Source organism: Chinchilla lanigera, unplaced genomic scaffold, assembly GCF_000276665.1.
Source record: "Chinchilla lanigera isolate Chin_1 unplaced genomic scaffold, ChiLan1.0 scaffold00041, whole genome shotgun sequence".
Taxonomy (NCBI): domain Eukaryota; kingdom Metazoa; phylum Chordata; class Mammalia; order Rodentia; family Chinchillidae; genus Chinchilla; species Chinchilla lanigera.
The window spans coordinates 4,125,273-4,181,093 of NW_004955442.1; the positions used below are offsets into that span (position 1 = coordinate 4,125,273).

The window sequence follows — 55,821 nt, forward strand, 5'->3', positions numbered from 1 at the left end:
AGCCAGCAGGCAGGAAGCTAGCCAGCCAGAAGGCTGGTGCTCCCCACCCCAAAAGATATCCTCTTTAATAAATGGTACTGGGAAAATTTGTTTTCCATGTGCTAAAGATTGAACCTGAATCCATATCTCTCATCATACACTAAACCAAAAGTTGAAACGGATCAAAGATCTAAATATTAAAACAGAAACACTTAACCTGCTGGAAAATAGAATAGATAAAACTCTAGTAGACATAGGAGTAGGCAAAGATTTTATGAACAAATCCTGTTGCACAGGAAATATTACCAAGAATCAAGAAATGGACTCACATCAAATTAAAAAGCTTCTGCACAACAAAGAAAACCACTGACAAAGAAGAGACAACCTATAGAATGGGGAGAAAATTGGTGGTTACTTCTCAAGCAGAGAACTAATAGATAGAATTTATAAAGAATTCAAAAAATTAGACCCCCTAATTTAAATACCCAATGCAAAAATGGGCATTTGAAATGAGCAGGCACTTCTCAGATGAAAAAATACAAACAGCCCACAAATACTGAGCATTACTGTCCATTCAAAAAATGCAGATTAAAACAACACAGAGATTCCATCTCATTCCAGAAAAAATGGCTATCATCAAGAAACTAGCCAATAACAAATGCTGGCAAGGCTGTGGGGAAGAAAAGAAATGCTTCTCCATTGTTGGTGGGAGTGTAAACTAGTACAACACTATGGAAATCAGTATGGAGATTCCTCAAAAAACTAAAAGTAGAAGTTCTGTTTGATCCAGCTATTCCCTTTCTAGGTATCTTTCTGAAAAAGTCAGACTCATCATAATACAGTGATACACGCATGCTTATAGCAGCACAAATTATAGTAGCTAAATCTTGGAAATAGCCCAAAATGCCCATCAACACATGAATGGATAAAGAAAATGTGGTATTTATATACAGTGTAATACTACCCTGCCATAAAACAAGATAAACTTTAGGTATTTTAAGGTAAATGGATGGACCTCAAGACCATAATCTTAACTGAAAGAAATCAGACATACAAATTTAAACATAACACTGTTTCTCTTGCATGAGAAACCCAAAGGGTAAATAAGGACCAAAATGGATGGCAGGTACTGGGAAGTAAGAAAAACTTCTTCAAATGGGAAGGGGAGTAAGATATGGAGGAAGGGGGAAAGGAAAGGGAAAAGGAGAGTTTTTGTAAAGGGGGAGAGAGCTGGAGGGAGGGAAGGGAAAGTGAAGACATGTTACATACATGTACAAATCTCCATGATGAATGTGTTCATTATGTATTGCAAACATGTACTAGTAAAAGAAATAAAAATAAAAAAAAACTAAAAGAAAAAAATTGGATGCAGCTTTTGAATAGGGTGGAGGCTTTTTTAGGTCATTGCCTTTTCCTCATTTTTGAGTGCCATTCCATCTTCCACATCTATCGAGGGCTGAGTATTGCACAAGAAAGAGAGGTCTGGGATAAGAAAAATGGAGAATCCTGAGCCTGTGTGCTGGATAAAGAGCACCCCACCAGCACCAAGTATACCAGTCAGCTGAGTAGAGCAATGGGTGAGAGGGCATGTTATCTGAAACCTATAAGGCAGGAAGGCCCCACAGAGATTACAAAACATCCTCTAAGGTTATTTGCCTTTGTGATTAGATAACACCCAGCTGCTATTAACTGTGTCCCAAGAAAAGCCAACTCTCTTGTGTTGCCCTCACAGTCTTCCTCTCCAGAAGAAGCCCATTGGCAGGAGTTTTGGTTATTAGGACCAAGGACGAGTAGGACCAAGGTCAAAGGAGTGGAGCGATTTTCAGGTCTGGAGCAGGGATGACAGGTAACCAATCTGTTACTTGGCTACACAAGGCCAAACTCTCAAAACAACCCTCCTACATCTTGGGCCCCTCCAGGGTTTCACAAACTCCTATCTGAAGCAGTTTTGGTTTGTGAACTGCTGAAAGTTATTGTTGCTATAGGGAGTTATGGGGTGAGGGGGTGTGATCTGCCACCTTGGTGAGGTCACTCCCTAGCTTCCTTTGTTTCCCTAACTTCTTTTGTTTCTGGTAAGTCAGTGGCAACTTGAACAATAGTCTTTTTGGATATAATGTATCATTTTCCTCTGATTGTTTTCACAATTTTCCCTCCATTTTTGATTTAAAGAAAATTTGACTATGATATGCCTAAGTGGAGGGGGGCATAAAGAGAGAGGGAGAGAGAGAACTTTATTGGGCAGAATGTAAAGTACACATTCAAGGAAAGTAGTGTGGGCCCTCAAGAGAAAAACACACTGTAGTCTGAATTGGAAGGGATATTTATATGTTTTGCAGAGTGGAAATCTGGAGATTTGTGAATCTATAAAAAAATTTGGGTTTGAGTTTGATTTACAGGAAAAAGTAATGACCCACCCAAATGTAGAAAGATAATGGTTCATTTTACAGGTGAAAGATGGTCCATTTTACAGGAAAAAGGGACAGGTTTTTTTTCATTAACATTGCTAAAGTAAAATCTTTTGCCTAAAAATATTCTTTGAAGTCTTTGAATATGTTTATCTATCTTAAAATCAGTTTTATGCCCTTTACCTTACCAACTAAGCTAATTTATGGACTTATAATATCATTAGGAAGTTTGGGTGTGACGGACCTGGGAGAATAAAAACAAACAAGATAAGAAGCATCCACAAACCTAGACAGTACAGATATGGACTCAGCAAGACTTTCACCAAGACTCAGAAATTTTCTGGCCATTAATTCTCTTTTTAGTACATGTCTGCAATACATATTGAAAACATACTTCTAGGAGTTCTGTACATATACATATCACACCCTAATCCTCTTAAATTCCCCTTCCTTCCTCTCCCTCCCCACTCCCTCCACCCCTAGATCTCCTTCCCATCTCCAAATATCTGTCTCCCTGTTTCCTGTCTTCCATCTTTTATTTGGTTCCTTAAATTATCTATACTTTGGGTTTCTCATATAAGAGAAATGATGCAATATTTAACTTTCTATACCTGGTTTATATCACTTAGGATTATGCTCTTAAGGTGCATCCATTTTCTTAAAAATCACTCAGGTTTGTTCTTCTTTGTGGCTGAGTAGCACTTTACATATTTATTTACCACATCTTTCTTTATCCACTCACCTGCTCGCAGGCATATAGCCTGCTTCCAAGAGTTAGTTATTGTGAGTTGTGCTGCTGTACACATGGATATACACGTATCATGAGATGTGATGTGTGTAACTCTTTTGGGAAGATACCCAGAAGAGGTATAACTGGGTTTAATGGAATTTCTATTTTTAATTTTTTGAGGAATTTCCATAGTGTACTAGTTTGTATTCTCACCAACAGTGTAGAAATGCTCTTTTCTTCACCATAACCGTACCAGCATTTGTTGTGTTTCATTGTTGCTGTTGCCGATGGCCACTCTTTCTGGAGGAAGATGGAAACTCAGTGTTGTTTTAATCTGTATTTCTCTGGTTTGGTCATTATGTCTTAAATTTTTTTTTCTGTCTCCTTCTTTTTAAAATGTTTTTCTCTCTATTCTCCCATTGGATCATTTCTTTTGGTCTAATTTTTAAGTTCATAGATTTTCTTTAATTATCTCCAGTTAATTTTTAATTTAAGGTAGTGGATTTTTCAATTAAATTATTTTCAGTGTAAAATTCTTTCTCTTCCTCTGCCAAAAAATTGTATTAATTCATTTTGAACATATTTTCCTTTAGTTCTCAAGCATAAATATTATAGCTATAGTATACTTATTAAAATGCTTGTCTGCTAACTCCAGCATCTGGGACATTAGTTTTCTCCATTGATGTCCAATTTCCCTGGGGAATGGATCATGTTTTCCTGTATCTTCATTTCTGTAGCAGTGTTTTCCTGCATGCTTGTTTTAATTTTATTTTATTTTTTATTTTTTTCCTGGTGCTGAGCATTGAACCTAGGGTCCTGCACATGTAAGGCAAACACTCGGCTACTGAGCTACAATCCCAGCTATAGTAATTTTGAATTCTAAACTGAATGCTATCATTAATGTAGAGATCTTAGACTTAATTTTGTTGTCCCAAAGAGTTGTTTTCTTCCTTTCATTTTTTTTCTTTTAAGAGGTAATTAACTTGGACATACTCAAACTCTAAACTCTACTCCCTGTACTGTGTAACAACTGAAAACTCTGTGCAGTTCTTTTAGCCCAAGGCTGTATGGATTCTGCATATTTCAATCTGAGTGAAAATTATTCATAGAATTTGGTGTTTCCCTTCTCTGACTGTCTCTTCCTTGGCTTTTCTCCATAAACATCACCCACGGCCATTCATTCATTCTACATATGGACCACCTCCAATTTCCACCTACCTTGGTTGCTTTCTAGTACGTTCTGATACTGTTTTTAATATTTTCTGTAGGGGCTGGGGATTTAGCTCAGCGGCACAGCGCTGGCCTGGCAAGCGCAAGGTCATGAGTTCGATCCCCCGTACCGGAAAAAAAACAAAAAAAGTATTTTTTGTGGAGTTAGTAGCTGGCTTCTGTCAGAAGGCTGATCTTATAGAAGATTCTCCTCCACTAATTAAAGTGAAAGATGTATGATTTTACAGTAGTACCTTGGTTCATGAGCTTAATTCATCCCACTATTCCTGGGAAGATGGCTGCATTAATGTTTTTGTGGGGAAGACATCCATGGTTCACAAACAGAAGCATTTGGCAAAATTTTGTTTTTGTTTGCAAACTCTTCAGCAGGAGACCAACACAACCATGGCCATCTTTCCCACATGAACACGAACATGACCATCTTTTCCAGAATCGTAGAACGAATCATGTTGATGAACTGAGGTACCACTGTATATGTACTGTGATATCTTTGCAAGGTGTGACCTTTACAAAATGTGGTGAATGCAGCTGCCAAGTGTCATCCAGTGGAAAACATTATGGTGTGCCCTCATGCGCCTTATTCACCAGATCTGGGATGGTAGACTTCCCCTAAGTGAAAATGACTATTAAAAATAAACATTTTGAGTCATTTCAGGATATCAAGGCAACCACAACAGCACAACTGAACACACTCATAAAAGAAGACTTCAAAAGCTCGGGGTGGTGGTGCATGCCTGTAATCCCAGCACGCGGGAGGCAGGAGGATCGCCATGAGTCGATCCCACCTGGGCTACACAAGCAAGTTCAAGGCCAGCCAGCGCTGCATAGTGAGGCCCTTTCCCCCATCCTGAAAAAAAAAAAAAAAAAGAAGAGTTCCAGAATTACTTCTGAAAGTGATAAGAACAATGGGATCAGCGTATTCAAAGTTAGGAGGCATATTCTGAGGGGGATTAATATGTATGGTGGTGGTGGTGGTGTGCTTGTGTGTTTGTGTGTTTTTATGGCTATTTCTATAAGTTCCTTCTTACAAGGAGGATTTAAATAACCGTTTCTTCTCTTTTCCTATTCCCCTCTCCTAATAAGTAATGATAAAACTCATACTCTCTGCAGATACTGTCTTAAGCAATCTATATATCTTATCTCCTTTAATTATCACAGAAACCGTATGAAGTAGTGTCTGCTATTCTCATTTTCAGAGGGGGAAATGCAAGCAAAGTATTGCAATAACTTTGTCAGGATCCCTGTGGTTTTGTACCAGAGAGAACAAAGATCCCAGCCCTACCCATCCAACTCTGAAGTCTCTTTTTCAAAACAGTAATAGCTGCCATTTGAGAAGCATTTGCCATATGCTAAGCATTGGTAAGTGTCTTCCAAACATTATTTCAAATAGTGTGCCCTACAGGGCACAAATCCTTGCACTACTGGATCTGAGATCAAGAAGGAAGCCGTTGATGGATTCTTGTGGGTTGACCACAGCAAAACATGAAACCATAAAGGGATTCTGTAGTATTCTCAATTCTAGAGACAAGTTTTTTTCTTCTAGTACTGACTGATAAGGTTGACCAAGTAATGATAAGACAGTGAGAGCTCCTCCCATCCATTCCCAATTCTTCAGGACAAGAAAGATCTCAGTTGACCAACCCCATATCTATACTTTTGGTAGAAGCTAGGATTTGAAATAGAGACGTGTGTCGAGTAAGACAGGAGCGGGTAAGTACTGTGAGCTACGTGTAAGTACTGTGTAAGTAAGTAGTGTGACTACATGAGCAGCAAAAACTAGGCTAAATAAAACCAAGACTCAAGTCCTGTTCACACTTTATATCAGCTCAGTGACTTTGGACGTGTTCTAGAATATCTTAGAATCAGTTTCTTCATATATAAATCTTGACTTACCATGTGTATCACTGCAGAAGCCAAAAGGCTGAGGTCCATCCTTCTTTCTTCTTTCTTTATTCCCTATCAAAACACTAGCAAATCTTCCTAACAGTATCTCAAGAGCCCATTATTCTCTATTTGCTTACTCCTCTCATTCTCCAGAGCCATCACTCTTGTTTGAGCCTTCGCTGTTGCTTGCTGACCCTATCGCAGTAGCTTCCTAAGGAACATCCCCTCATCTATTCTCACCCTTTTACAACCCTGAGCTTTCTAAAATGGAAATCTAACTCTTCCTTATCCTAATGTTTTACTTTCCTATATTATTTTAGCTCAAAATTAAACAACCAAGGAAATTCATTTCTTGCCTCTTTCCTCTTAAATCTCAGAACCTCCTGTTGAACTTAGGGTAGAATCCAGTCCATTATTGTGGCTGTAAAGATCCTTCCTGGCATGTTTTCTGCCTGTGTTTTGTTTTATTTATTTATTTATTTATTTATTTATTTATTTATTTATTCATTCAGTTTGAGAGAGAATCTCACTATATTGTTAAATTGCCCAGGCTGGGGTTAAAGCTGAGATACTCCTGCCTCAACCTCCCAGAGAGCTACAATACAGCATGGAAACCTGGGCCCTTTGCATTTACTACCTTCTTAATCCTATAACAGCCCTATATTACATCCACTACCCTATTATCCTTTTCCACTTTCTTCTCATCTACTTAGTAAGACTGTGTGATTACTGTGACCTGCGGAAGTCTGAGGGAGGAAAGAAGCCAGCTTTGAGAACCAACTTGCCCTCTATCATGGGTATGCAAAGACTTTGGGAGCAGTAATCTCAGTCATGTGTGTTCAAAGCCATATTCACAGCCAGAAGATGCCCATTAAGTGTCTATTAAGTAAATGAGTGAACAATAGGTTTGTTATAGGATTAAGAAGGGTAGTGAATATAAAGGGTCCAGGTTGCCATGCCTGTAATTCCAGCCCTCTGGGAGGTTGAGGCAGGAGGTCGGCAAGTTCAAGCCCAGCCTGGGCCACTTCAAAACTTAGTGAGACCCTGTCTCAAAATAAGTAAACAAACAAATAGGCCTGGGTATGTAGCTCAGTGCAAAGGCCCTAGGTTCAATCCCCTCAGTACCTACACTCAAAAAAAAAAAAAAAAATAGGAGATTCGACTATATAAAGTCACCCAGAGAAATAAGTTGATTAAAAGTCTCTGCCAGTTTGCAATGCCCTTATCTCCACACATGGTTTCCAGCAGCATTAAATGAGAAGAAAAGAGACTTGAGTATTTAATATCTTCCTCTGAAAGCCCTGTCCCTTCCACCTGGAGTTCATTGCCCAGAACTGGGGCTCAGTGACCTGGGGTGACTTCAGGAGAGTCTGTGTGTGATAGAAGAGCATGCACAGAATCTTCAGGGAGTTCTTTTGTCTCTATTGTCCACTGTTTATTACTGATAAGAGAACTGAGGCACAGAGGGACAGAAAACCTGCCTAATGTCTCAGAGCTGGTAACTACTAAAAGCAAGACTCAAACCCAGGCTGCTTGGCCCCGAGGGACTGCCCCCTTTACCATACGCCGGTGTTACAGTTCTGCTGGGGACGCCTGCTGAGATGCAGAATGTATGTTCTGGGCTCTTCCTCTTGCCTGCATTCTCTTCTCAAAAGTGACCACCTTTCTGCTTCAGTGACAGGATTTTTGTACTTTGATTCTTTGCAAGTTTAATGTGCAGCTTACTGTGGTCGTTCACCTTTCCCTCCCTTCTCACCCATTCTTCTCCCTAAAAGCCAAACCCAGATGAAATGTTCACCCCAAATGAATCAGCCAGGAAGCACAAGACCACTCCCAAGCCTGACTTACCCCTCAACCCTGCCTCCAACAATCTTTGTGGTGACTTTAAGCAGAGGTAGTTTTCTCCCAGGTTCAAAGGGAGTTGGGAGGGTAAGTATGCTGGGAAAGCTAGACGAGGATCCCGGAAGTTCCCCATTCTCTAATGACCCCCCCCCCCACAACTGGCTCCAGCAGACAAGTGTAGTATAGGCCACCTCCTGTGACAACCAGGTTAACAGCACAAAATCGATAGCAAATCTGGGTCCAAATCTGGGGGCCAGGCACTCGACAGACTGGGTGACATATAATCCTCTCAGTGGAGAGTGTGTGAAGGTCTTCACTGGCTGTTGTCCTTTCATGCCTTGAGTCATCCCACACAAATGGAGGTGATTTCATGTAAACTGTTTTTCTGATTATCATTGGAGGCGTTGTGATTGCTTTCTGCCCTGTTTTACCAAGCATCTCCTCCCCCTGCTGAATCATCCAATTCCAGACACGTTCTGTGCTCAAGGTTCAGCCAGGAGCCACGTTCTGCCCTGCACACGCATTCCCTGGAACGACTTGAGCACAGAGAACAGGACCACAAAGCCTGCCTGGACAAAGCCCCGCTGCATCTTGAATAGCACCAGGTGAGAGAGGCAAATGGCAGCTTCTTTTGGAGGGGGAGGCTTATGCACAGACCACGGAAGCCCAAAACTTAAAAGCCCAATGTCAAATTATGAAGTTCTGGCAATTCCACTTCCGTGGTGACTATGGACAAGTCACTTAACATCTCTGACACCTCATGGCGACAGTAAGTAAGAGGAATGCAGGAGAATGTGCATGTGCTATGGGTCTCCCAGGCTCTTAGAGGTGACTGACTTACAGTGAGGCACCTCTGTGTGGAAAGAGTGCAGAGCCAGGAAGGAGAAGATTGGTAGAAACTTCACTCTGCAGAAGTTGGTTCTGTTTCTGCAAAGTAAATGCCTTTCATAAATTTTTTTTAAACAATCTAACCAGGAGGGAACTGGCTTCACAGCTATAGAGAACTGAAGGGTACCTCAGTGTGTACTGATCCCGTACTGTGCAGCAGGCTGCATGCTGGCAACGGGATGTATGTAGATTATCTCACTAACCCTCATAAGAAGTCGGAGAGCAGGTTATTAATGTGCCCTCAACGCTAAAGACATGGACAGCATCCAAATCATCAAACCAAACTTAAACTCTCACTTTATCCCCTAAAGCCCACTAAGTACGCTGCCTCATTAAATAGCTTTTTGAGTCCAGAAACTTGTGATGTAAGTTGGTTGTAGAAAGTGTTCAAGATACTGTGTACCTGAACATATAATCCTGAGCCAAGCCACCTCCCAAAGTCACACTGCCATGTTGATTTCTGAAAGCACTTTTAAGTACTTCAGTGCCAGGCGTGGTGGCACATGCCTGTAATCCCAGCACTCGGGAGGCTGAGGCAGGAGGATCACTGAGAGTTCAAGACCAGCCTGGGCTACAAAGTGAGTTCAAGGCCAGCATAAACTGCATAGCAAGACCCTGTCTCAAAAAGACAGTAAATAAATAAACGAATAAATAAAGTACTTCAAAAGATTGTTCTTTAAAACTGTATCATAGGACACCATTAGGCCACACATCCCAAGAGGGTAGAAACTCTTTCAATCTGACTGATCTCTGATAGTGTCTAAAATCATACATGGCACATTGTAATAAACATCTTGGAAGTGAACAATATATTTTTCTATAGTTCAGGTATTCTGTGGGACACTGGTTTTTCTCTCCCTGCTTTCCTAAATTGTGACAGAAGGGAAGACTCTAACAATTTTTTTGTTGTTGTTTTGTTTTGTTTTTCTCTGGTACCGGGAACCGAACTCACGACCTTGTGCTTGCCAGGCAGGCGCTTTGCCACTGAGCTAAATCTCCAGCCCCAACTCTAACAATTTATTGAGTGCTTACTGTATGTCAAAAACTGTGAGGAATGAATAGGGATACAGTACAGATGTAGTTATTGATACATAGAAATCAATGGTATTATAGGTATACAGTGATATATAGATGCACAGTGATATATATAAGTGGAGTTATACACATTAATATAATTATAGGTATAGCTATAAATATGTGTACATATAGAGGTAGATATATGCCATGTGATCAAAAATATGGTGAATGCTTACTTTTTTAAAAAAATTTCTTAGCCAAGAGTGGTGGTACATGCCTGTAAACCCAGCACTCGGGAGGCTGAGGTAGGAGGGTCACTGAGAGTTCAAAACCAGCCTGGGCTACAAACTGAGCTCAAGGCCAGCCTGAACTGCATAGCGAGACCTTGTCTCAAAAAGAGAACAACAAAAAAACTCTTACTGTAAAAAATATAGTGCCAGTAGCACCCCTCATATACTTCCCCAACACCTTAAACATACTTATTCCATCATTCTTGCTACTTTCTGAACCAGTTACAGAAATCCTCTTTCATGAGTGTCATTAGTTGTGCTGGGGGAAAGTGTTCCTAATGCTTTGTGTTCCTAATGCTTTCAAAATATTTACTTTTCATGGTCAGTTTGATTTTGGGGACGAGCCAGAAGTTATGCAGTGCCAGATCCAGTGAATAAGGTGGATGAGGAGATGCTGCAATGCTTTTACAAGCCTGCCTTTCCGGTGGACAGCACTGAGCAGCAGCATTCACTGTAATGTGGACCTCACCTTATAAAGACACCTAGGAAAGAGAACTTCCAGAAATATTTCTGAAATTGGCAAGAAAAGTGGGATAAGTATTTGAATTGAGGGGGAGTACATTGAGAGAGATTAATGTCAATACATCTCTTACTGTAAATTTTTTTTAATTTCAGCATTCACCATATATTTTGGTCACCCCTTGTATAGGTATCTCTGACTTTTAGTCTTCTAAACCTTGTGATATCAGGTTCCTATGTAACTGCATATGAGTGTAAATCTGGACCCTGTGGTGTCTGTTTAGGAATCTATCCCCACTTCCTGTCTTAGACCCTGGGCCGGAAGTTAAAGAGCTGTTTCTTTTGGCCAAACTTAACTACATGGGAAGAGTTTCACAGATGGTGTTAACAATTAATTACTCATTTTCCTAGAGTAACTACTCGTGTTGCGCTGGTGCTAAATGTGACATGCAGGAGGCAGCTCTTTCATCGCCTCAGCCCTAGGTGTTGCCAATTTTCCAGTTTTTTAGAGAGAGTTTAAATAAATTGCCTGAAATGATAAGGTGCTGAGGGTCTGGGATCTCAACCTGTGCTGTTTGGTCCTAAGGCCACACTCTCCCCTACCACATCCTCTCAAATGATGAAGATTAAATTAGAACTGCAAACACATTTTTAAGATGATGCCAAAAGCAAGTCTTCCTTATTTGATCAGCTATCAAATATCAAGAACTATTTGTATTAGCTCACTAGAACAACCATGGCAAATTACCACAGACTGAGTGACTTAGCAAAAATGTGTTTTCTCAGAGTTCTGAAGGCAAGAGGTCCAAGATCAAGGTGAAAATTTGGAAGCCTTTCTTCTCAACTTGTAGATGGCTGTCTCCATGCTCCCACGGCATTATCCCTCTATGTGCATCTGTGTTCCTAATCTCTTAGAAGGAAACCAGTCACATCTGTAGTGATCTCATTCTTAACATAATTCCCTTCTCTAAACATAGTCACATTCTGAATTTTAGGAGATTAGGACTCCAACAGATACACTGTGGGAGACACAATGTAACCCACAATAAAGACCTAACAAATTTTGTCATTAGATCTCTCCCTTCCGTTTTGGTCTTTAGCCACTTATTAAGGGCTGTTTGCACTGCCCTTGGGGAAAAGTGAATTTTAAATCATCTGTATAGAAAAATAGCAGCTGAGTCCAGAATTCTCATTCTAAATCAGCTCACACCCAGGCAAGGAGGCATGTATTGCTAAAACTAGTAGACGGGGTAGTCTTACAACCTTGGAGAAACCCTTGTCCTTTGTGAGGTGCCCACCTACATCAGGAATGTTAAGCTCTTATGTCAATAGTGGCTGGACAGCTACACTAAGTGGAAAAGTGAGCAGGTGTGAGGAAATAGGGAGTGGTGGGAACCGTGTAAGTTTGGAGAAAAAGCCATTTAAATGAAACAGACAATTCTCAGCTCCCGTTGGTATCGGTAAAAAAGGGCCAGTATCACTGGCCATTACAGGTTTAACTCATTGGTTCCATGAATCTATTGTCAAAAAGTAGCATGTTATTGCTGACACTGAAGGGGGTTCTTAACTGTTCATGGTAATAAAGTACTCCAATCTCAAATCTGAAGCGCCTGCCTGGCAAGCGCAAGGTCGTGAGTTCGGTTCCCGGTACCGGAGAAAAACCAAAAAAAACAAACAAAAAAAAAACAATCTCAAATCTGTTTTTCAAGTGGCTCTCTTCTGCCAACATTTTCATGGATAGATCAAAGCATCACCTTCCACCGCATAAGTGTAGAAAATTACTGCCTGTCAATTAAAAATGAAATGAATTTTAAAGTGACAATTAACAAGCAGTTAAAAAAAAAAAAACAAAAAAAAAACAAGCAGTGCTCTATGAAGAACCTGTGCTTACGTCCTGTAGTATACTTACTTCTACAATAAAATTAGAAAGCTGTAAATCTGAAGAAGCCAACAGTCTAATTATTGCCATCAGTGAAGACAGTTCAGTCCAGGCTGTAAAATCTAAAGTTAACTTCCAAATATCTAATCTTTCAAATATAGGTTTTTTGGTTTTGTTTTTTTTTTTTTTTTTTTTTTTGGCTTTTCTCCGGTACCAGGAACTGAACTCACGACCTTGTGCTTGCCAGGCAGGCGCTTTGCCGCTGAGCTAAATCCCCAGCCCCTAGAATATAGGTTTTTAAAGCAACAACAACAAAAACATTCTTATGGAAGGTAGGTACGTTGTAGTTTAAGCCAATTTCAAAATCCAAATCCAAGGAGGCCCCTAATAAATGAGAGTTCTGCTCCCTTGTTGGAAACACTTTTCAGGCTCTGGAAGGGCAAAGTGGTTTTATTCTATGTATTTACTCTTTCTGATGAATTAGGAATCACTGCCCAGACCACTATCCTAGGGAATATCTTGAGACTACATCCCAGTCCAGTAAGGAAGGTGCTGGCACACTAGCAGTGTCTGCCCCGAGGATGGTGGTGTATGGGAATACACTGAGTCCCAAGTGGCAAAAACCCAAACTCAGGCAAAGAAGAAATTGTTGGTTCTCAGAGTCCAGGGAAGAATGTTAACAGGAGAGGAGCAGGAAGCCAGAGGGGTTTCCGAACCAACATCAACCAGTGACTCAAATGTCTTCAGGGTTGTGGCTACCTTTCTTCTCCACACCTCTGTACACCAGCTTCTTTCTTCCCACAGAATAGGAAACTTAGCCACAGACAGCTGCCCCAGGGTGTGTTGTATGGTTTCCCCTAGAGAGAAACAGATTTATCTACCCTTCAGCACCAATTATACACAAGAGCAATTTAAAGGCCTGTATTGGCCAGGCTTAGGTTAAAAAATCACAGAACTGCTCAACCCTGAGCCTACCAACTTGAACCAGAGAACCTAATCTGTGGGAACCACAAGAGAGGGTTTGGTGGAAAGAGAAGTCTCCAGAGAAAGAAAAGCTGGGATATAGAATCTGCAAAATGGTCATTTTCTCTACAGGAGAGATCACCATGTGGCTGCTGTCCTGGGCTTAAACCTGAAAAGACCCCAGGAATGTATATTAACACATGTAGTAGCTACAGCTTCTCCCTGGCAGGTTGTGCCTTGTAGTTGATTCCTCAATTAGGAAGCTAAATGTTGGGGCTGGGGATTTAGCTCAGTGGCAAAAGCGCCTGCTTGGCAAGCGCAAGGTCGTGAGTTCGGTTCCTGGTACCGGAGAAAAACCAAAAACCAAAAACCAAAAAAAAAAAAAAAAAAAAAAAAAGGAAGCTAAATGTCATCTAAGCCCTGTCTTTCAGACTCTGGTAAACTGAAATCAAGCAATAACTTTGGCATTGCCCCAGGAACATGTGTCACTATTTGTAAAAACTTCCTGCTGCACCACCAGATTATAAACCTTTTCTCTCCCGGACAGGAAAAGACCTGAGAATTCTGTGTCCAGTTGCCAAGGGCTCTTCCCACTATGCAGTGGCTTGTGAGGTTCCGGGTCCTCTGGGGCATCCACAAATCTTTCCACGCCTTCCACCCTGCCCCTTCCCAGTTGCGCTGCCAGTCTTTCTCAGGGGTTGGAGCTCCAAAATGGAATGACCACGATGTACCGAAGGAATTTAACTTTGCAAGTGATGTGTTGGACTACTGGGCTCAAATGGAGAAGGTGAGAGTGCACCGTGGTGGGAGGTGGGGAGAGGCTGGCCTCAGCCGGCCTTACCTTGCTCTTACTGGGCTAACAGTCCCAGAATCAAGGACGGTCTCTGCCTCACAGAAATGTGATAGGGGAAGGTTATATAAGATATAATTAAAACATATAGCGAATGTCTACTTCTTTAACTTATAGTAAAAGACGCAGTGGCATAAGTCCACCTCGAGACACTCCCCTTCACTTTGAACACACTGACCCCATCTTTCTTGCCACATTCTTTTGTGGTTGTTGTTTAGTTTGGGGGTTTGTTGTTGATATTGTTGATGTTGTGGTTGATGTTGCTGTTGTTGATGTTATTATTGCTGTGCTATTGTTTTGTGGGGATTTTTTGTGTTGGTTTGGGTTTTTGGATTTAGGGGAGGATTGTTGTTTGGTTGGTGTTTTATTTTTGAGACAAGAGTATAGCTGAACTCACTATGCAGTCCAGGCTGACCTCAAGCTCAGGGGGACCCTCCTGCCTCAGCCTCCCAACTGCTGTTTGCAGGCATGCACCACCACACCTGACTCTGTTCTTGTTTCTTTCTGAGGCAGTTCTGGAAGTCTCTTTCATGAGTGTCTTCAGTTGCCCTGTTATAGCTGCCTCAGAGTGCTGAATGGATTCAAAATATTGACCTTTCAGAATCATTTTGACTTTGGCAAAGAGCCAGAAGTTGCAGGTTGCCAGATGCAGGGAATGAAGTAGATGAGGACACACTATCATGTTTTTATTTGATAGAAACTGCCATAAATCATTGATCAACAAGGGATGATCAAAACATAAGATGAATGCTTAAATTTTTAAAATGTATTATAATAAAAGACATCAAAGTACTCAAAATATTCCCCTTCACTTCAGGCACATATATCCCATCATTACTGTTAAAGTGTCTTTTAGTGCAATGAAGGCTTTTTTCCTTCAATCAGATTTTATTGGTACATTTTAGGTACACATAATGATCACATTCATCACAGAGAATTTATACCTGTACGTGACATAACTTGATTCTTTTTTTCCCATTCCCGTACCCTCCCTTCAACCCCTCCTCCCCTCTCCATTTACAAAAGTTTTGTTTCCATTTTTTCCTTCTTTTCTCATTTTTTTTACTTTTCCCTTCTTTCCTTCCCCCTTCCTTGTTCCCTCCCTGGTTGAACATTTTCTTCCTATCTCATAACACCTAACATACATTTTAATAAGGTTTATTTCAATTTAAAGAGTCACAGTATTTTCGTATTTCAGGGTTCATTTCCCAGCCTACTTACTTCACATCTCTGGGCATCCTTGCTTTCATCTTTGAAATGTGGATAAATTCATTTTCAAAAATGATGGAAATGATATATCTGATATCCAGTCAGTGCTCCATAGTTGTGACTGAATGCAAAGTTTTAATCCCAAAGTCAGCAAGTTCATGTTAGCCTGAATTTTCACCTTCAATGAAAGGGACAGTGAATCTTACAAGAATTTATCTATCAAACTTGTAATTTAACTTTTACATCTGGCCAGAGAAGGGAATAGACTGCTTTCGTGTGTACCAGAACATCGGACACAGTGTTATCCAGCTACCAAACTCACCAGCACTCTGCATTCAGAGAGGACTCGCATGAGATGGAGTTGGAGGCTTGCTACCATTTTGAAGATTCCCACGAACATGTCTTCTACGATACCTTCCTACCTAACCTCTTCTTTTTCCTTCCTCTGAATTTTCATAATAACCCCAAGAAAAGTAAAGCCCTCAGCTATGGAAGACAATTTTTATGTGTCATATCAATCACTTGGCATTTAATCCTTTGGTTGGATGGGCACTGTTATTGTCCCTATTTTCCAGTTGAGGAAACTGAAAGAAGAGGGTTTTAAAAACCTGCTGAAATCGCCTATCTAGCCAGTGGAGGGGGAGGATTTGGATGCAGGCTAATTGAGCCAGAATCCATTATTTGACTTCGCCTCACAGCTGATGAAGCTGAAACATTTATGTCTTGAAAGCATAAAATGACTTTCCTCATTGCCCAGGTTAGAAATCCTTTTGCTGTGTGAGTCGGGGTGGAGAAAAACGAAGCTGAGATGAGGAGATGAAGGTATTGCCTTTTCCCTGGTTGTCTCATAAAGTTCTGGTGAGCGAGGTCAAGCACCAACTCACAGACTTAACTACAATGTAAATATTCCCCCACGATGCCAGATTCATTGTCAGTTTTCCTGTGTCTCCCAGTCTCCCCACTCCCAGCACCCATAATTCATCAGTATTAATCCTGACAGTATTGCTGATCTGTCCACTTCAGCTTTTCCAATTTCCTTGACCATGGTCAGTAAGTTAAACTCCCAAATGAGCAAGCACCACACAGACACTCACCCTGCAACCCCCTCCACCACATTACCCAAACTTTTAACACTTATTTTGACTTCAACATATTTAACTTGTAAAGTATAAGGTAGAAGTTCAACATTTATGTGAAGTAAAATTTATCTTAGTCTTGGCAAAAATTTACTAGAAAACAAACAACAAAATGTCATTTGTCGGCCAGGCATGGTAGCCCACACCTGTAATCCCAGTACTCAGGAGGCTGAGGCAGGAAGAACACTGTGAGTTCAAGACAAGCCTGGCTACATAGTGAGTTCAAGGCCAGCCTGAACTACACAGTGAGGCCCTGTCTCAAAAAAAAAAAAAAAAAAAACTCACTTGTAGTCTAGACAACATAGCTTATAGGTAGAAAATGGTTATTAATCCAGGCCACCAATTTATAACCCTTGGTTGCTCTTGGGAATGAAACCCTGTGGTACTATGGTATGAATTCCTGGGGTAGTGCATTCAACTTCAATTGATTCCTAGAACAGCCCTCAATTTATTCATGAGAGGTCATATGCATATCAGCATTTATTCATTCTGTCTCTTACAGACTTCATTCATTCAACTAAAACTTCATGGATAATACTATCTGCCAATCATTATTCTAAATAATGGTTATAGAAAAGTAAACAAGACAAACAACTCTCACTTTTCTTTGTCATTTTGCTGTTTTCTTGATGTATTATAGCTTTTTTGCTCATTTCTTCTCTTGCTGCCTTCCTCTGTGTTCAGTTGATTTTTTGGCAGTGATATATTTTGATTTCCTTTTGTGTGTATTCTACAGATATTTTCTTTGTATTTCCATGTGGTTTATATGTAACATCCTGTAGTTAAAACAATCTACTTTTAAGTGACAATAACTTAACTTCAAATATGTATAAAACTCTTTTACCTTCTTACATTTCTGTCCCACCTAACATCCACTTTATGTTATTGATGTCACAAATTATATCTTTTAGTATTGTGTACTCATTAACCTAAATTTATAATTACTTTTATGCTTCTGCTTTTAAATACTATAAAAGAGGAGGTATTGCAAGATAAGTTATAATAATACTGCTTTTTATATGTAATGGTACATGTAATTTGTATATGTAATTACCTTTACACGAGAAATTTTTGTTTTCAGATTTCAGTTACTTTTCATCCCTTTAGTTCAGCTTAAATACTCCCTGTAATATTTCTTATGGGATAAGTCTAGTGATGGTGAGCTCCCACACTTTCTTTAGAATCTGTGAATATCCTAATTTATCCTTCACATTTGAAGAACAATCTTGGGTAAAAATTTGGGTTGAGTTTTTGTTGTCCTTGTTCTTTTAGCACTTCAAATATATTATCCCACTGCCTTCTGATGTGTAAGGTTTCTGAAGAGAAATTCGCTGATAATCATCTTGAGGGCCTCTTCTACACAATGAACTGTTTTTCTTTTGTGCTTTCAAAATTACCTCTTTGGCTTTCACATTTTGATTATACTCTGCCTTCTTCGAATTTTTTTGGCATTAGTCTATTTAAAGTTGATGAGCCTCCTGTGTTTGCATATCCATATCTTTCCTCAAATTTGAGAAGTTTGGGGCATTATTTCTTTCTCAGGTACCTCCTTGGTCGGCTTGATAGTGCTTCCCCTTGGGGGAATCTGGGGATTCATTCTACTCCCTTGAGTAGACTATGTTTCCCATAAGTCCCTTAGGCTCTGCCCATTTTTCTTCACTCTTTCTTCATTTTGCTCCTCAGATTCAACAATTTCAAATGGCCTGTCTTCAACTTTACTCATTCTTTCTTCTACCTGTTTGACTAGACTGTAGGGTAAATCTTCAATTCAGCTACTATACTTTTGGCTCCAGAATTCTATTTAGTTTTTTCTCATATAGTTTCTATCCCTCTGTCACGATTATCATTTTGCTCATCACCGTTTTCCTGGTTTTCTTTAGGTCTTTATGTGTCCCTTTAGGTCCTACAGAATACTTCAAACCTGTGCTCTAGAATCTGTAAATGAAGCCTGTATTTCTTTAGGGCCAGTTTCTGGGGATTCATTCTACTCCCTTGAGTAGACTATGTTTCCTGGTTCCTTTGCATACCTTGTGATATTTGGATGAAAGCTGAGCATTTGAAACAGCCGTATGTCTCAGTCTTGCAGACAGGGTCCACACAGAGATAGCCGTTCACCAGTCTGCCCAGTGAGAAGAATCAAGGTCATCCCAGGTCTGCTCCAGCATTTTCCTTCCCTGGACCAAGTCATGTGCTCCTCCCCAGTCACTGTCCCACTTACGTGCCTGCTTTGACATGTCTTAATTTCCCTCATAGCCTCATCTTTGCTTCTTTTCATGGTCTCAGTCTTTACACTGTGTCCTCTGCCCCTCATGTCTTGTACCTAGGTGGCCACAAGTCTGCAGTTCTTACCCACCATGGCACCTGCTGTCGCTTTCAGAGGCCTCCATCCTGATTTGCAAGCTCTGCTGCTATTCCCACCTGACCTCCAAATCAGGCAAAACAGAAACCACCTCCTCAGGCAGCCCCTCAACAAACTAGAACATTGCAAACAAGTTCCACTTTCTCCCTTCCATCCCAAGAGAGGAGGCAGCAATGGGATGGCTTCCCCTTGACTGCCCAAGGAGCAGTAGGGGCAACAGCAAGCAAGAACACTGTAAACTTTGCTGTGTTTTGATTTTGACCTTCTCTTGTGGGCATTTAACTGCTGCAGATCTTTGATTGGTTTCTAAATCTCCCAAAAAGCTGTTTTAGTCACGCTGTTCCTTACTTGATGTTTCTATGAGGAAACAAGGGCCTGGAGCTTCCCACTCTACTATCTTGCTGTCCTAACCTTTACAAGTATCTTCATTTTTTTTAATTCCCAAAATATTTAACAATAAGTCACCCCCTTTTAGAAGAATCAAGTTATATCATGTACAGGTACAAATTTCCCCATGATGAATGTGGTCATTATGTATATCTAAACTGTACCAATAAAATGAATTTGTAAAAGATGATTAGAAATGTTTTAAAAATTAGCCTCATTCAGTTTATTTTATTGTGATAATAATAATAATATTTAGTGGGCACCTACTTTGTACCAGGCACTGTTACACGTATCTTATTCAAGAAGTAATTCATTTAAATTCTACAACTTTCTTGGCAATAGTGTTGTCCCCATCTAACAGATGAGAAAACTGGGATACAGAGAGGAGACTTGCCATCCACATGGGGATAAGACAGACATATGGAGAAATAGATGCTTAAATCTTCAATAGTAGACATGAAGGCTGCTCATGGTCTTATGTGGCTTGTGTCGTAGGTGGCTACATAGGTGAGAAGTTGTCTGAGTCCAACACAACCCCCCACCTTCCTTTGCCCCTAGAAATATTTTAAATGAGATCTCAGTCCCTAGGTTATGGAATGTGACTATGGCAGTGGATTGTCCAAAGAAGTAGCCTTTTCCTCTGAAGCAGGAAGTAACACATGGTGTATGAACTTGACCTTCACTAGGAAGGCAAGAGAGGTCCAGAACCGGCTCTGTGGTGGATAAATACCCAAGGAGATGAGATGAAGTGGAACTTCAGAGAGATGAGAGACCTCAGCTGTCGCGTGGCCAACGTCCTCACGCAAACCTGTGGCCTACAGCGGGGGGATCATCTGACCCTGATTCTGCCTCGAGTGCCTGAATGGTGGCTGGTGGCCATGGGCTGCATTCGAACAGGTCAGTGACTTGGGGACCTTGGTGAGCCTCAGGCTGACTTGGAGTCTGTCTGGGGACATTAGGTGCTGTGTACCCAGCCTTGCACAACAGCTCCGAGATTCCAGCCTCGTCTCCCAACCTGGGACCACAGAGCCAGGTTCTCAGAGAGTAACATCTCTCTTGCCGCACTGTCTCTCTTCTTCAAGTCTGTCTCTTTCTCACATTGCCTTCCTCGTACTCTTACATTCACATACTCTCAAGTCACACTCAGTGTACTCTCTCTCCGCCTCTCTCTCTGTCCCTCTCTCTCTCCTCCTCATCTTTCTATCACACACACAGAAAACACTTTCTCTTGCTCAATCTTATTCTCATTTTTAAAAAATTCAATACCTAACATTTTTCCCTATTTGAGTGCACGCTCCCTCGTCTCCCTCTGCCTCTACAGTTTTCTCTCACACTGAATCATTTAAGAGTCAGATGTGGACATTGTGACAGCCACAAATACCAAATAAATGCCAATAAATGCAGACACATGTCTTCTAAAACCTAAGATTTCTCTCCACATAATCACATAATCATTCAAAAAGACTAACCTTGAGGCTGGGGATTTAGCTCAGTGGCAAAGCGCCTGCCTGGCAAGCGCAAGGTCGTGAGTTCAGTTCCTGGTACCAGAGAAAAACCAAAATCAAAAAAAAAAAAAAAAGACTAACCTTGATACGATATGGTTTCCTGATGTCCATCCCCAATAACAGTCCCTCTACTGACCCAATAATACCTCTGAAGCCAGTGTTTTGCTTTAAATCCAATTGAGAATCACACTTCGTATTTAATTGTTACGTCTCCTCCATCTCCTTTAATCTAGAATATTTGCTACTCTTTTCTGCATGGTAATAACATTTTGAAAGTGTGTGGGCCAGATGTTCTGCACAGTGCTCCTCAAATTGTTTAAGTACAAGGCTTCCTGACTGCATTTAGGTTAAGGGCTTTGGGCAGTATCACAGCAAGGCAGTGTTGTGTGCTCCCCACTGTGGGACACTGGCCTGGGTGTGGACTGAGTCTGTCCCATCCTTGGGGATAACTGTTTCATCGTTTCTGTAAGGTCATAGTCATTCGATTTCTCCCTATGAGCAATCCGACAAAATTATGTGAACTGCGCTCTTCCCCAGCAGGTGTGCACACTGTGGTTTGAGTATCCATTGATAAATTTTTGCTGCATTGACTATTACTATGATGATTTTATATGGGAATTTTCTATTTTATCATACCCTTGACACTACTCAGAACCATTCTGTGGACACCTCCTTTCCTCTCATAATTACCTATACAGGTTTAGCCATATAGTTTAGAATCGGCGTGGGACTCCTGGCTTCTCTTTCTGGACCACCTCTCTCATCCTATCACGCATCCTCCGACAGTACTGTCGTGCTCACCTCCTCTCTTTTATTCTCTAACAGATTAAAATAATTGATTAATTTGACAAGATCATCTGCAAGAACTGACAGCAAGGCCAGAGGGAGGATAGAGAAAAAAGCCATATCACGTGCAAAGCAAAGAGATGGCCTGTGTAGGCCTAGGCTGACCCTCTGAGAAAAGCAGGACTAGAAGCGAAGGAAGGGCATTCCAAGTATAACTTACACGAAGGCTGAGTCAGGTGTAGCCCATGTGACAGACAGCCATTTTGAAATATAGGATAGAGTTGAGAGAAAGAAAAAGAAAGACTGGGCCGCAACTTCATTGTCAGGGCGAAGAACATGTTTTCCTGGAGAGAGGGCACTGTTGTGAGTGCGGAGAAGAAATCTGGAAAGGAAAATGTCGGTGCTTTATGGCACTTGGGCGGCCGCACAGGCCACTTGGTGGAGGGATGAGACTCAGAAGAGGTAGCTAAAGGCTTAAACTCACTGTGGCTGACCCAGATTGAAGAGAACGTGGGAGAGTTCAAGGGTGCAGCGGTTACACCTGGAATAAGATGAAGTGAGGAGGTTCATCAGAAGGCTGAGGAAGAGAGAAGGGAGAGAAGAAAGATGGAGGGCTGCTCCGGGAATGCTGATATCCCGGATGTCAGGAATACTCTCCAACTCACAGCCGTATTCCCAGCTCCCGTGGAAACTTGTGTGCAGCACTTTGCATCTTTTAGCTGGAAGAGAAAAGGCTTTAGGGTGGGACTTCTAAACTTCCATGTGCATAGGAATAACATAGGAATCATGTACAAATGCAAGTTTGGTTGGGAGGTTTGGCCCAGGGCGAGAATTCTGCTTGCCAGGTGCTGCTGGTGTGTCAGATCTGTGGACCACACTTTCTGCAGCAGATGTTAGAGCATTTCTCACCACACAGGCTCAGCCTGAAGCCCATGAGTATAGAAGACACTGCAACTGCTGTTCCTTTCTCATCCCCAGGGATTGTCTTCATGCCTGGGACCACGCAGTTGAAGCCCAAGGACATTCTCTACAGACTACAAATGTCCAACTCTAAGGCCATCGTGACCACAGATACTCTTGCCCCAGAGGTGGACTCTGTGGCCTCAGAGTGTCCTACTCTGAAAACCAAGCTCCTGGTCTCTGAGAACAGCCTTAATGGGTGGTTGGACCTCCGATCGCTGATTAAGTGAGTTTCTGGTCTGATGAATATGGTTTCTCAATAGGGAATGGTGGGAGATTTTTCACTCCCAAGTGCTAGGAGGCAAGCAGCCAGTGGTAGGAAACTCAGCACATTAGATGACAGAAATTTTCTCTTCCCCGCTATGTCACTGGTTTGCTGTGTGACCCTGGGTTTGTTCCTTCCCCTCTCTGAGTCTTGTTATCTGTAAAATAAACAGTTCTATCAGTAAAATATACTCACCCCATAGACTTCAAAGAGGTGTATAAAATCAGAGGGATGTTATCTTACATATTTCTTGTAGGCAGGGAACCTAAAATCTTATTTTCATATAGAAACGTACATATGACTGGACATGGTGGTGCATGTCTATAATCCCAGTGACTTGGGAGACTGAGGCAAGAGGATCTCAAGTTCAAGCACAGCCTGGGAAACTTAGCAAGACTATGTCTCCAAATAAAAAATAAAAGGGATTGGGGTTGTAAATTAATACAAAGCCCCTGGTTTCAATCCCCAGTACCATAAAAATTTTGCCTATTTGAAGAAATTTAGTAAAAGATGAAGATAAATATTTTTAAGGTGAAGCTTGAAATTTCAAAACAAATTGAATCACAGCTGTAGTGTTCCCACAGCTTCAAGAGCAAGCGTTTGCATCTTCCAGGGCTGGGTCCCTTAGAGACACCTTCCAGGCACAGTTAGAAAAGAACTGGAGGAAAAAAGACAGTGCAGTAAGCATACAGGCATATCTCCCACCGCACACAAGCCTGCTGCGGGTGGGGCCTTAGGGTAGCATCTCAGTTTCTAAAGCTCTTCATCGCAGCCCGCAAGGGCAAACATTACAGCAAAATTACACCTTATGCTACAGTCAGAGAACGAAATGAAAACAGCTTCACATCAAAAACACTCCGGGAAAAGCCAACTTCCCAGAGTCAGTATGGTACCATTTCTCAGCAGAATCAGTATTTCCTCCAGCACTGGGATTTTGCTTGAACACCATATCAAGTTTGTGTTTAGAATCAGTGTAGGCCCTGGAGCCTCAGCTCCTGAGAATCCAAGCAGACTGAGGCAACCTGCCAGCTCGAGCACAACCAAAGCGGTGATGACGTCAATCTTTCACTCCCCCTCTCCCTCACCTTCTCCTCCCCACTGCTCAGCACCAAGCTCATGGAGTCAAATTCAGTGATACCTGCGACTGCATGCGTAGGGGCCAAGGTAAGGAACCAGCCGAGGTACCCAGCAACAAATGAATGGCTAAGGAAAATGTTGTACCACAGTACAGCGTCCATAAAGCATCCATAAAGGAAAAGCAAAATTTTATCATTTGCAGGAAATGGGTGGGACGGGAAACCACCACACTGAGTGAAATAAGCCAGACTCAGAAAGTCAAATATTGCATATTTTCTCCATATGTGGATTCTTAAAACAAAACAAAATTTAAAAAATAGAGAAAAAAACAGCTGGCAGCAAAGTAGAAGGGAGATTACTCTGGGTGGGGAGAGGACCAGGGAGACGACAAAAGCAAGATAAAGGGCAGTAACAGAGGCGTAAAAGTAACCAAAATGTGTGATATGCAGGTATAAATACACCAGAATCAAACCCAGCTTTCTGTATAACTGATATGCATTAATAAGAAAGAGAAGATTGTGATATGGTTTTTCTAGATTGCTGTGAAGCTAGTTTGTGTACCCATGTGGTTAAGAGCACAGTCATAGCTCAGATTGTCTGGGTTTGGTCTTGGCTGTGCCACACTTGCTAGCCATATGCCTCCCAGCAAGTTTTCTACCTTCTCTAAGCCTCAGCTTCCCTGTCTGCAAAATGGGCCTGTTTTTTAGAGCACTCCCGTCCTAGGGTCACTCTGAGAATTGGCTGTGTTCCCATCTGTCAAGCACTTACAGCATTGCCTAGAACCTACAGATGTGTTTTTCCCACTTGTCAGCTAGAGACACACCCGTCCCCTTGGCTAGCTAAGCCGGACAGTCACTTTGCTGCCTGACACAGGGCAAGCCACAGTCCTGCAAACCCCTGATTTCCCAACTCCGTGCCCCGGGTTGCTTCCCATGCTTCCTCCCAGGGGAAGAAAGCATGGCTTTTCCTGTGGTGGGCCTGAATCTCTTTGCAGATCGGCATCCCCAGAGCACACCTGTGTTAAGTCAAAGATGGAGGATCCAATGATCATCTTCTTCACCAGTGGGACCACAGGTTTCCCCAAAATGGCAAAACACAACCATGGGCTTGCTTTTCGCTCCTACCTCCCTGCATGGTAAGAAGATGCTGGGTCCTGGATCTGGTGCAAAGCTGTGTACATGCATAGGGGAATGGAACGGCAGGTGGGGCAGAGCTCCAAACAGAAGTGCTTCCAGCTGGTTTCTCCCTTTGCTCGCTGGTTTCTGAGAAACTGAGTTTCTGAGAGGTGAAGCCTGGGAAGGGAATCTTGATAGAGGCAGAGGCCTCAGAGTAACAAAGGAGGCCCCTTTGGGTCCTACCTGGAAACCTTCACAGGAGATATGGAGGAAACATGGATAGACATAGCAGGTGCCTCCAAGCCACACAAAGAACAAGTCGTTATGTCCCAGACAGTGGCTCCACAGGGGCTCCATATTTAGTGGGGAAAGACAGAGTGTTCTGTGGGCAAATCTGACTTAGAGTTTCACAATCAAGAAGAGTTAGGGAGAAAAATAACTGGACAGGAGCTACACCAAGTCACTGCCAGAGCTTGGCCTAAGAACAAAGGGACTGAAGCTCTAGTCCTGGGTTAATCATTTAATCTATTTTAAACCTTTCCTCCCCCATTCCTCCTTTTCTCCAACTAGTAATATTCAGACCAGACCAAATCCTATCTATTTTCTAACTTATTCACTAGAACTAGGAGCAGAGACAGCTTCTCGTGGGCAGGGGCTGTTCGTGCTAATGAAAACACTGAGTAGAAAGACTCCTGAAGGCAAGAGAAGGAGGAGCTGGCAGTGCATTTGGAAGAATGTGCACAAAGGGACTAAGCCAGAGAAGTAGTATCCCTAGAACTACAGAGATCTGAGACTGAGGCTCAGAGTGCAGGGAGAAGGACCCACGGGAAAAGTCAGAAGACTGAATGGGGCCCAGATCATGTAGGGTCTTGATATAGAGTTTAGACCTTTGAGGAAACCAGTGGGAAGGTAGTGAAAGCTTTTTAGTGATGAAGAGTCATGATCAGTTTCCTCTTTTGCAAAAGTCACTGTGGCTGCAGAATGGAGAAAGGAATGGAGAAAGCATGGAAGTTGGGAAGACCAGGTAGACCTTTAGAATAGACCAGGTTCAGGACGGTGGTGACCAGGATCTGCTAGCCTAATGTGGGAAATAAAGGGTGGGGTCAGGACTGAACCTCCCCGGTTTGGAGCCTGGATAGTGATGATGCTCACTGATATGCAGGGAACACTAGAGGAGTCAGCTTTAAAGAGGCAAGAGATATTGGGGTCTCTGGATTGGGGGTGCCCAAGACACACCTCAGAAGAGTTTAGCGGTCATTTGGGTCTGAAAAACAAAACAGAGGGGGGCCTCACTAGTGATTTCTGGTAGGTGTGCCAGGGTCCCAAGACAGACAGGATGAGGGAGCTTGGGACTCATCAGCACCCCTTCCTGCCGACAGAACAGCTCCTCAAAGCCATGGCTGGCTAAGAAGAGCATTGTGCGTTTCTAAAGGACCTGGGCTTACAGAGGTCCCTCAGAAGCAAGAGGATAAGGGCAAAGAAGTAGGCACCTTTCCCGCCCTACTTTCCAGTTATTGCCCTTTGACTGTTTCCAGTCTCCTGCCAAGATGGGGCATTAATAAGGTCTCTCTCTTTCCCTCCCTCCTCCCCTCCCTCTCTCTCTTCTTCCCTCCCTCTCTCTCCTTCTCTCTCTCTCCTTCTCTCTCTCTCCTCTCTCTCTCTCCCCCCTCCCTCTTTCTCCCTCACCATCTCTCTCGCGCGTTCTATCTCTTTCTCTCATTCTACATCTCCTTCATTGCAAATGATAGAAAGCCCAGCCAAAGCCCTTTTAGACCAGACTAAATAAAAGAACTTATTTGCTCATGTAGCTTCAGACATAGCTGGGTAGACTCCAAATTACATTTTCATCTCTCCATCTCTCAGCTCCATTTCTGCTCTCTTGATACTGTTCTCAGAAAGCCTTGTTCCCTCTTGCCTAAAACTGTCACCCAGAATCCTCAGGACTATATCAGTAACTGATTTTGACCCAGCAGAAGGGCACCAGACATTGCCCCAGGATTCCCAATAAAGGCCTTACAGAGCAGCAGCACCGATCTCTTCGGGTTGCATGTGATCAGGACCTATGGTCTGGTGGTGGACCTTTGGGCCTGGCACTGGGGTGTTCCCTGTAGTTCAGCCCCACCTAAACTGCATGAGCTGAGAGACATGACGCCCTTGCTGAGAACCAGATTCCCAGCCCTTGCCCACATCCTCCCATGACCGCACAGCTGAGGCCACTGCCTTTTGGAGTTAGCAGGAATTTAATGCAGCTGAAGAAATCTGATGTCCTCTGGTGCATGTCAGACCCAGGCTGGATTCTGGCTGCAGTGGGAGCCCTGTTTGAACCATGGACAGCTGGATCTACACTCTTTATCCACCACATGTCGCCATTTGATCCCAAGATCATTATAAAGGTAAGAAGACCAACTTCCCAGTACCCAGAAACTCCCAGAAGAAATGTATGTTTCCAAGCCAAAAGCTCAGCCCTGCTGAGAAGTATTTTAGTAAGCAAAGAAGCCCGTGTGCATAAGATAACCTTGGCTCTGGGACCCTCACAGTGAGCAATATGAATCAGGGTCACTGTGCCAGAGTCACATCAGAATGAAACATGGGAGAAAATGCTTGTTTCTGGGCCTTAACTCTGACCTGGGGATCGAATTTTGTAGCTTTGAAGCCCAGAATATGCGCTTTGAGAAACTAAAGCAATCACAACAAGCCCAAGTCTCTAGAATTGTGGCTTTGCTCAGGCCAGGTAACTAGGGAACGTGTGTGTGCACACGTGCATGTGTAAGCACATGTGTGTATTTGTTACTCATTATAATAAAGCATGTAAAAGCCTGCTCTTGAAATATGACAGATTTAATATCTTATCCCACCTTTGAAATTTATTGGCAGGTCACTTATCAGAACCTCAATTTCCTTATCTGTAAAATGGGATTTTTAATAGCTACAAATCCATAAAATCATTAGGAATATTAATGAGATGATGATACAGGAAAAGTGTGGGAAGAGCTTAGCCTCAAGGCTAGCACATAGAAAACTTCCCATAAGGGATGACCACTGCTGTTCTTTTATTATGAGCCCATCATGGTAACAAGTGACATCACCTGCACCAACTCCTTCCGTTGCCTGTCTCTTCGATGAAAAATTCTCTTAGATTTTCCACGACAGCCTTTCTTCTACCTCAGGGTCAGACCTGCCCCTCCACTTTTCAAAGCCCACCCCTCCCCACAACTACTGAGCACCCGTTCTTTCCCCTGCCCTGTAATAGCAGCCTCTGCCTACACATCCTTATCTGTTAAACATTTTCTACTGTATTTTCAATGTACTGTATTGCTTTTCATTAACTGTGCTCCTTCTATCCACAAACAAGTCAGTGGCCCCCTCCTAAAAATACCTTTCCTTGATCTCACCACACATTGGATCAAGCCCAACTACCAGCACCTTCATAGAACATTCTCTGCTTGCTAAAGTCACCCCTGAGTCACCCAGCTTACTCCTAAACACTACAGTCCCCTCGACATCCCACCCTGGCTTTCTTCTCTCTTCTATCTCCTTTGCTTGCATTTCTTCAGCAAGAACATCAAGGCAGGTGGCTCTCAAAACTATGCCTGGGAATCATCTTTTCTCTCCATGTTCATTCTCCCAATGTGTCCCTGATAGTCAGCCATGGCTTTGTGATCACCCTTCCAGCACCTCTAACTACACTTCCTACATCCCACACCCCAACCTCACACCATATCACCTGCCTCACCAATATTCCCTACTGTACCACATGCTGCATGGAGACTTACAGCTGCACAAACCTCCCTGTTTCCACCAGGCCTAATTCTTCCTCTACTAGCGGGGATGTCCCCAAAGTCTTTGTATACTATAAGCTTGAATAATTTTTAAACTATTAATGTCTATAAATTTACGCTCCAGAATTTGGGAGTTTATTTTGCTTTATTTCCACATCCTACTTTTGGGTTTCTTATATCATCTTTTTATTTTTTTTTACTTGTTTTAGATTCTATATATGAAAGAAAATGTAATATTTGACTTTCTGGGTATAACATTTCACTTGGCATGATGATCTCAGTTCCATCCATTTGTCTGGAAATGACAAAATTTCAATGTCTTTATGGCTGGGTAATAGTTTATATATACCACACTTGCTTTATCCATTCATCTGTTGATGGGTAGTACCTACTATTTCCACAACTTAGCTATTGTGAATTGTGCCACAATAAACATGGGTATGCAGATGTCTCTATAGTACACTGATTTTAATTCTTTCAGGAATATACCAAGGAGTGGTACAGCTGGATCAGTTAATAGTTCTATTTTTTAGGTCTTTAGGGAAACTCCATAGTTGACATTCACACCAGTAGTGTGGGATTCCTTTTCCCTCCACAACCTCGCCATCATTCATTGTTTTTTTGTATTCTGGACTTGATAGCCATTCTGACTGGGAGGAGATGGAATCTCAAGGTGGTTTTGAGCTGCATTTTCCTAATGGCCAAGCAAGCTGAACAATTTTTCCATACTTGTTGGCCATTTGTACTTCTTTTGAGAAATGTTTGTTCAGTTCATTTTCCCACTTGTTGATTGAGTTAGTTGGGGTTTGGGTGTTAAATTTTTTATTTACATATTGTGGACATTAATCTTCTGTCAGAATAATCCCTAGCAAAGGATTTTCTCCCATTCTGTAGACTTCCTCTTCATTCTGCTCATTGTTTGCTCTGCTGGGCAGAAGCTTTTTAATCTAGTGTAATCTCATTTGTTGATTCTTGCTATTATTTCCTGTGCTATTAGAATCCCATTTGGGAAGTCCTTTCCTGTGCCTATGACTTCAGGTACTTGTAGTACTTTCAAAGTTTTAGGCCTTATACTGAGGACTTTGATCCATTTTTAATTGATTTTTGTACAAAGTGAGAGCCGGGATCTTGTTTCAACCTTCTACGTATGGATAGCCAGTTTTCCTAACACCTCCTGTTAAAGAGGCTATCTTTTCTTCAATATATGTTTTTGGTCCCAAGCTGTTGTTGTGTGTTTCTGTATTTTCTTTTCTATACTATTGACCTACATGTCTATTTTTGTGCCAGTGCCATGTTTTTGTTACTAGGGTTTTGCAGTGTATTTTTATATTGGGTGTTTTTGAAGTATTTATTGTTTTGGTTCCTATTTTTGAAGATGGGAGATACTAACAATAATATTTAACTGAAATTTACTCTTCAAATTCATGAAACAAAATACTCTTTCCACTTCCTCTCTACCCACCCACTCTACTTATTACCAAATCTGTTGCAAATCCTGTTTCCTGCTCCACAACCTGACTAAAAGCTTCAAAACACCAAGATGGGTCCTAAATTATAACTTGGATGATAATAACCAGAGCCCATGTTTGGTGAGCACCTCCTAAGCTCCAAACTAGGAGAAATGCACCAACACCAATGATCACCCACCCTTACCTACCAAGCAGTGTTCCCCTGGCTGTAAGCAACAAAACTCACTTCAAAGTAGGTTACTGAAAGGGGAATGCAGATGCTCCTTTACTTATGGTGAAATGACACTCTGAAAGCCCATTATTAATCGAAAATATCATAAGTTTAAAATGCATTTAGCAGCTGAGGATATAGCTCAGTGGCATAAGCCTTGCCTGCCTGGCAAGTGCAAGGTCCTGAGTTCAATCCCCAGTACTGAAGAACAAAGAAACAAATAAAATGCATTTAGTGCATTTAATGTTGAACACCCAGTCTTAGAACACAGCCCAGTGGAAAAGACCCAAATCTGGAAGTCCACTTAGTTTCTCCTAAATGTGTATTGCTTTCTTACTATCATATATCTGAAATATTGCAAGTCAAGATTGTGAGTCAAGGACCTTCTGTGTGTGAGTAGGGGACACGGAGACACCTCAAGATCTGAGCTTGGCACGGGTCAGGAGCAACATTCAGAAAAGACACCAGGGGTCGAGGCAGCTCAGAGTCTCCTCTGCTTCTCTCTGTGTTTATGCTCCCTTCTATTCCTAGACCTGCTTCCCACAGTCCTGAGTTAACATTGCTCCTTCCCAGACATCCAGGGCAGAGGGACACTGAATGACCCAGCCTAAAGCAGCTGTCTGTCAACAAGCCACTGCCCCACCCTCATACCCGGGAGCTAAGTAACAGACTCATTGATGCAGACAGGACAAGGACATGGAAAGGCGCCTTGTGGGGTGGGAACAGTGGCCAGGGCTGAGAGTCCAACTGAAATTTATAAAAAGAATATAAATGTGAGATAATGCAGAGATGGCAGCCAGAGATTCAAAGCTGATTGGGCCCAAGGAAGAGGGACTGAGAGTGGGGCCAGATCACCCTCAACATGCTCATCACACTACCCCTCATTGTGGTTCTGTGTGTGAATATTTTCATTTTACAAATAAGAAACCAAAGGACAGAGATTTAAACTCAGATCGGACAGACCCCGAACCCACCTTGTCTTCTCTTTGCAATTTCTCTTTCTCTTAGCCTATCTCCACCTTGTCCAAAACTCCGAAGCTTTCCACCTCTAATGAGTACCACACGCTTTAGACCCTACATAATCTTACCCTCAGCCTCCCTAACCAGAGCCCTCGCTCCTCTCCTCTGTGTCTAAGGAAGTGATATTTTCTGGCTGGCTGAAATGTTTCTCTAACTCCTGAACTTTACTTCCTTTTAGTCCCTCCCCATTTCTTGGGCTGTAGGCATCCCGTCCACTTGCTAATATCCCTACCAAGCGCTGCCTCCTCCATGAACCCCCAGACACACAATCCAAAGGACTTTATTTCCCTCTTTCGTGTTCTCATAGAGCCACCTTCAAATCTCTGTTATGACATCTGTCTTATCACTTGAGTCCTATCGTATTTCCTCTATTAGTGTCTACTCTGTAAGCTTTGGAACATTATCTCACTCTTCATGTTCTCCCTGACAGTACCCAACCGCGCCATAAGTGAAATTCATGCCCGATATAGTGAAAGAACAGATGGATAAACAGGCTCCCCTAGAGGGGACATCAGAACTAAACTCATAATTGGCTGATTTTTTTTTAAACTTTATCTATTATTTTAAAAATTCTTCCCATCTTCACTTTCCAGGTACTATTCAAATACCCCATCACCCACTGCCTAGCTGCACCAGCTGTATTTAGAATGGTTCTACAGCAGAAAGTTGCCAAGTATGTACAAGTGGCTGGTAACAACAATCTTTGCATAGGATTTTAAGGGATTTGAGCTGGTTCTTTGAGGAATGTGTGTGTGTGTGTGTGTGTGTGTGTGTGTGTGTGTGTGTGTGTGTGCTGGAGGTGGTAATGATAACTACCAATCACTCTAATTAGCTGAATTAAAAGTGTGACCCAAAGACCAAAGGGAAGCCCTGAGTCTTGCAGCATTGTGGGTTTATTTGAATGTTTTCATTGTGAAATAACACAGAGAAAAAGGCATAAGATGGAAATGTGTAGATTAACAAACTATTAAAAATAAAAATGCCCCTGTGCCAATTAACCAAGTCACAAAAATAGGTGATCAGCTTCCCAGAGACTTCCATATGCCTCCTCAACTCCCCTAATTTCCTAAAGGAAATTACTATCTCAGTTTTTACAGTGTTTGCTTCAGTTTTAGTCTACTTTCTTGTCGCTAAGGTACAATACCCAACAATCTCAAAGGGGGAGAAGTTGAATTTGAGCCCATGGTTTCAGGGAATTCAGTCCATGGCTGCCTGGCTCTAAGGCAGAAACATCATGGGACGAGGGGGTGGTGGAGTGAAGCTGCTTTGCACAAGGGGGCCAGGAACCAGGGCAAGGGAGCAACGCCAGAGAGGAAGGGGTGAGAGACCAGACACAGACCCCACGGCCAGGCTTCCGTGACCAACCCAAACACACCCATACATATTCTCTCCTAACCCCACAGGCATTTGCTAATCCAGTCAAGTTGATTTATCATGAGTAATGGTCACTGTTTTCTTACTTTCCTTTTTATAGCTCCTAAGGCAATACCTCTAAACGCATAATGTTACAAACTTTATTTATCTAATAATACACTATTCTATGACATTTGGCTTCTTTTTCAAATATTACTTTTCTAAGATGTGTCCGTGTTGTTGCATATTCCTAAAGTTAGTTTGTTTTCACTGCTGTGTAATATTCTAGTTTATGAAAACATCACAATTTTTCATTTTTTTTATTTTAAAAGTAAAAACAAAAACATATTAACAAACAGACAACCATTTACAAAGTAGCACAAGGATAGTACAAGCAATACTGAATTACAGACAAGGTGACAGGGAAATAACAATGGTTGTTGTATTACATATTGATAACTTGAAAGTGATTACTCAGGAAAACAAATATAGACATGCAAGATTGATCATAATAATTAATCATTAACTGTTCCTTTCAACAAAGTGATAGAAGTCAGTAGTACAACTATGTTAGCTATCCTGCATATACATACATACATAATTTTCCCCTTCTTTCTTTTCTCAAAAGGTACTGGTTTTTGGGGGGGGGTTGGGGTTTTTTTGGTGCCAGGAATTGAACTCATGACCTCAGCCTTGCCAGGAAAGCACTTATGCCACTGAGCTATATCCCCGGCAGACCACAATTTTTATCAGTCCAACCATTAATGAAGATTTGGGTGGTTTCCATGATAGAGTTTGATGATTAATGCTGCATTGAACTCTGGTACTTGCTCCCTGATGCATACAAGCATCCATTTCTGAAGAGTTTTTCTAGGAGAATTATTAAGCCCCACTAACTCTACACACTACCACACTACTTTCCAAAGGACACAATGTGTGCTTCTGCTATCGAAACAGGAGAATACTCACTATTCCTCATTCTTACTGGTGCACTCATTATTGTCAAAGTTAATTTTTGCAATCTGATGGATGTGTAACATCATCTTATGGCAGTTTTAGTTTTGCATTTCCCTGTGTTTGAGGGTTAGCTTAGCTATCTGAAATCTGCTCTTTGACCCTTACAGTCAGTTACGTATTTTTTAGAGACTTTGAAATTGAAATCATTGCTTCAAAAAATCAGAGCTAACGTGTCCTGTGATTGTGAAGGAATTTAACGACACCTTTACAAAATGGACTGAATTATAATTTGCTTTTATTTGTGAAGCCTGAGTCTGGCTGAATTCTATTTCCATCTGTATTTCGGGGCTCATTTTTCATGTTCAGACAGCTAATTCCTGCAGCATCCCTCAGATGATGGCCTTTGTCCAAAGCCAGTGAAAATTTCAGCAGTGCATATTTAGTGACTCCCCAGAGACTGCCCACTTTCTGTACAGGAGATAAAACTCCAGGAGGAGGAGAAGGAAGGCTACCTCCGTGGACCGACCTTCCTGTCTGTCTCCCTTGACTCTGTCCCAGGAAGGGTGAAGAGGGAGACAGAGGTACGCCTGCTAGATCAGATCTCAGCCGTTTCTCCCCCATTTTCTTTAGGGAATCCAATCATTATTTGGTGATTCTTTTTGGGTCCTTTAAGGAAACTTCATGAGGAAAATGGAGAAGAAAGTTTACACACGCAGTGTCACTAGTAAACTGCTACAAGCACTCACATCAGCTGCTACTGGTCTCTCTGAAACTGTTTCCTGTGACCCTTCGGCCTTTTCCTGCACTCAGCCCCGTCTGCCCTGATGTCCTGAGCAGATGGTGCCCAAACCTCAACTTCCATTCCCTGTTTAGAAATACAGAAGTCCTTCAGTTCACACAGCCCTGCCCTCACAGAAGGCTATACAAATCTGTTATTACCAGCGTGTGTCCCTTGGGGTCTTGTCCCTCCCCTCTTTATGGCTTAAATTCTCCTAGCCACACAGAGTGCTTCCCTGAGATGAGTCCTGATGAACGCACTTTCTCCCTTTTGTGACATCAAAACCAAATTTAACACAAACTTCCCTGATTTAACCCAATACCGTCACTACCAACACACCTCTCTGCCAGAAGGCAGAACTGGGACTGACAGGAAGGGAGCGGCACCTACTTGGCCTTGCCCATCAGGCAAGTGACCAGAGGGAACTAGGAAGGTGAGGAGCAGCAGGATGAGCGATCCACGCCGCCAAGCCATGAGCTCTGTGTGTGCTGAGCAGCCAAAGCCTGGTCCCTTTGTCTTCCCCAAAGCCTCAGGTTCCCCACCCTGAAGCACTGCTACACCGGCGGGGAGTCTCTGCTGACTGAGGAGTTTGAGCAGTGGAAAAAGCAGACAGGCATCCTGCTTCGCGAGATCTATGGGCAGACAGAGACGGTAGGTGGACAGGCCCCTTCCCGGCCTTTGGACACGCTTGGCCCCTGCGCTCAGCAGATGGGTGGAGTCATGCCATGACCCTGTGTGGCGGCCCCAGTTTGTGCACAGCCTTGCTCAAAGCCAAGGGAAGTCTCCAGGGTTCAAAGTTAATTTGCCACAGTTTGATCTGCAGGAAGGCAACTTACAGCTCATCAACTCGTCAAGAGAGCAACATGCTGAAACTACTGGACAAAACTTAAAAAGGGATCTAGGGACATTTTGCCACTGTGCCTGTGATCATTAGCTCAGGGGCATGCAGGAGGGGTGAGGATGTAGGAGGATCTCTCCAGCAACATGGAGACCACCAGCTCCACCTTCCCAGCCCAGGGCAACACCACGCAGAGGCAGGCTGCGGCTGGCTCCAGAAGCTCATATCTGGGTATCTAGGAGGATGACACACACAGGTTTGACTGCAGGATACTAACAGGGGGACAGAGACTTTCAGTATCCAACATACACACACACACACACACACACACACACACACACTCAATGAGATCCTAGGGTGTCACTGAGCCACCAAGTTAGCTGAGCATTTAGAGTACCATGAGGGTCTCTAACCTCAGGGACTTCATCAGTGACAGTGTAGGTTGGGGCCATTCTTCCAGCACATTCTCAATCCATTTCCAGTGCCGGACAGAGCCACTTCCCCACCTTCCCATTATCCCTCTAGCTAACGGAAGGTGACTGCCCTCCCAGGCCTTAAAGCAAATTGATTATTTTACCTCTAATTCATATATGTATCTGACTTTTTTAATCAGTTGGTTGAAATACTTCCAGGCCCAAGGAACACCAAGACTCTGAGTCTGTTGTTGAGTGACAGTTTATATTTGGAGCAAACGCTTCGCCCATGACCCAGTCCCTCCGCACCAGCTATTTGCAGCTGTAGATGGTGCTTTCTTTCCTGTAGCCCTTTCATACCTGTTCCCCAACCACACCCATTGTCCACACAGCTACCATGGAAGCAGTGCCCTGGCAGAGCAGAGAGAACTTCCTCTGCCTGGAGCTCAGCCCCAGACTCAAATCTCAGAATTCCAAACCATAGCTGAGTCCCAACTTTGCCTCCCGAAATGGAAACACCAACACCAGTCTTGCCAAATAAATGAAGTGTGTAAAGCTCCAGCCAGTGCCTGGCCCATAAACCATGCTCACACTGAAGTTACTATGGCCAATGACATTTTTAGGTAGGTATTTTGCCGAATCTGAGAGCACAGAAGTGAACTGGATCATCTCTACTCTTGTGATGCTTATTACCTACCAAGAGAAAAAGACAAGCAAAAATAATCTGAGTGTTCGGTGGACTACAGTAAAAGTACTGTATGGGGGAAAATCCTGCAGAAGGAGAATGTTCAAGGAATTTATGTGGAGAGCTGGGGAGCAGCTAGGCGCAGTCCTTCTTTGAACACTTGGTGTGAGCTCACACTGGGCAGTTTCCCATCCACTTGCAAGGACTGTGGAAGCCCCCTTCCACAGAGGAGGAGATCAAGGACACTAGGGGCCCAGTTAGCACACGGTGGTCTGTCTGACGTAAAGCATTCAGCTACTGACATAATGGTAAGGACAGAATGGTCAAAGAGGGGCCAAGTCCATCGGGAAGACAAATAGGGTGGGAAGCGCGAGCAGAGGGAAGTGGCACAGAGATCTGAATGGTCTCAACACAGCCACAGGAAGGACCTCAGGCAGGATCCCAGTCACGGCTCAACAGCCCCAAGTAAATGTGTATGAAGTGAACTCATGACCTTCCCCTGGCAAACTGGCATGTGCCTGGCATACAGTGGGCACTCCATGCCCCATGACATGTGCAGCCTCGGCCTTGCCCTGTGCTTCTTTCTTTGCCTCCCTCACTGGGCACTCGGTGCTGCTCCTAGCACAGACTCAACCCATACTGGGTGCAGCACACGTTCTCCAAACAGAGTGGGGTCAACGCTCTGATCCTGAACCCCAGCCCCTGGCTTCCCCAAATGGCAGCTGTTGGGACGTGGGGTGAGGAGGACCCTGCTGCTTTGCAATCAACCCGAATTCTCCAGCCACCCCTAATCCTCTGTCTGTCATAAACAGGGAATTACTTGCGGTGTCCTCCAGAAAATGAAGATCAAGCAGGGCTCCTTGGGGAAGGCCATCTCTCCCTTCGACGTCCAGGTCTGGTCCCAAAGGTTTAGCAGGGAGCGCTGAGGGCTCAGCTGGGGTCAGAGCTTCACATGACACCAGCTGGCAGGACCAGCCACATTTCCCTGTCCTGGTTGCCCTTCTTCCTCCCCTCCTATGTTTCCTCCAGTTTCTTATGGAGGCTTCAGTTGAGAGCCGCATTACGGTGAGCACCAGTACAGCTCGCCCTGGCAGCCAGAGGTCTCACACACAGTGCATGGGAAGAAAGAATACTTGGACATGGCACTGGCGGCTTTCTTTACAGCTGGTGCTTTTCATTTCTCTTGGTCAGAGCTTTGTAGCTTGAGGGTATATTGGCGATGTCTTCATACCCATGAGAAAAGTAGACCTCTGGCTTGGATTTCACATTTGCTGATTTCAAAGACTTTTAATAGTCTTGTTCCATTTTCTAGCACCTTCCGTTAGGGGTCCATTTTTCCTCCACGAGTGTCCCAGGAATGAGATAGGCGGTGCTTGGGCGTGGTCAAAGGGCTGGGGGAGTCCTTCAGGGTGAACTCAACAGGCTTCTTGCTCCAGATCATCGACAACAAGGGCAATGTCCTGCCACCCAACACGGAAGGGAACATTGGAATCAGGATCAAGCCCACCAGGCCTGTAGGCCTCTTCATGTACTATGAGGTAACAAACCCCATCTGCCCCATCCCAGCCCCAAGAATCCCAGCAGGAGCTCTGCATCCTGAAACTTCTTCAGTTTGTCCTGTGTCTGCCCTGACTCAATGAAGCCTATGTTGATTACACTCAAATTCATGGAACATGGCCACGTCCCTGCCTATCCTAACTCTGATGAGACTTAAGGGCTAACTGATGCATAGAGGACAGATTGGCTTTAGAACCAGACTTATGTATCCTGAGCTCACGAACAGAGACCTCAACTAGGTTCAGATAATACCACCCCTCTTTACCAGTAGCAGGATAAACAAATGTCTTTCCCTAACCGAGCGTCCAGGGAGCCCTATGAGCCTGAGTCTGTAGAAAGAAGTCACAGGTTGGAGTGCTACGTGTCTTCACCATGCCAGACAAGCAGTAGGCCTATGGTCTAAATCCATGCTTTAGGCCCCTCAAATCCTAAACGGGAAACCCAAGAGTTGCAGAAATCCAGAGTGGGCAACAAGAAACCTGCTGAAACTCTTCGTCAGATACAACCCAGCCACCCCAGGTAGGTAGAGGCCACAAAAGGGAAATTCTTGGCTTCCAAAATTGATTAGCCATGGAAGGGAGACCAGACCCTGAAGCAGATCCCAGACTCCATCATTGTGCTCCAAAGGCTCTTTCCCAGAAGTTTTCCTGGTGTCACACTGTCCACACACAATGGGCTCAAGGGAGTGTGGCCTGCACAGATTGTTAAATATTACATGACCGTAACGTGTAGGCAGCTTTGAGAAATATCCATACACACACATACACACACACACACTGGTGGTTCCCAAGCTAATATAACAACGTTATATAACATAGGTATAATATCACATAAGAGAGATCTAGATAGAGTCCACAAAAAGTGTACACATACACACACACACACTGGTGGTTCCCAAGCTAATATAACAACGTTATATAACATAGGTATAATATCACATAAGAGAGATCTAGATAGAGTCCACAAAAAGTGTACATTAGGAAGAGAAAAATTTGTATGACTATTTTAATACCAAATTTATTGAGGCAGCATGGGATTAGCATGTTACCTTTGGCCTCTATAATTACAAGAGGTGCTCAGAGTAATGGCCCTTAGCTCCCAGACATTTGTTAGTATGGCTAACTGCTGAAGCATGTACACATTTTTAGCAGACTATATACATTTTATGTATATGTATGTGTGTGTATATATATGTATACATACACACATACATACACACACAAGGAATCATATGTATAATATAAATATACTATATATATATATTATATATATATATATATATATTTAAGCTAAGGCCTGCCCACCGGTTGGGGAGAATGTTTACCACAGAAAAGTAGCACCCTCTTGAGGCCATGGAGCAAAGATCACCTGTTAGTCCTCCCCTGAGCTCCCTTTGTTCTTTGTTTTTTATTGAGGTGAAATATGATATAAAATTTACATTTTCCAACATTTCCAAATGTATAATTCAGTGTAATCAATACATCCATAACTTTTGCAACCATCACCATTCTCCACCTGCAGAAAATCTTTGCCATTCTGAAGAGAAACTCTGTATTTGTTCACTAAACGATAACTTCCTTCTCCTCTGAGCACCAGGCACCTCATTACCTCTAATCCACTTTTTTCTATATGAATTTGCCTATTTTAGATGCTTCATATAAATGGAATCATACAACAATGGTCCTGTTTGAGCTGGCTTATCTTTCTTTCTTGGAGTTGGAAACGTTTTCTATTCTTTCTTTGGGTAAACTCTCATTGCCTCGTTCTCTTGCTTCTCCTTCTGCATCTCCTGTAGCACACATTTGGTCAGCTCCACGATGTCCCACAAGCCTGTGAAGCGCTACTCACTTTCCTACATCTTTTCTGCTCCTCCACTTTCATTTGTTCAGTCATTCTGCTTTCAGTTCCCTCTTTCTTCTGCCTGCTCTAACAGGCTGCTAAACCCTCTAGTGGATTTTTTGCTTCAGTTATTGCACCTCCAGAATTTGTATTTGGTTCTCCTTTGTAATTTCTACCTTTATTGATATCCTCATTTAGCCCATATGTCACTTTCTTGATTTCCTTTAATTCTTTGTCCATTCTTCCTTCTTGACTCACTGAGTATATTTAACATATTTCTTTTTCTCATAAATGCAGTGTTGGGTCCTCAGACAGTTTTGTCAGTTAACATTTCACTTGTCATGTTTTCCTGTTTCTCTGTCCACCTTGATTATTGAAACTTCGGCCTCTTGACCCTGTGATGTGATGATTCTGAGTAACTCTGAAAATCACATTCTCCTTCTTTCTACTGCATATCCCACCTCCCTTCCAGCTTAAGTTAATCCGGCACATTGCATCAGTCCTGCAGGTATCCCTCAGAGCAATTAGGACATAATAATTTACAGGCACTTTACTTCCTACGCTGGGGCACAGGAGGACTTTAGGAGCTGGGCTGCCCATGCTCAGAACCCTGCCTGTCACACGTGACCAAGGATGGGGCCAGCGCTGCGGAGCTCTCCTGCCGTTCTGAAGGTGGATCTTTCGTAATTGGACATTTGCTTGGTTGTTGTAAATCTTTGTTCGCAGAGCAACTACAAAGTCAGTTCAGACTGCTTCTTTGTTTGTTTGCTTGCTTGGTTTTGATGTTTCTGTAGAGAAGCAAGAAGTTGGAACTTCACAAACACTATTTTCCTGACACTGTTTCCCAACAGCATGTTTAAAGAGTAGCCAAGGGTAAAAATGTCCTTGAAAGCCCGGTGGACTCTGCCACCTCTGTGTGGTATAGGAGATATTTCCCCCTCACTGTTCAGGAATTTCCCTGAACCTAGAGATCCCCTCCAATACATCCTGGTCCCAGGGAGGTCAGAATCCCACCCCCGGATGTGGGGGCCCTTCCTCCAGGGTCCAGCCTCGGGCCTTACATAAGAAGATTAACCTCGAGAAAGTTTGTTGCCCAGAGAGCAGACCTGGGCACAGGGCTGTGGGTGAGGCCAGCGTATCGAACACAGTGCGCTAAGCTGGACAGCAGTCTGGGGTGAAACTTCACATTCCTCTTTGATCGCTGTTTCCTAAACTTTCAGTGTTTGCGTCTATGTCCATGAGGTGTGACCAAAAATCATGGTGAATGTCTAAATTTTAAAATTTTATTATAGTAAAAGATACATTGCCATGAATCTTCCTCAAAGTACAACTCCTCCCTCCACATACACTTCTCCCATCGTTCTTCCCACTCTCTGGAGCAGCTCTGGAAGTGCTCTTTCCCCAGTGTCTTTAGCTGTGCTGTCATCGCCCCCTCAACATCCTGAACGGATTCAGAATGTTTCCCGTTCATGGCCATTTTGACTTTGGGGAAGAGCCAAAAGTTGCATGGTGCCAGATCCAGGGAATAAAATGTGTGAGGACACACACATTTTTACAGTCCTGCCTTTCACTGGACAGCACTCAGCAGCAGTATTCACCTTTTTTTTATCTCTCCATGTAAAGACACTCCTAAGCAACAACTTCCAGAATCGCTTCAGAAAGTGGTAAGAATCATGAAATAAGTGTGTTTTAGGTGGAGTGGGTATTTTGGGTGGGTTAATGGCCATGTATCTTTTACTATAATAAATACTTTAATTAAATATTTTGATTACACCTCACATTAACATCTATGTAATTACCAGTTTATACTTCTCTTTAAATTAACTCTGAAAATCTTTGTTTTTGAAAAGTCAATGTAGTATCATAAATTAAAAACACACTTGCCAAAGTATCAGTATCACTTGCCAAAATCAGACAGCATTATAATCATAATTAGAATTTTAAAAAATGAATGTTCAGGGCTGGGGATTTAATTCAGTGGCACAGCGCCTGCCTGGCAAGCGCAACAGCGTGAGTTCGATTCCTGGTACCGGAAAAAAAAAAAAAAAAAAAAAAACCAAAAAAAAAAAAAAAATGAATGTTCAGTTTCAGCTATGCTCTGTTCCTGCTGAAAGCTCTGACCCCAAAGTTAACTCCTCCTCTTGGTGCTTTGCAAAGCTTCTAAACACATGTGAACACCAAGTCAATAATCTCCTTGGAGTAATCAATCACTGAAATTAATTCAAAACAGGACGTGATCCATTGTTTTTACTGTGTTTTTCAGGCACCTTTTAAAATCACTTCTTGTCATACAAGAGGGCTTGCTTAGGCATCAAATGAATAGACTATGAAGCAAGAATTAAATTCAGATACAAACACCAGTTTAGTGATCCTCTGAACATCAGTTTCTTCTGTAAAATAGGCAAAAAAAAAAAAAAATGCCAGGCTCACGTGAATTCATTTTCATATGAACACACAAGTGACCACAGAATCTTGATCCACAGCCAGAAACTGGAAATCACCCAGATATCCTTCATCAGCTGAAATGAATAAACAAAAACTGAAGTACAGTCATAACACAGAATTCTGCTTAGCAGGAGAAAGGATCAAACTGTTTATGGACACAGCAGCTTGAGTGAATCTCCACAGAGTTACACTGAAGAGAGAAAAAGCAGCCCATCCTACAAGGTTCCATACTGTACAGTTCTACCTGTATAACATCCTTGAAGAAATATGAAAAAAAAATGGACAACACTATGTAACTGAAATAATCCAGACAGAAAAATGCCACGTTTATCTTTTACCATACGTAGAACCCAAAAAAGTTGATCTTGCAGAGCTAGAGAGTAGCCTGTGTGTGGCGGTGCAGGGCATCGTACCCAGCAGCCTCCAAGCTAGCACAGATTGGGAGGCTGAGGCATAAAGATCGCACTGAAGCTCATTTAGTGATTTGGCAAGATCCTGTCTCAAATTTAAAAAATAAAAAAAAGAAGGCTGGGGATATAGCTCAGTGTGAAAGCCTTGGGTTCAATCTGGAGTACTACAGAAAAAAAGTACGAAGATTTGTCTGTATTATTTTTTAAACTATATGCAAACCTATAATTATCTAAAAATGAAAAGTTTATTTTAGAAAACAACCAGCCTCACAGCTTTCTGTGAGGATCAAACAGAGTAGCATTAGGGGAAGGAAATTCATTCAGCTCAGGTGTACTGGCCCCTCTCGTCTGTCCAGGGCCGTGCTGAGCTTACAGCAGGGAAAAAATAAACAGGGCTCATACTAGCGTAGAAATGTTATTCCAGCAGAGCGCCACAGACATGAGCGGTTCATTACAAAAACTGTCATCCTAACGGGCTCAGGAACATGCACTAACTGAGTGGCAGCATACACTGCCTTCCTCCACGTAATGAAATTAGACTCCAAGGAGTTACAAAACTTAGCCAGGTACCAGGTAGAGTCAGAGGCTGAACACAAAGCTAGGGTTGAACCCAGGTTTGGAGCTCATTGTCTCTAAACTGTCTGCCTTCCACAACGGGGGTCTGTTCTCTTTGCAGAATGACCCGGAGAAGACAGTGGAGGTGCACTGCGGGGACTTCTACAACACGGGGGACAAAGCCACTATTGATGAGGAGGGCTACATCTGGTTCCTGGGGAGGAGTGATGATGTCATCAACGCCTCTGGGTAGGTGTGGCTGACCCTGAGCTGGCCCGTGGCACCTCCCAAGGCCCTTGGGATCTTGTCTTGGTGCTGGGACCCTCAGCCTGACGACCACAGACCCTGGTCCCTGATACCTGTGCGCCTGCCCCACACCTGCACCCAGAGACAACCAAAATGACATTCAGGAAGGGGAGTGAGACACCTCCTTCCTGAATGTTTAAAGGAAAGGGGGCAGGACAGGATGTGCGACTGTGCCTTGGTCCCCTGGGCTTGCTTTTTGTGATGTTTGTGCCGGTCTCCTATGGCACAGAAGGTCCCAGGAGAAGCATAATAACAGCAACAGTAATAGCTACCCTTTATGGAATGCTCACTATGTGGAAACGCTCTGCTTAGCTCGGCACACAGCAGCCTCTTCCAGCCAGCAGAGATGCAACCATCATCCCTGTCTCACAATGAGGAAACTGGTCACTAGCCGGTGAGGACGTTCGCCTGAAGTCTCAATGACAGTGCAGGCAGGAGTCTAGACTGGAACCCAGGAGGCCTGGCGTTGACCCTGGGCCCCTATAGGGTTTTTTTAGAAGACATATTACACCAGTTCTCTTGGATATTTCAGAGAAATTGAGGTTTTCTTAATTCATTCTTAATTGGTATGTAATAATTACACATATTTATAGGATACACTGTGGTGATTTGGAACATCTATACTACGTTATGTAATGATCAAAGTCGGGTACCGTGCACACTCCTTGCCTCATGGATCATTTCCTTGTGCTGAGAACACTCGAAAACCTCTCTCCCAGCTATTTTGGAATATGTAACAGATTATTGTGATCTGCAATCACCCTGCTGTGAAATAGAACATCAGAATTTATTCCTCCTAGCTACTTGTAAATTTCTATAACTCTACCTCTCTCCCTGTTTCTCTCCCTCTCTCTCCCTCTCCCTCTCTCTCTCTCTCCCTCTCACTCTCTCTCTGTGTCTCTCTGATCATATATATGGTAAATATTTAAATTTTGTAATATAGTGCAGTAAAACACACATTGTCGTTAATCCCCTCACTTCAAACACAATCCCATTGTTCTTGGCATGTTCTGAAGCACTTCTGGAAGCCCTTTATCCTAAGTGTCTTTAAAAGACGTGATCAAAAATACGATGAATGCTGCTGCCAGGTACCGTCCCACCGAAAGACAGGCTTATAAAAACATATGGCCTGTCCTCACCCATTTTATTCACCAGATCTGGCACCGTGTAACTTCTGGCTCTTGACCATGAAAGCTCAAGAGTATCAATAGAGGCCGGGCTGTAATCCCAGCACTTGGGAGGCTGAGGCAGGAGGATCGTTGTGAGTTCGAGACCTGCCTGGGCTACAAAGGGTACTCAAAGCCAACTTGAACTGCATAGGGAGACCCTGCCTCAAAAAGACAAGAAGAAAAAAAAAAAAAAACAGAGAGAATGAATAGATTCAGGACATAGAGGCAGCCATGAGAGTGCAACCGAAGACACGAAAGAGGACATCCAGAATTGCTTCAGAAGGCAGCAAGCACAATGGGACAAGTGTGTTCAAAGTCCAGGAGGGGGATTCATGGCAATGTGTTTTAACTGTAATTTTTTTTTAATTAAACACTCGCTGAGGATATAGCGCGATGGCACAGCACCTGCCTGGCAAGCATGAGGTTGTGAGTTCCATTCCCGGTACCAAAAAAACCTAAACATTCACCATATTTGTCTGTCACACCCCATATTACTGAAAATTCGCTAAGGGATTCTAAGTGCTCCTCCCATTGACAGGTGCTCTGTATCCCCACCTCTCGGCGCTGTCTGCGTGGGGTGAGGGTTACGTTCATTGGTTTCACTGTGGTAACCACTTCACTGTGTGTTTGTTGAACATCACATCTCACACTTCAAATACACGCACTAAGAGACAAAGTAAAACAAAGCATATGGGCATTCTGGGGAACAAGATGCAGTGGGAGTGTTTCAGGTGAAGGCTGAGGGCTCTCCGGAGCTCTAGCTCTGGTGCAGGAGGCTGACTGGGTCAAGCACCCAAGCTCCGGAGAACACAGACCTGTCCCTCCTTCGGCAGGGACATTCCATGGAGAAGTCCAGGAACAACCAAGCTGGGGACTGGGCCCACTGACAGTCCAAACCTTCACTTTGGGGGCCCAAAGCACAAGCAAGTCACAGGTCACTGGCTGTTCAGGACCTCTGCCCTCTGGGCCAAGGGGGGCTGTGGCCCTCCAAAGTGCAGATCTGGAGCTCTGCCGCCAGCCCTGGCACCTGGCCCAGAGCAGTGGGTTGATCCTGCAGGTACCGCATCGGACCCGTGGAGGTGGAGAACGCCTTGGCAGAGCACCCGGCGGTGGCCGAGTCGGCCGTGGTGAGCAGCCCGGACCCGACACGAGGGGAGGTGAGGACAAAAACCTTGTCGAGTCTGGCTGTGAGCGGGAGAGGGAAAGTCCGCGCGGGACACTCCCAGCGTCTGACAGCCTTGGACCCACGATGGAGGGCGGGTGTGCATTTACACAACGGGACCACCAGGTGGCACCATGGCGCCACTTGTGTCCTGCAAATGAACAGGGACAATGAGGATGAAAGCTCATACGTAGTGAGGGCTTAGCACTCACGTCTCACAAAACTCAATAATCCAAGGGCTGTTATTATACTCTGTAGATAAGGAAAGAGAGGGGTTCAGAGCCACAGCTAAGAGGTGGACTTAGAAGAGAATTGTACTCAATGTGGCCCCAGAGCACACCTTCGCTGATACAAGGGCTAACTGAGCACCTTCTGTGTACAAAGACTGGTGTGATTGAGGCTATAAAATAAAGGAAAAATAAATTATGAGCAACTGTTTAAGCCCACTGGGTGCCTGACGCAGAACTGTACATACAATAAATGTGACCGGCTTGATAGAAAAATGGTAGCGGGTATGAAGGCAATTTAAACAGCCCGGATGTTGTTACACACCGTCTCACAGAATCTACAGAAATCCTTTGAGGAATGAACCCCGTTTCACGAAGAAGGAAAGTGAGGTTAGGTTCTCAGACATGGTGATGCACACCTGGATTCTCAGCACTCCGGGAGGCTGAGGCAGACGGTTCACACATTCGAGACCAGCCCAGCCAAGTTAGTGACTGAACAGGACCTGTCTCAAATGAAAACGGGCTGGGGATGTAGCTCCAGGTGAAGGTTCTGGTCTCGATCCCAGGTACTAGGAAAGGGAGGCAGGGGAACCGAGTCATTTTCCAAGGTATGGCACCGACTAAGGAGGGCGGGATGTAAACCTTGGCCTCCGCTTTCCCAGAGTTTCCATACGGCAGAGTTCATGCTTCCATTCCGCAGGTGGTAAAAGCATTTATTGTTCTGAACCCACCGTTCCTGTCCCATGACCAAGATCAGCTCGTCAAGGAGCTACAGCAGCACGTGAAGTCAGTGACGGCACCATACAAGTACCCGCGGAAGGTGAGTGTGGGCAGGTGGCGAGGGCTGCCTCCCCTGAGCGCTGCCCAGTGCTCGGTTGTACCTACCTTGCCTGGTGGCTGTGGAGGGGCACAGTTAGCCAGCCAACCATTTTTTTCCTCTTCAAAAGAAGCTGTCTGCCAAGTTCTAGCACACACCTGTAATCTCAGCACTCAGAGGCTGAGGCAGGAGGATCCAAGGTTTGAGGCCAGCCTGGGCCACTTAGTGACTTAGTGAGAGTGGCTCAAAATAAAAGGGGGAGGCTGCAGTTGTCGCTCAGTGTGGAGGTCCTAATTTCAATACCCAGTGAGGAAAAACACACACACACACAGAGAATTATCCCATTGGTTTAAAATAAAGAGGTACATGTGTCAAAAAGTCAATATTTTCTCTTGTAGTCTAAACATTCACAATCAATATGGACTTATTATGAGACGGCCTGGCTAGCATTTACTGAGCACTTACTATGTGCACCAGGCCCTGGATTCAGTTCTCTGTGTGCACTGTTACTTCCTTTAGTACTATAACTTGCAGTAGTGTAGCTGTCCAATTTCAGAGACAAACCGAGGCTCAGACGCCAAGTCAGCTGCCTGAATTTGCCTGAGTCAGAGGCAGAGCTGGAACTCAAGGGCATGTGTGTCTGACAACGAAGACTGTGTTCTGACATGAGGCGCAGCAGCCTTCTCAGAGTTGAACAGACGATGCTAGGGTGGGTGAGATATTACTGCAGGGAACACATCAAACAGTGAGGGTCTGTCATGATAAAGGGCTCTTCCTTGCTCGTGCTGTAGGTCCCCATGGCTCTTTGGGGGCCTTTGTCCCACATCCCCTCATCCTGGGACCAGGATGTGAGAACAGCCACTACAGGGCCACCCGCCAGGTGCTATAACAGCTGAAGGAGAGGGCCACCAGCCTCAGTGGTGCTAAGTGCTCCCGCCTAGAGGCTGTGTGCTTCACGGCCACTCACATTCCATTGGTCGAAGCAAGTCACATGGCTACATGTGACCCCAGGGGTCAGGAGGGGGACCCTAGGAAGGTCCCCAAGTGGAGCCAGCCTGAATGAGAGGTGCTGGGCATCAGTAGGAACTCCAACAGGGCTAAGTCAGGATGAACGCTCTCTCCTCCACCAGGTGGAATTTGTCCCAGAGCTGCCCAAAACCGTCACCGGCAAGATTAAACGAAGCGAACTTCGGAAAAAGGAGTGGTCAGATGTAAGCAGCAGTCAAGCCAGGACCGCCCGCCCCTGACCGTGGGAAAATCCCTGGCGCCCTCAGTTTCCCCAGTACACAGCGGGATGAAGAGACTGACGAGGAGGGGGCCTCAGAAGAGCTGTGGTCCCAGCACATTCACCCTGGGAAGTTCAGTCCCCCTGCTGTGAGGCCCTGTTCTTTCGGAGGGCCGGAGTGAGCTCTTAGACTGGGGTTGCAGGTAATAAAGTCCCGATGGCCTCAGCCGCCGTGGCCTGGTGCTGTGCATCTGTGTGAACTATGCCAAATAGACTATGCCAAATGCCTTCCCTCCGTAACCGTCCCCAGTCCCCAGCCCAGAGACCCAGGACCAGATTCCCCTCCGGGCGCCAGCATCCGAGGCAGTCCAAGCATCCTTTCCGTATCCGGGACACAGAGGGCTGGGGAAGGTGCTGTGTGTGGCCCCCGGTTCCTGCCCCTGGAGCCATGGCGGTGAACTTATGGCATGCATGTTATCATTTTTCTTTTAAGATAAAAGATATTAATGCATGAGGTTTTTTTTAACTAAAACCTCAGTATTCAGGTTTAACTGCAGTGTTGATACTTTGAGATAGATAAGTGGGTTTGGGCTGCAGTTGGGGCACTCGGTCTCTAAAACATTTGCCTTCTCGCCCACTACTGGAGAAGTCCCACCAATATCTGCCGGATTCTGTGGTGCAGAGATACCGTCAGGGCACACAGACACCTCAAGCACAGGACAGCCAGGCGTAGACAGGATCGGCCCCAGCTTCCCCCAGCACTCAGGTGCCCAGTGCCTCGACGGGCATGGGCAAGCCCGCACCACCCGGAAACACCTGAGCCAGCCCCACGCAAATCCACACAGACACACGCACGCACACCTAGAGACACAGAAAGGAGAGTGAATGCACACACATGCACAATCAGAACACTAGAGAGCACACAAAGTCATACACATACAACCCACACACACCAAGATACAAAACACAGACACTCCCTCAGAGACACGCACATTCTCATTACACTGACACACACAAATCTGCACAACCTTCACACTTATTCAGGGACATCTATGCCCAGGTATTTGCAAAGGCACATGGAGGTACCCCAAGTAGCTGCACCTCAAAAACACCACACCTCCAACACTACGCCCACAGATGCAAAAACTCTAGCACACGGCGCACACAGGCAGGTGTGTGAACCAGACTCCTCCCCTCCTCACTCTCATCAAAGGGCAGGGTTTATTTCCTGGTTCCTAGCCAGTGCTGGGCGTCTGCCACTTGCCGGTCTTCTGAGGGGCTGTTCCCAGGCAGAGGACTGAGACGGGCCAGGGTTGGGGGGCCCTCGTGATGGCAAAGGATGGGGGACGCACAGAGTGGAGGTGTGGCCTCGGGCTGAGCTGATATAGAGACCAGGACAAGAAGGAGCTCGTGACCCGGGGACCCTGCCCAGGGCCAGAGCATGGGGTACCCTCTGCGGCACCATGATGATGTGGTCAGGAACATTTGATGCTGCTGTCATCACCATCGCCACGAGCGGTGACTCGGGTGCCAGGTGGAGGAACAGACTGGGAGTTTGGCCGCCTGGGTCAGCCTCAGTCTCTGTGCAGAAAGCACCCACATAGAGCCCGGCTGGGGCCCAGGGCCTCCCCAAGCCCGTTCCTCCTGCAGGTTCCGTGGCACACCCAAGGCCCTCTGACACTTTCCCTGCTGGGGTACAGCCCCTTCCCAGCCACCCTGAACCCGCTTCCCCATCTATGCAAGGAAGGTGGGTTGGTGCATTGTGAACCCAGGTGGTGACACCCGCAGAGTGAAGCGCTTGGCATAGGCAGGGACAGAGGGGCCGGTGTTATCATTGTTACTGCCTGGAGTGTCTGTCATTCCAAGACATCCATCGGGGGAGAAAGACATCCCCTAGAGGTGATGACGTCCACAAACAACCAAAACGTTGCTTCCTGGGGTCCTCATGTCAGGCTCTGACATAGCAGTGGACACTGTCAGGTGAGCAAGAAAACCACCTCGGTAACACCCAGCAGGCAGCACTGCTGGTCTCTAAGCCAAGGCGCCTAGGCCTGCCACGGGCTCGGGGTGGGGCCTCCAGGGGGCCACCAAGGGCTCCCTCGGCAAGAGGGCGACACTGCCTTCAAAGAGCTTCCACGTTGCAGGGAGATCCCCCTACTTGAGGCCTCAAACTGTTCACTTTCCTTCCCTTCTGGCCGCGTGCCAGACTGCAGCCCACCAAAGTGGTCGTTCTGAGACCAATGGTCTCCCGGTGAGGGCAGCTGGGAGTGCGGACACACATGACTTTCCCCCCCGGCTCCCTGCTGCTGGCGCTCTAGCTGCTTTCCTCAGTGTCCTGTAAACCAGTGACCTCGCGTGGACGCGGGGGCCTGAGCAGGGCTTCCCAGGGCAAGCCGTCTCCTGCTCCGTAGTGAGCCTGCCCAGCTCAGCGACCCCAAAGCTGCTGTCTGTCACCTGCTTCGCATTTCAGAGGGAGACATTTTTATGACTCTCAGGGGAATTCACGGAACAGTCCCAGAGCTTGCAAGCCAGGGACGGACGCAGTCCAACCTGTCCTTGCCAAGTCAGTGAGACATGAGGGCCAGAGAACATTCTCCAGCCCAGATGTGTGAGCCGAGCTTTCTTGAGCAGGAGGGAAATGGTGAGACACGGACGGGGGGACACACTAGGCAGCAGGGCGCCCCAAGGCAAAGGCCAGAAGGTGCCAGAGAGGCTGCAGGACTGGGGCTGCTGGGTTGCTGAGACGGGTCAGGGCCTGCAGAGCGGCCCGGGCCGCCACCTTGTGGGCGGTCGTGACATAACGCTCCAAGCAGGAAAGAAAATGTTCACTTCCGGTTTCAGTCACCTGGCAGGGAACATTCTCTCACAGTGAAGACCGGTGCTGGAAAGAGACAAAACTTGGAGAACGCTATTGCTGTAAAAAACACAAAACAAGAAAAAACAAACAAAATGGGTTTCCCAGTGACGCTGCATGTGATGGAGAACACACGAGCTTCCAGCTCTGGAGGAGGCCAAGATGGAGTTTGAGAAAGAGAGCAGCCTGGGCAACCAAGTGGCTTAGAGCCTGAGGCGAAGTTAAAAGGGCTGGCATGCAGCTGTGTCTTAGAGGGCTCCTGGGCCGTTAACATCGCTACTGCCACTGCGGGGACAGTTTCCTGAGTCAAAGGTCCCTGAGCGAGGGCTTCCTCAAGCCCCCAGAAGAGCCTGGAGAGGGGCTCAGATTGGAGTCTGGTTCCTAGGTGGAGCTTGGTTAAGTTCCAGAGAAGCTTTGGGCGGTTCACACATCCTGCGTGTGACTGAGCCTCTCAATTATAAAAAGCATTATTGGGGAATAAAGCAAATAATAGACCTCATGTAAAGAGTTTTGCTCCGAAAAGAAAGGTGGATTGTTGGAAACAGCGAGATAGATCTTTTGCAAATGCAAAGTGACCCAATGGATGGAGGGAAAGGAGGGAAATGATGAGGGGGACACGCCCTGCCGTGTGTGTCCTGTGAGCCCAGCCGCAGGCTCTCAGGACCTCACCAGGCCTGCCACCGCCCTGCTTCTCCGGCCTGCATTGCTGGGGAGGGCCGTTCTAGTGCATCTACAGGAGCTCGGCGAGCTATCAATGGCAACTCCTCCTGTTCTTCTGTTCCCCACCCTCTTGTTATTCTCACTAGATTCACTCTCCTACTTTTGCACCCTAAGGTTTGCCACTGTGCTATATTATGGCGATGACCAGATCAGTGGTACCCTTATGGTGTGTGTGACCCTCAGGACAGCAGAAGCCCAGGAGGTCAGGGTATGACTCATCCCTCAGAGCCAGGCACTTGGCTGATGTTCAGTACCCATCTGCTACCCTGATATATTTGTCTTGTGTCAATAACATCTTCCTGCTCTACAAGATGCACCTGCTCCCTCGCTCAAGATGGGAAGATGGTATGGCCTGTTATGTGGCCTCAGAAACTTGTGAGAAGCCACCTTGTCCTCAGCCAGTTTTACCCCACCAGGCGTGGCAAAGCCCTGTGTCACCATCAGTGACAATTACTTATGCTGACTTAAGAAGAAAGGGGACTGTCCTAGACAAGCCAGGTCACACTGTTCAAATCCTCATACCTAATGCTGGAAGTAGAGGATGTGGGTGAGATCACAGGGGCCAACAGGGTAGAGGTGGCCCCTGTCCCGAGATTGGCTACAAAGTGTCTCAGTAGGAGTAGAGCATGGAGGGCCATCCCTGGACAGGGTAGGGTCCTCCTGCTGCCTTACTGACTACTCACTCAAGGTCAGGGGCTCAGCAGAGGACCAGGTCCTATACCCCCACACCAAAGAGGTCTCCCTGCAAATGTGACCAATAAAGATGTGAGCAGTGCGGGGACAGAGGGAGTCACAGGGATGTGAGCAACAAGACTAAGGGCCTCATGGTCCCTTAGCACTCCTGAGAAGAGAGCCTGGGCCTCAGATCTAGAACACATGGGTCACTTGGAAAACGTACCCAGGGATCAGAGGGAGAGTTGAGAGAATAAAGCTCGACTCTGGGTCATGGAGATGTCCATTCTGAGGGAAATTGAGCCTTCATCCCCACAGGTTCTTCCAGGGACTCAACTAGATCATCTGCCCAAGTGAGAGAGACACATGGGAGAAGTATGCATCCCCAGGCTCCTGTCTCCCCTTGGGTGTGGACGGCCAATGAGTAGGAAGGGCCTGAAGTGAGAGATTCGTGAATTTGCTTGAATCAGTGGATTGTTTGCAAGACCCTGGCTGGATCAGGGCCAAGGCCCTGGGGTGAGAATTGTCCTCAGAACCCAGCCAGAGTGACTCCCTCTTGCCATGTACCACCCTCCTGTGTGCCCAGGGCTGAGGCTGTGCCAACAAGGCCACTCGTCACTGAGGCTGGACAGTGCTAACAGAGACCAGCAGAGCCTCCTGACAAGGACGAGGTGGAGCGGAGCGCACACGTCTTTCCCCACAGCCTCTTCCTGCTTTGGGTCCTGCTCCTGCTGTTTTACTCAGTGCCGTATAAAGCAGTAACCCCGCACAGGCTGTTGGCAACTTGCATGGTGCTTCCGAGGGCAAGCTGTCTACTGCTCCCCAGTGAGCCCGACCCAACTCAGGGACCCCCAAGCTGCACTCGTCCCCGCGTCCCCGCCATTCTTTGTCTCTCGCACCCCCTCACAGTTCAGAGGGAGATATTTTTATATCTCCCAAGGAAATTCATGAAACAGTCCCAGAGGATGTGAGCCAGGGATGGACGCAGTCCAACCTGTCCTCGCCAAGTCAGTGAGACATGAGGGCCAGAGAACATTCTCCAGCCCAGATGTGTGAGCCGAGCTTTCTTGAGCAGGAGGGAAATGGTGAGACGTGGAGGGGGGCACACTAGGCAGCAGGGCGCCCCAAGGCAAAGGCCAGCAGGTGCCAGAGAGGCTGCAGGACTGGGGCCGCTGGGTTGCTGGGACGGGTGGCGGCCTGCAGAGGTGGCCCCGGGCCGCCACCTTGTGGGCAGTCGTGGCATAACGCTCCAAGCAGGAAAGAAAATGTTCTCTTCAGTTTTCAGTCATCTGGAAGAGAACATTCTCCAACAGTGAAGATTATGAAACTATAGACTGGAGAGAGAGAGAGACAGAGAAAGAAACAGAGAGAGAAAATGAGAATGAATCGGGTGTAGTGGTGTACGCCTGTAAGTCTGTAATCCCAACAATGGGAAGTCTGAGGCAGGAGGATCGCTGTGAGTTCAAGGCCAGTCCGGGCTACATAATGAGAACTTATCTCAAAAAACCAGACAGACAGAGAGAGAGAGACAGACACACACACACACACAAAGAGACAGAGAGAGAGAGAACTTGGAGAATGACCTATAGGAAGGAAAGACACAAAATAAGAGAAGCAAACAAAACAAAAATTTTCTGATGAAGTTACATATGGTGGCACACACCTATAATCCCAGCTACTCAGAAAGCTGAGGCAGAAAGACTGCAGAGCATCCTGCAAAATTTAGCAGGTTTTTTCTCAAAATAAAAAGGGCTTGAGATGTAGCTCAGTGGTGCAGTGCTCCTGGGTTCAATCCCAAGTACAACAACAGCAAAAAACCATCGTGTTGACTGGGTGACTTGTACACATTATTGCCCACGATATTTGCTGACCCTCAGAAACCGGATCCTTCTGCACCTGTCATAAAAGTTGGCAGTTGGGTCTTTCTTTGAGGTGAGCAGTAGGAGAGAGGTCTGTGTCACTTTTTAGCACTAACGTTCACAGCTGCAAATGACTGTGCTGTCTTCCTCTCTGCCACAAGATGCTGATATCCCCAGTGCAGGCAAGGCCATTAGCCTGCTTGTGCACCTGTGGTGTTAGAAGGAAAGAAACCATTGTCCTAGAAAGCCATGGAGAACTGGGCTTGCTTGTTACTGCATCATAACTTAGTTTATCCTAACTGATGCATTAGAAGAACTACTGTCATTAGATGAACAGTTTCCTGAGTCAAATGTCGCTTACTGTGGATTTGTCAAACCCTCAGAGAGTAGACTGGAGAGGAGCTCAGACTGAAGTCTCTCTCCTAGGAGGACCTTGGTTAAGAAGCTTTGGGCAATTCACACGCCCTGTGTGTGACTGAGCATTTCCATTGTAAAATGCATTATTGGGGCAGTAAAGCAAGTGAGAGAACTCAGGTAAGGAATTGTGCTGCAGTCACAGAGTGTATCTGCAAGTGGGTCCTTAGTACATTTCCCCTCATGTTCACTACAGTCCTGGCTCTGTGGGCCTGGGCACTCACTGATGTAACCATTCCTAGGTGACAAGAGGGGAGACCCAGGGCCAGGTGTAGTGGTGCATGCCTGTAATCCCAGCACTCAAGAGGCTGAGGCAGGATGATTGCTGCAAGTTCGAGACCAGCCTGGGCTACAAAGTGAGTTCAAGGCCAGCCCAAACTACATAGTGTGACCCTGTCCTGATCATCCTGAATGTAGCTCAGTTCCTGGTTCACATCACAGTGATACCTAGTGCTATGGGTAAAAGTGCAGAACCCAGAGCAGTGAAGATACTGCTCCAGGCCCCCTTTCTACAGAGCACAGCAGCCCCTCTCCAAGAAGTAACCCCGTCTGATGGAGACCACTACGAAGCAGCCCTGAGCAGGACTTAAATTAATCAACTGACTTTCCATGTTTACTTGTCCAAGGCCTGGACTCCTTGTTGGGTGATTGACTCACAGTAAGTGAACCTCTGTGAGTCACTGATCCCTACTAAGGCCTGTAATGGTGGATGAAGCTGGAAAGCCTCAAAGGATAAGACAAGATCACAGCCAAGGACAACTGGATCTAATCTCAACTAGATAAAGACTGTAGCCTCTGGCATCTCACTCCTGGTGGATTAATTTAATACCTTACTTAGAATCTTCCGGCTGGCTAGCTTTCTGCCTGGTGGC

General features: G+C 44.8%; 1 protein-coding gene across 2 annotated transcripts; it reads left to right on the forward strand.

The window, feature by feature from the left end:
• The first annotated feature begins 8,544 nt into the window (after positions 1–8,544).
• Positions 8,545–48,660, forward strand: Acsm1 (acyl-CoA synthetase medium-chain family member 1). Of its 2 annotated transcripts, XM_005391131.2 has the most exons (14): positions 8,547–8,675; positions 14,114–14,353; positions 20,194–20,404; positions 22,777–22,984; positions 25,095–25,235; positions 27,449–27,608; positions 32,288–32,367; positions 35,310–35,433; positions 37,531–37,611; positions 38,155–38,256; positions 43,646–43,773; positions 46,057–46,156; positions 47,089–47,208; positions 48,336–48,660. In XM_005391131.2, the coding sequence occupies exons 2-14, from the start codon at positions 14,162–14,164 to the stop codon at positions 48,450–48,452; spliced, it is 1,764 nt and encodes a 587-aa protein (XP_005391188.1). In that variant the 5' UTR covers positions 8,547–8,675; positions 14,114–14,161; the 3' UTR covers positions 48,453–48,660. The 2 variants fall into 2 exon arrangements, with proteins under 2 accessions (XP_013373401.1, XP_005391188.1); XM_013517947.1 differs by lacking the exons at positions 37,531–37,611; positions 38,155–38,256 and having other exon boundaries at positions 8,545–8,675.
• The last annotated feature ends 7,161 nt before the right edge of the window (positions 48,661–55,821 follow it).

Bases quoted from the DNA above. Each gene is read 5' to 3' on its own strand.
- Acsm1 (XM_005391131.2), top strand. From the start codon at position 14,162: ATGCAGTGGCTTGTGAGGTTCCGGGTCCTCTGGGGCATCCACAAATCT. The intron at 22,985-25,094 runs GTGAGTTTCTGG...ATCTCTTTGCAG, and splicing joins GACCTCCGATCGCTGATTAA to ATCGGCATCCCCAGAGCACA. The intron at 32,368-35,309 runs GTATGTACAAGT...TCTTCCCCAAAG, and splicing joins CTACAGCAGAAAGTTGCCAA to CCTCAGGTTCCCCACCCTGA.